Source organism: Melopsittacus undulatus, chromosome 7 (assembly GCF_012275295.1).
Source record: "Melopsittacus undulatus isolate bMelUnd1 chromosome 7, bMelUnd1.mat.Z, whole genome shotgun sequence".
Taxonomy (NCBI): domain Eukaryota; kingdom Metazoa; phylum Chordata; class Aves; order Psittaciformes; family Psittaculidae; genus Melopsittacus; species Melopsittacus undulatus.
In genome coordinates this window covers 65,856,284-65,928,372 of record NC_047533.1, presented here as the reverse complement: position 1 = coordinate 65,928,372, position 72,089 = coordinate 65,856,284, and the positions used below count along the sequence as shown (strand labels likewise).

Sequence of the window (72,089 nt, the reverse complement as noted above, 5' to 3'; positions counted from 1 at the left end):
GTACAACAACATTATTATTCCCACCCCCCACCCCCCGTTCTCAGACTTAAAGCTTATTAGTGGAGATTTAAAAAGAGAAAGAAGCCTTTCAAGGACAGTGAGCGAACTTTTTGATCGTGTAATTTTTGTAGTTTCGAGGGACTGGCTCCATTTCTTTCCAGTTCCACCTTAAAGAGACAAACTGAAAGGACTCTTTCACAATGTCTGGACACATTTTGCCTGTGTCCAGACTGCCAATGCAGAAACATTTCACAATGGAGAACAGGAAACTTCCAGGAAGTTCTTCTGCTTTTCATTTGTTTGGACTGCAGATCAATTCAGTTTCATCTGAACACGTTCTGCATACAGTATGCTCCAACCCTGGCAGTGTTCAAGGTCTTGAGCAATCTGGTCTAGTGGAAGATGTTCCCACCCATGGCATGGGGGTTGGAACTGGGTGATGTTAAGGTACTTTCCAACCCTAACCATTCTATGGTTCTGTACTTAGATGACGGATTAAGACCATGCAGAGTGGCAAGCAGACACCTAGGTGACATTAAATGCTTACTGTGATAGCCCAGCCCAGCTCCATGGGCACTCAGCAGGAGTTTTCCTTACTTTGAATGTGATTAGCTGGGCCCTTTTGGAAATCCCAGCCCTTGGCTTCCTCTTTAGAGACAGAACTTCAAGAGCTGAAAACCAGTCCTGGGTATCCCAGCTAGCAAAGAGGAAACCACTCCCACCTGTGGGTAGTCACTGACTGCCCACGGAGAAGGGGACAGCTTTTCCTTGGCAGCACCAGGGCTGGATGCCAGTGCAAACACCACTGCACTTGAAGTTCCCCTGGCAACTGAGAGCTCCAGCAGATCCCTCCTTGCTAATCACAGGGGAGAATGAGACATGCCTCATGCTAGCTGGCAGACGAATAAGTACTAAGAGCAGGGGGAAATGAGAGTTAAAATACATTAGGACTCCAGATTTAGGTTAAAGATTCTGAAAAAATAAAAACCAGTAACTTTTCAAGACCTCCAGATTTGAAACATTGAGTAAATAAGACTAATTTGAAGAGAAAGGTGAATGCCTGAGTAGGTGATAAAAAGTCTGGAGCAAAATATGCAAAGGAAATCTTAAAGCTAAAATGTATAAGAAAAGCAAATTAAACTCTGGGGGTTTACTCTGGCCTAACAGTATATGTCTCAGGGTAAACTGCACCAAGGTCAGGCACAACCCCTCACCAGTGTTTTCCATAGTAGCAGAGAGAAGGAGCACCTCGGCAGCTCCTCTCCTCCGGCCCAGGCAACATGTGAGGGACACTTTAGGAGGGACTATGTGTTGCACTGCCCCAAAAGCAATGTGTCTCATGTATAAGATGACTTTACTAAACCTTTTAAGTTTGGTTCAGTGAGCCATAGTGAGTTACACAACCCTGCCAGTTACACAGAGAAAACTAAACATGATCTGAAGTGTACGATCTAGGGTACAACCAGTGGCTGTGTAATTATTAAAGTAACTATAAAATTCACGTATCTGTACTCAACATGATTTCCCATACACTATTATATTCAGCTTATAACAGGGCATAAACTTAAAAGTGGTGCTTCATACGCGTGAATACGTACATGTGCGTTTATCTTACTTTCATTCCTCCTATTCTAGCTTTTTGTTTTCCTGCCCTCTGCTCCTGAATTGTACTTCTTAAGTTCTTTCTTCTAGAAGTTATGAGTTGCAAGATTTACCATCTGGGACATATTTAGATCTTTCCATTGCCATGCCAGTTCATTTTTCAGTGGGAAAAAATACACTTTCTTCTCCATCCATTATTTCCAGACTACTCACAATCCATGGTAGAAGTTTGTACTGTATGGACAAAACCCACTGCAGAAAATATTATCTCCCATATTACAGCTCAGTATATTTTTAACAAACCACAACTGCCTGGCTCTGCAGAAACATCCACCTAGTCATTAAAAGTCTAAGGACATGGAGCAGATTGTGATCTGGGGGTAATTTAGAGCCAGCTCATGATAATGCGAATAAGAGAAAAAAGTAGGCATTGCTCTGGGTGGATTTTCAATTGTACCTGAGGTTTTATTTTACTATATATGTGAAGGTGTCAGCTCAGTATTTATCATGAAGCAGAGTAAAAAGGAAGGAAACACAGGACTTGCAAGCTAAAGAATTTTTGCTTTCTCAGTAGTAGCTTTATCAAAGTGACAGCCAGGCAGCAGTGTAAATAAACTGGTCAGCTTCCATTGTGCTCTTACCTGCAGGAATTCTCCCATCTGTAAGGAAAAGGTCACTGAATCCTTCCCCAAGAAGTCTGTCAATTGGAGACTCTCTTCCCAAATCATAATCACTGTCTCCAGCTTCACTGTCACCCCGGCCACTGTCTTTCAAGCTGAATTTATCCATATCTTGCAGGGCATATCTGTGAAGAGAATTGCAGGGATCATGGAATTAGATTATCTCACATACATTACATTCCACGTTTTGATTAAAACTATGGGTCTGTTTTCTGATGCATATACATGCATACATAGCAGAACAGTCCAGATTCTTACCTGTAGCTTCTGGAATACTTGTTTCCTCTAAAACTTGGCCTTGGTTGATACTGGCCCTGGTGAAGCATGGAGAGAAGCTGGGAAACCTGCTAAAGAAAAGGTGAGAAGACTGATTCTTTGAAATGAAAGCTCAAATTCCTAGCTGTAAAACCATTAATTTGCTTCTCAGGTTTGGTTTTGGCTCTTTTTAACTTTCAAAGTTGAATTAAGTCAAATACCTGCACATATATAATGCAGTACAACAGACTATTTTGTAGTACAGTGTCTGCCACAGGAAACATCTGAAGACTTTGTACAATGAGGAAATGCACTGCTGTTCATTAGCCTCTGAACTCATAATAATTACTTCATTAACAAGTAATTAAAATGAGGCAGAGTTTTGTTTTAATACATCAGAATCAACCCTTTACCATTCCAGGATCCTAATTCAAAACAAAATGTTGTTGCTCTACATGTAAAGTTACCAGGACAGAACTCTCATTTAAGCCATTACAGAGCATTTGCAGTAAAAACTGAGGTAGTCTCAAGTTTGAGATATTATGACCATGTATTACAACAGCTGTACTTAAACTGTATCCGTGTTTAGCCTTTTAGTTCTCTATCCTCAGTAATGAAAGGGTTTCCTGCATTGTTTCTCTATATAAATACTCTGGCACTCTTTCTTAAACAGAGGGAAAGGGAGAGCAAGGAAGACAGAACAAGTGAGCAGTAAACCAGAGCTAAGCACTATGTTACACCCCATTGTTTTGATCTTACAAGGAAGAACCAATAAATATTTAATCTATAAATAATAGATTTAACCTTGTTCCCCATGGTAATGGATTCAGTCGATACTGGAGTAAAACTGCAAAGCAGTGACATCTACAGAGAAACCTATCATATATCCTCATTAGGCATAGATCTAATTGGTCTCACAGGTGGCATGCAGAGTACCTCAATGCTTCCCAGTGAAGGCACGAGTGAAGGGATGTGCAAATGGACGTGTGGACCTTACCTCAACAGCAGGAGTAGCATGGGTGAGCTCCAGTGAGAAATTTTCAGGCACGTGGTTAGAGGAGATTGTCACCAGGCTGTTGAGAGATTGGTGGCTGTGGTGGCTCTGCCGGCTGCTCATTTGTCCCCTTTCCAGAGTTGGAGATGATGATGGAGAAGCTCTGTGGTGAGATCTGATGGGTAAAGTGCCATTAACCGTTGGCACTAACGTAATGTCCCCTTTGTGGATCTGTCTTGAGGGTCGCTTTGGGTGATGCTGGTAGGTTGATTCTGCCACACGACAGTTGTAGGACCTGGTGTCCTTTTTTTCTCGATTACATCTTGTGGCAAAAATGACCATAATGACCAACAACACAGCACATATCGATCCCAAGGATATAATCGTTATCATGGAGACGTCCAGAGAGGGTTGGCTTACCAAAGTTGCTTCTGTGCTTGCAAATGAATAGACATACTCAAAAATGGTACATCTGAGAAGTGCTTTAGTACTAAGCTGGGGACTGCCCTTATCCTGGACTATGACAAAAAACTCCCATTGTTTTGCTGGAACTGATTCAACACTCACATTGATAGATATGTCACAGGTTTTGGGATCCATCACAAAGATGCTGCTTTCCTTGTCAGCTACTATAGAGCAGCTGAGTTCAGAGTTCATACCAGAGTCTCTATCTGTAGCCCTTATCCTGGTGACAAGAAATCCAACTCCAGCATCTTTAGGGATTGAGATTTCTGCTGTACTGTTCCGTAGCGCAGGCCCCACAATGACAGGAGCATTGTCATTTTCATCAATGATGGTTAGTACCACCGTGGTATTGCTAACAAGCTGCTGACTCCCTCCATCCCTAGCTTGAACCATGAAGGCAATTTGATTTACTTCCTCGTGGTCAAAGGTTCTCAGGGCATAGATCGCCCCATTGGAGGGATCGATGGTCACATAGGTGGTTATAGAACTCCCTACAATATAGCTCTCCAAAATAGTGTATGTCACTTGGCCATTGTCACCTAGATCTGGGTCTGTGGCTGTGACTGATGTAATGTACGCTCCCGGAGAGTTATTTTCCAAGATAACAACTTCATATCTGTTTGTCTGGAAGCGGGGTGGGTTGTCATTTTCATCACTGATTTGGACAGTAAAGTGTTTCACTGCAGAGAGACTGGGCGTTCCCTTGTCCTCTGCTATTACAGTCAAGCTGTATTCAGATCTCTTTTCCCTATCTAGAGTGGCATTAGTCAAGATTAAGTAGTTATTTTCATAAGTCTTTTGGAGTTTAAAGTGGCCATGTCCATGGAGCTTGCAAATTATCTCTCCATTCACACCAGAGTCCTTGTCTTGCACTCTGACCAGGGCAACAAAAGTGTCCAGAGGTGACCCTTCAGAAATATAAGCTACCTCCTCTTTCTCTGGAGACATCAGGTTTAAGTTAATTTCAGGTCTGTTGTCATTCACGTCCACAACTTTAATTATAATCTTGCAGTGAGCTGGAATGGAATTTGGCCCCAGATCCTGAGCCTGAGCATCAATTTCATAGGATTTGGTTACTTCATAGTCCACTTGCTTCAGGAGGGTGAGGTGTCCTTTTTCTGGATCTATATTAAAAGTCTCTATAATTTTGGCAGACACATGACTACTAAAGGAGTAGACCACCTTACCGTTAGCGCCCTCGTCTGGATCCGTGGCATTGAGGTCTATGAGCAAAGTCCCAACCGGAGAATTTTCTAGGAGCTGGATTACATATGACTGTTGCTCAAAAACAGGGCTGTTGTCATTGGAATCAGAAATGCTTATTTTCAGGAGGGATGAGCCAGACCTCTGAGGCACCCCTTTATCTGAAGCAGTGAGCTGGAGTTCATAACTTGACTTCAACTCCCGGTCCAGTTCTTTAACCACAATCAGCTCTGCATACTTGGCACCATCAGTCCTGGTTCTCACCTCAATAGTAAAAAAATCATTTGCAGAAAGGGAGTAAGTGTGCAGTGAGTTGTCCCCTACATCTGGATCAAAAGCGCTGTCCAAAGGGATCCGCGTTCCCACTGCTGCACTCTCTGATATCTCGATAGGGATAAGAGCTCTGGAAAACTGGGGAGAGTTGTCATTAATATCCAGCACTTCAACTTCAACATGGAATAGCTGCAGATGTTCAGTGGGCAGAGTGATCACATCAAACTCTATGGAGCAGTTTAAGTTTTTCTGGCACAGTTGCTCCCGATCAATTTTAGCTCCTATGCTGATCTCTCCGTTATCCTCACGGACTACAAGCAAGGGAGAATTCCCCCTTTGCATGGCTCGAAATCGCACCGAGGAAGGGTTAGGCATTTTTAATAAAACATCAGCTACATCCTCCGACAGTCTTGCAATTACCGATCCGATTCTTTGCTCCTCATAAATCCTGTATTTCAAATTCTTGCCCAGCACAGTCTTATTGAAAGATATTATCATCAGTGCAAAAATGAATATAAAGTGCATTTTACCGCCGGCTCGGCGCATTTGTAAGTTTTTGCAATTCATTTCTCCAAGCAAGTTAAAAAGCAATTATCGCGGCTGCCTTCCGTACCTTAAACCCTGCGCACATCTGGTCCTTCCAAACTTGAAAACGCCTTTTCCGCTCAGCCAAGGATTAATATCTCACCCGATCAGAAAAGTTTTGTGTTCTTTTTCTGTATATACACACCGTGCCAGGACATCCAGGTACAAGCCGTATGCAATCCACGCGTTCTCATTTGACTCCCGGCTCCTCTTCCAGGACGGAACGTGTCGGGGAGGCAGCGGGCTCCTCTCCCGCCGGGAGCATCCAGGATCCACCGCCCGCCCGGTGCCTCTTCCCTCCTCACTTCCCTCCTCTCCTTTGCCCGCTCTCGCCGCACTGAGCACCCTCCCTCGCTGGCTCCAGCCTAAAAATCCCCCACAACTTAGCTCCAACTCCCCAGACAAAGCTTTTACCCGGCGTGTGCTGAGCCCCGTCCAGCCAATCAGCCCGGGGCGGGGGGAGGAACGGGATGGGGGGGGGACCTGGAAAGGGGCGGGAGAGACCCGGTGGGGAAATGGGGAATGGGGAATGGGAGGGGGCAGCTCCTCCCCCAGCCGCTGCTGGCCGCCGGTGTGCCGCCGGGAACAGGAAGGGGGGGCACAGTTACGCACACTCACACAAATGACTAAAACGCAACTTTAAATCAACGCCCCCCTCCTTTCTCAGGGCACTTTAAGCGGGGTTCTGGGTTTAATTCCTCCCTTTCCCGACACGGAAAATGCGATCGCGCCCTTTCTCCTTTACGTACTTTTAGGTTGTCTTAACTAACTCGGAGGTTTTCAGTGCGTTGGGTTAGTAAATTGGGATGGGGGGGGGGAGGGGGGTAAGAGGGGGAGGTCTTCCTCCTCCCGCCTTTCGCCAGCCATGCCGGCAGAGACTCTTCCTGCTCCGTAGTTACCTATTTACCTGCCTCTCCTCAACACCCATGCTCCTGTGTGGAGGAAAGGGACATCTCTCCCTCCTCCTCCTCTCCAAGTCAGTAACATTGTGCACATCCCTGTACACCCCCGGCTCCCCCCTCCCGCCGCGCTGCTACCTTTGCCCGTGCTTGGTCCTCCCGTGTGTGTCTGTATGTGTGTGTATCTGTATCTGTGTGTGCAATTGTCTCTGCGCCGGCTGCTGCGCTTCTATCTCTGCTGTTCCAGTGGTTCTCCAGAAGATCTTTTCCATTCTAGTTGAAAAAGCTCTTCATGCTTCACGGAGAGAGGATTTGTGCTAAGTACATCTCCTCCATGCCAAATGCCTTAAAGAAGCCACGGGACATAATAAGTGCTTGGACAATGGCAAGTTCCTTGCCTCTCCGCTATGGGTAAAAAATGGTTTTCGTGTTTACACTGCAACATATCTGCACAAAAGACAATAATCTTTGAGTGGATCCTGTACTTCGTGTACACCAGAACTGCTGCAGATGGTTACCTGAGCTTCAGGCTGCACCCAGGTCACAGAGCCTGGTGGGTTCTTCTCAGTTCAAGTGCATCGATTTATGCTGTGATTTCTGTTCCCTCTTTGTGTGTGTTTTGTTTGGTTTGGGTTTTTGGGTTTTTTTTAAGTTTAGTGTTTTAGCCACAGTCTCACCCTGCTTTTTCATTTTCTGCTAACTTTGTCCATTTGCTTATTGCTGTTGCCCATAATCATACCATCACTCTCTTTTATTGCTCTTCTCTCTCTCTTAAATTCCCCCCATATCCAAAAACGTGAAGAGTAAGGCTCTGATCCCCCCAATTTCCTTACTCTCAGCACAGCTCAGCCAAAGTCACTTAGAAGGTTCTTGCTGAAAAAGAAAGCAGAGGAGGCTCAGCGTGAACTCTCCTTCTTTTTAAGCATTCAAAAGCATTTTATAAGCCATTGTCTCTTTTTTCTTTCTTTTTCTTTTTTTTTCTTTTTTTTTTTTTTCACAAACCAGCACCGTGTGGCAAATTGTGCAGAATAGAAATGCCCATAATGAATGTATTTAGTACTGGGTCACGCTGATGAACATTCTGCCCCCATGAATAATACTGTTTTACAAGTTTGCAGCCCTTTCAAATTACTGATCCCCAAACCCTATAGGCAAACTAGAAAAGCTAACACAAGCAAATGGGACTTTAGAAACCCATAGCCATCTGCCCTAAATCTCTAACAATCCAAGCCAATAATTATATCAATTCAGGCTTTAGTGAACCCCTTTGCAAACACCAAAAGAGCAAAGAAAGGAATTAGTGGCCATTCTAAGTTCTGGTGGAGAGAATTCAAAGATAATCTAATTCCATTAGTTCACGGACAGCTTTTTTTGCAGCTCTGATAAATCTTCCTAAAACATTTTTCCAAAACACCAGTGTAAACTCTTTTCTGACGATAATTGGGGGAATAGGTTCAATTAAATGCTGTTCTGAGTGTCAATAAAACGTATTTTGTTGATAAAAGAAGTCACTGCCCCTTTACATGATGAGTACAAGAGATGAATAATTCATAGAAAAAATGATTTCTTTGCTTAAACCCAAGAATATTGTATGTACTCTTAAATGATAACGTGTTCTCCCAAGTAACTCTTTAGTACAGTTAGATATGCAGAATTTTCTTTATGCAATTTTTATCACTTTCCAAATAGTAATTCCATTTCATCACATTGGCCTTTCTCAGAGATGTACTCTGTATATTAACAGATAGTAAGGTAACTACAGAGAGGAATTACAACACCTCTTTTCTCTTTTTTCCCTTTTTTAAAGTTTACTTTTGATTTTTCAACTTCACCAGTCAGGTTATATGTAATATTAACTTCAGAAGTCAGACTATATGTAATATTACCCCTTAAATGCTGTTTTGCAACTAACCATATAGATTTACAATGACGACAAAATGTCATTGGCACAATAGTCCCTGTATGAATTCTGAAGTGAAGAAAAAGCCTTGATTTGCTTTTTCTTTTCATCTGACATTCATCTGAGCCTACAAGTGAGGAGGAACACATCTTGGGGTTGTTTAGATGCTGCAGTATTTAAGAGCATGGCACTTCTAGAAGGAATCCTTCTGTAGGGTGCTTATGAGCAATCACAGCGCTCCCAAGGCTGGTTCCTCCCATACCCAGTGAAAGAGTTTTGTCAGAAAGTCACTTAAGCTGCAGCCCACCTTTGACATGGCAGCCTTCCCTTACAAAGGAAAGGGAGAGCCCCACGTGCAGCCAGCAGACACTTCTTGGGGAGCGTGGTATTGTGAACGCTGCTAGGCACGTGAGCGGAGTGCTGCTGGCCTCCTGGAAAGGCATCTCCGTTATTCCTACCTAATCTGGATCTATTCACCATAACCTTCTTCTCAAATGTTGCAATCAAATTCTCCAGCAACGTATCTGAGGAAGAAAAGCCATCTCCAAACAGCACCTTCATTTGCCTACCGTGCTACTTCAGAAGCCACAGCTGCACAGCAGATTAACTGATTTTTCACTTAGCTGAAAGTAAATCTGTTTCTGGGGTTGATATACTTTAAAGTCTGCCTTGTTTCTTGATTGTTTCTTGAGTTTTACTCTCAAGCACATATTTTCTTCTGAAAGTTACTGATCCCCTTGATGCAAAGCTTAGGTGACAGAGAATCTTGCTTTCAAGGACTGTTTTGAGAGAGGGTCCTTCAGCAGGGCCAGGGGAGAAAGAAAATAGTTTTCTTAGCAATGATAGAAGCACAGGGAAATTAGCACAGTGCCATTCAGTTCGTTCCCGTCCTCATGCACACACACACACACAAATGAGGTTTTATTCACTTTCAGTATGATTTATTGCCTTATGTTGCGTTATGTTACAAAATGTCATATGCACTATGCTCCAGCACACTAGACATCGCAGATCAAATTTGATTTGACACCTGTGTAATGAATGTGAAAGACAGGTCTTCCCGAGTCAGAAGGGTATTTTAAAAGAACATTTCCATCACAATGAATGACAAAATTGGGGGTTCTTCTCTCCCTCTCTCTTCTCTTTCTTCCTCCCTCTCTCTCCCCCCTTGTCTCTCGCCAATCCCCTTCATCAAGTTTGTTTCCCAAAGTAAAACTAAGAACAGAGCTCTCCCTGGTCTTTATACTTTACCTTCCCATCTGTTGCAGCATAAGTGCAAATTGAGTGAAAATATCCTTGCAGGCAAACAAACACTACCATTTTGTACTCACTCTTGGGCCCATAAAAAAGCTGATCAGAGGTCAGTATGATGCTGTTCAGTGGAGTGGGTGGAGGCTGATATTTCAGTCTGATTTTTTGCACAGACAACCATATTATAGAGTTCATCACAAATTAATGCTGCATTTGTCCAATCTAGTGCTTACACCCAATACCTTTTAAAGCACTGAGGTGCATCAGAGGCTGGATTACTTCAAAATATATTAAAGGCAGAATGGTCTGTTGGATTATCAGATATGACCTCTGCATCACCTTAGCCTTCTTAATTAATTCCAAATACATTAGGTAGGGAATATATTTCAATCTGCGGAATGCTAAACAGTGTACCTCAGTCAGGCATCAGTTACCTTATTCATCTGAATAGAATTGATGATCTAAAATGGGGCCAGGGATCCAGGCACGCAAATCAGAAAAGCAAACAATCCACTTGATACTGTAAGTCCTGACCTCCACAAAATCTATACCTGAACTGTATTCCAACCCTAATGATTCTATGATCTATATATATATATAACTATACCTTAAAGCAATCCTGCTGAAGATACTCTGCCTAACAGTTTCTGGTCCCAGTCAGAGCACATCTCCTTTTACAGAGTGTCATAGAATCATAGAATGGTTTGGGTTGGAAAGGACCTTTAAGATCATCTAGTTCCAACTCCCATGCCATTGGCAGGGATACCACACACTAAACCATGTCATCCAAGACTCTGTCCAACCTGGCCTTGAGCACTGCCAGAGATGGAGCATTCACAGCTTCCTTGGGCAGTCTGTTCCAGCACAAGCAGTTTCAGAAGGTTCTGTCACCTTGGAGAAACCCAGGAAACATTTGGTAAAGGTAATAGCTGTATCAGGAAAAAGTAGTTCCCTGCTCCAAAAAACAGCCAGGAGCAAAAGACCAGGTACCCAGGAGGAGAAGGAGAGAAACTTAGTTCAGAGCCCTGATCTATAATCTTCACTTTTTCAAATCACTTAAAAAAGATTCCGATCATTCATTAAAATACATCAAACCACAAAATTCTGTATACCTACTGATAGGTGAGAACTTTTTTCTTCATGAGTTCTAAATTAGATTTCACATTATCATCAATCATCATGGCAAAGGGCAGGGGATCAGATTTTCTGCTACATGAGTAAATTTCCACGGTAGTTTTGCAGTGTAATGTTGTGTATATAAATAGTGAGTTAAACCAGTACATGTTCCATGCATAGTAAGTACTGTACCTAGATATTCAGTCTCTTTCTGAACCAATAAAGCATTTATCGCTCAAAGTTTTACCAAATGCAAAGAAGAAAAATGCTAGAGACTTACAGTTTACTAAATCTCCATTAAAAACTAATGCCTGTAATAGGTCACTTGGTGCTTTTGAATTAATTTGAGGATTAGTTGCTATGGCACAGTATATAATGGAAATTCCACTGTTTGATCACTCTAATGCACTTGTCATTTTGTTTAGTTACTTCCTTGTGAAGCATGAAGTAGAATATGTCTATTTGATAACTGTTTACTTAAAACTGCCTTTAAGTGCAGTATATGCACCTAAGCCAAATGAGGTTTTGAGCATCATCTATGGTTGGGATAAACTTTGGGATAAAAGATAAGGTAAAATAAAAAAGTCAGAACTGTGGCACAATGCAAGAAGAACACCTAAGCCAAGAAGGGTAATCCTGTGTGTCACTGTTCTACTTTCTCATAAAGCCACCTAAACCCAGCTGTAGGTGCTGTTGCGTACAACAGATATAACTGTCCATGACCTAATGCACCATTTTTTCCTTCTGTCCATCTCTATCACTGCAAATATAAATAATAAAGAGAGCCAGATGCTTCAGAGGGGAGTGGCTATAACCTTTGGATCACACAAAGTGGAACTTGAGGAGCAAAGATGCTCTGTCACTTCCTGTCCCTTTGATGCAGCCACCTTGGGGCTGGAGTGGTGACCAGTGCAGAGACCCCCAGAGCTCTTTTTCTTCCTGTAGGGAAGGCACTAGCAACATCTGTGCCCTTTGCCTGAGATATCCTTCCTAGCTTTCAGCCTTACAAAGGGCTGTACTTGCACTGGATTTCCCACATCTGATTTTATTCCAGATGTTAACAAATTAATATACTGCATGCACTGGAATGTCAAATATTTTACATAAATAAATTTGGAAAGCTTTCTGCATCGTACACCGCTGCTATTCTGTTTTGACAAATGTCTTGCTCCTTTACCCTGCCACACAGTAACTAGCATGTGATGATGTTTCCAAGGCCACTCTAAGTTTATACAGAACAGAAGGAACAGCTGCATTTGTGATACTTCTTTTCTTCACAGAAGTGGAGTTTCTGTAAAGGAAGGGTTTGAAGTTTGGTGTAGATGTGGATTTAGTCGGGGCTGCAATACATACTTTGTCAAATTGCTGGCTCAACCCAAGCTTTTCATGGAACTGTAACTTTCTTCATTGCCCCTGGGAGTTTAAAAAAAGAGCATAATTGCTGTTTCAAGTGTCTTCAGAGCAGACAAAGCATGTGTTCAATCTTCCACTGACAGCCTAAGCCAAATGATCCAGACCCACTCACGTGTACCTACCTCCAGCAGCTGTTTTGTGACCAAAAGGCTCCAAGAATGTTGGATGTCAAGGGGAAGGGTCCACCATTTTCAGCAGAGCCAGACCTCAGCTGCATGCAGCCACGGTGGAGGCAGAGGCAACTCCAGAGTTTTTAGGACACTTTTGTCTTTCTGTGCCCCTGGGGCTGATGGGAACCAACCCAATCCATGCAAGGATTTTGAACAGCTTCAGAGTCCCTTTAAATTACTTTGGGGAGGATGAGACTCACAGGACTGCCAAGCTGGACGCAAAGTCTTGCGACAAGAACGGACACTTGATCAGATTTCTCCAGGAGAAGCTGTTGGGCAAAAGTTTCCTGGAAGGATCTGAGACTCTTTGTACTGCAGCATTTAGCAACCTTGAGCTACAAAGGGCTGTCATTAAGACCCTTAATGGCCTTCCTTTCTTCAAAACCTCAGGCACAATTCACCACTCAGCCTGCTTCGTGAATAAGGACCAAAGATGTTGTTTGTTTTATTTTACAGTAAATATTTATACAGCACTCCACATGGGTATCTGCATTTTTTTATCCTTCATTTTTCTGGGAAAAAAAGGAGCAAGAAAATGCTCCCTGCTTCAGTGTCATGGGAAAACATGTGGAAATATAAACGTGCTGTAGGAAGCAGGCGCAGTGGGAGCTGTAATGGGAAAAAGGCAGGCATGGTTTATCAGCGGAATATGTAACATATACTGAACATCCGGCTTCCCAAGTAAGTTGTTAACAGTCCTTAATACAAATGTTTCTCTTTAAAGAATCAGATGTTCCTCTTTTTCTTTTTTTTTTACAATAGCTGCAGTATGGTAAAACTGGTGCCATAAAGTCATTGCAAGAGACAGCAAACAACTTTGTTATCATAATAGGCTTTTTTTCCCCTCCTTCTTTTTTAAACAATGGCTCTAGCAGGTGGCATGTGGCTGGGACCGGGTCTATCACCATCTCCAGGGTGCCAAGACGTCCCTCAAAGTTTCTGTGGGAGGAATTTGTTGGTGGGATTTGGATTGTAAAGGCACGTGAGCATCTGCTGCCTGCTCAGTCTCATTACCATTGACACAATCAGCTCCTGCAGCTCTCGGCCCAGCAGCCAGAGCGGAGACTCAATTTTCTTGCCTCTCTGACAATGCTCATTACCATTCATCTGAACTTATGTGTTTCTGTGTCTCTGAGTCAGGGCTAAGGGTCTGTGAAAAAATACCACACAGGGAAGCACTCAGAGAGCTAAGAGCAAATTGACATAATAGCTAAAACATAACAGCCTAAAACCAACTGCCTTGCATACAGTACCACTAATAAACTTTCAGTCTTCATAGTAATGGCTCCTTTTTTTTCCTCCCTTCTAAGTCATTTTATTCCTGAAAAACATATTCTATGAGTTTATGCTATTGTATGCATTCTGTAAGTAGCTTATAACCTTTTTGTATGATTCAGGAGATATTACACAGCATTACTCTTGCCCTTCCATATCCAGACCACTTGCAAAGTTCTGCCAAACTTTCAAATTGTATGTTTGTTTGTTTGTTTGATTATGTACAGAGAAAGTCCATTTTCCACCTCTGAGTTAGTTTGGAAAACAGACTAAGAAGTGAGGGGTTTGCTTCTTACAGTAATACAGAAAGTAGGAGTCTATTAACATCTTCCTCTGGCAGCCACAGCCTAAACAAAATGTTAACACCACATATCTGCAGATAAAGACTTCACATTCCTCTAAGTGTCCTCACCCCACATAAAACTGCAATTATTTTACATTTCCTTACAATACATGCTATGTAATCCCTCTTTGCTGGCCTTATGTCCTTTTATTGCTACAAAACCCCTCAGCCCATACATGGAAAATTAGAGAAGTTACACATTTTTCAAATAAATCACTCAGCTAAAAGCAGAGAGGAGGGGAAGGAGAAAGAGGCACAGAATTTAAACCAATCTGTCTCTTGGATATACGTCAAGGATTTCTGCCTTTGAACAAAGAAAACAGAAGGGCTTCAGGGCCTGTGATAATCTTGCTGTTTTCAGATGCTGCATAGATAGTGATTTGTGACCTTACTGAAGAATTAGAGATTAAAGTAGAAATATACTTACCACAACGCAGCCTTTACTAGGCCTTTGTAACACAGGAGGATGGAAAATATCACACAGAGCTGGGGAGGACACAGGGGCATGACATTTACTTTCAGATGTTTTTAAAACTCAAGGAAGAGTTATTGTTTCCAGAAATCATTACTATAGGTTTACATTTTCCTCAACCCCCTTCTGTCTTGTTAGTCAAAGCATAAACTGAGCATTCTCATTGCTCAGGGCTAAAGAGAAAGAAATGGTGGCATTTTAGTGAACTTCCCAAAATGATGGCTGTCATGGTTTTAATCCCAGGTTCCAGGCAGCACGGTAGTTTTGCAACCCTGGAGCACTGAGGAGAGGATGGACAAGGGACATATCCTCCCACATGGATGTCCAGAGCCCACGCTTGTTTGCAGAACTGCTCCAGTTCCCCTGTCTTTGTCATGGAAATGTGAACCCTGAAAGAAGAGTCTATTATGTCAAATTACAAATTATATTATAGGGTTTTAAGTAATTGTTTGCTGACTGTTGTCATGCACATGCTGTTTGTTGGAAGTTGATGTAATCATTTTGGCAAATTTCCACCAGCGACAATCAGCCGAGTTGAACTCTTAAATCAGCTGCTGGGGGGGTTCGCATCATGCAATTAATAGGTGAAAGACAAGGCAGACACCCTTCAAAGTTAATTTACACAGACCCATTATAAAAGTAGTGCATTATGTCTTAACTGTATGAAATGTATTGTGGGCATATTAGCATTCATAAAATTAATTAGAAATCCATTAGTTCAAATGAAAGAGTTCTGTTACTTCCATACTGTAAAACGTAACATTAACAAACATATATAAAGTGTACAGGAAATATAGCAAAAAATACGAGCTATGTTTTTCTGGAGCCATTTGAGTAAAGTTTTCATCCATCAGAAAGATTTCTGTTTCAATCAGACAGCAATTAAAATAAACATGATAGGCTATTTCAAAATAACCTTAACTTACTGGAATGCATTATTTCACCAGACTATATAAATATGGGTACACCCACATTTTTTCCCTAATTCTGTGGTCTTTAACATCTATGTCAGATCCTGGAATGCTTCAGTATGATGCAATGGGGCAGCTGGCATTTCTTTTTCATAAATTTTCTAAACAGCAAATCTTAATACTACGGTGACAGGAATTTATAGCATAAACTGACACATGTACTTTCCAAATATAGCTGTGTAGACTTTTCATTGAAATAAATTACAGGGGTTACACATATATACATATTTGTATGTATATATACATATAACATCTTTAGATAAACAGAAACTTCAATAAAAAATAACTTTTTAATGAATCTCAATAAGCTGCTCTTGCAGTTTTCAAGTATTTATAATTGTTCATGGGCTCCTTTACTTAGGGCAACTGTTCTATTGAGATATTGGTCTTTTGTTTTGTCCTTCCACAGACTTCTATAACAAAATGAAGCAATTAAGCAAATGAAGAATAAAGCAAATACAGAATAAATCAAGCATATGCAGTATGGCATTATGAATCATTTCCATTAAAGTAGTTCAATATATAGATAAAAGGAAAATCTGATAAAAAATAAATGGCAGAGTCTAAGTGAATTCAGTATATTGTTATCATGATCAAGATTACACGAGTTAAGCTCCATGGCAGTGCTCAGTATTATTGCTAGGAACTGTTCTGCTAGCTGTGCTGTACTATTTAAACAGTGATTTTTTTATTTATTTATTTTTATACAGCTGCTATAACTAATTCAAATCTATTTTTTTCTTATTTTTTTAGTACCTTGTAGAGGAATAGCTCAATAGCTAACAATAAAAATGCCTCACAACTTGTCACTTGAATTCTAAAAGCTATAAACCCAAGTGATAAATGTACAGAAGCACATATATTAGGAAAACCTTCGTGTGTCGACAAGTTTGATGTTTTTTGCTGTTAGCTTTGTTTTTATGATCACTTTAGACAAAACACCTGCACTGGTTTTAAACCAGTTAAATAATATGTAGCCTGTCGTATGAAAGTTAACAGCATGTATTTCCCTAGGTCTGCTGTGGTTTGAAACTAAACCAGGAAGCTTTCTTTTTCAGCTGTGGAAAACTTTTTCTTAACTTATTATTACTTTCATTAGGGATCACATCAGCTCATTTAGGGATGTCAAAGAAGCTTTTTCTAATGTGACTTTAGTACCAGCTTTTGTTTACAGCTGATGAAGATAAACTCAAATCTCTTTGTTGATCTAAGCATATGAAGAATGAAGTCTGTGGACTTGGGTATCTAAGTGCACAGATGAATTAATGGTTTAATTTCAGCCAAAGTGCACATCACTGAATCCACATCAAGTTTAAAGGAAACTCCTACCTCATAGGGATGTCTCATATCCACAGTAATAATATTTTGGGAGTTTAGTTTTTGGAAACTATATATCCTCTTAACCCAGTTCTGTTTATATTCTCTTTCTGCTATCCACCTGATTCAAACAGCATTCAACCATGAAAAGCAGTTGATCTGCTAGTAATTCAACATGGCTATGACCCATAACTAGTACTTCAAGCAGCCATTATTCTCATAGCTAGTCCTCAAGCTTCATTTCAGTTCATGAGTGTCTGATGGCTCAAAAGGGTTTGATTTGCTTGTGCCATTAGGGGGTAAATTGGACTCTCTCTGGCTCTGGTGGAGCAAAGGGTCATCTTTTTCTCAGCCTTCAGTTAATCAGAATAAGATAAAAACCTGGAGGCTGCAAAAGGAAGTACTGTGTTCCTCATCCAAGTGGAAATGAGACCAAAATGATTGACCTCTGTTCTCAACTGTGATAAATTCACCGTCTTCTGATTCATACATTCATGAAATGAGGACACTTCAGAGTTATTTCCCTTAAAAAATTACTAGCCCTGGTATCTGTTACTACATCTAATTTATGGTGCCCCAAAATCATAAAAGAGAAATGGTTACCTTTTTTTAATAGATCTTCCACAATGGAAGAATTATGAAATGAGTTTCACGGACCTGAGCACCCTGGAGATTATTGGGTTTGTCACTGTCAGTATACACAAATAGTGAAAGAGAAGAGAGAGAAAGAGAGCTTTTTTTCTGACATCACATCATTAGTATTTTGTAGGGCAACCAACCTACTGTAAAATCTATCTGCAAAATACAGTGATTTTATCATTTATGGATTTTATTACATGTGCTTTTTTCCTAACATTGTAAAACCGTGAAAGCCTGGTGTATTTTAAATCAAATCCTTGCACTGCATTTTAACAGTAAGAGTCATACCCACCCCAAGAGGAAAAAATGTAATAAAAGTCAGGCTTGAACTAAAGGACTATATGAATTTGCATATGAATCCTATAAAGTCTGCCTGACTTTGCTAAAAGACAAGTGCTATTATGTTATCTTTGTCCCATCCTTTCTAACAAAAATTCCCTCATTAAGTAACTTTTTGTTGGAAACAGAATAAAAATAGTACTTTATAGCAGTTTTAAGTTCTCAGGTTCCCAGTTGGTATGTTTCACCTTACTATAATGGCATATATTTCTAAGGCTCACTCTGGGTTATTATGCAAAATTGCTCTCACAGTATTTTTTATCACTTATTACAGTGGTAAGGGACTGAGAAACAAATCCAAGCCTGCAAACATGTAGCCTTCAGGTTATCCCTCAGTCCTAAGTGCTCTCCATGATGGGGCCTTACTTCTAAATGCTGTATGCTCATGAGACAATTATAGTGCACATATTTTGCCACCAATGTGATCTGAGATAACTCCCCAAACTGATGGCTCAGTTGGTTCTTTCAGCAGTTTTCTGCTTTATTGAATTAATAGTGAATTCTCTGATAGACTCAGTTATCATCTAACAATCAAAGAAAACCACCCTTAAGATGTCTGTTGCTGTAGCTAATCAAACTGAGAAAGAAATTGAATTACATGTATTTATTTGGCCCATGATTTGTGCTGGTTTAACAGTCCTAAAGAAAGAATGCTTCTATCCCAATTTATTAGACTTTTCTTTCTATGCAGCATGAATTTTCTCATATTCATTTAAGAATTAGAAATTAAAACTTCTGACCATTCACTATGTCAGTATCTTTTGCTAATTACTTCCGTGAATCAGAGCCAGTTATGTGGCTTATAGAACTGTTATGACACACAAATGCTACAATCACCATGACAGTAAACTGAGAACACCTACACATAGCTAGAGATGGACATCTACCTTCATATAGCAAATCCATATGAAAAATCTACATATCAGTCTTGTCTTTGAGATTTGAGGAAGAATTTCCTTTGCCCATAATTATCACTGTATTTGATCTACTTTATTTTTTCTTTATGAAATGAGTTGCTTTTGCTGCTTGTCTACTGATCATTCTGATTTGTTTTCTGAGACAGCTTAGAAGTAGTTTATGCAAGTGTATACATACATCTATTCACATACACCCTTCTAAAATAAATAGATTCTTGATTGTTCCAGAGAACCAAGAGCTTTCTCCCATATAATGTTGTTAGTGGAAAGGGGAGTAGTTCCTTTGCTAAAATGGATAAAGTCTCCAGAGGGCTTTATCAAGTCTAAAACTTTGATCTTGGTATCACATTTCGTGGGAAGTCAAGAGAAAATGGAGGGCTGCAGTGCTGTTTTGTCTTCTCTCCTTGTTGCTCCACATGGAATTTTCTGTATTCTGAATTCCCTGTACCTTTTTCAAGGCCAATTGACAGGGAAAGAGAATCCTCAAAGTGTAAACAAAACAAAAAAAAGGAAAAAAAATGACAAAGTTACTGAGAAAGAATGTCATTTTTCATGATCCTGATGGTGGTTCTGCCAATGCAGAGAACTATATGCTGCAAGCCAGGATATGTGGGGTCTTTAACTCCCATCTAAGTTATGAAAGTTTGAAGCAGGATGAGCAAGATCTGAGCAGGGGAACATTGGGGAAAAGCTCACAAGTCAAGAAAATATTTTGTTCAAAAGCTTTTTGTTTTGCCAATTAGCAGAGCAAGGAAAAGAAAAGAAACTCGGGAAGTAAGTTTACCCAACCTAAATGTATTTTGTTAACAGCATGAATTCTTCTTCAAAGGACTGAAGAATCTGCACTACTTGGAAGTGAAATCTATTTGAGCACATGAATCATGCTGTATTTCTTGTACAGAAAACTGCCCACGACATAAGAATTATTTGTAGAGTATATCAGGATTCATCTTTCATTTGGGGAAACATGTCTAGAGGTATATGTACATATATGTAAGCACATGATTATACATATACATATATAGATACAAATAAAATTTGCCTTCCATGTGGGAGACATGCTTCAGGTCTTCATCTGGGAAAGGATGAATGTAGACATGCTGTTAAGATATTCATAGAAATATAGCTGCTTCAATGCTTTAGTACAGAGTCTAGTTTTGATCAGAAAATGCTGTCAGAAACAACACACATAGAGAAAAATCAGACCTGATAAGTCAGCATTTTTTAGAAAGATGTATTATTAAATTAGTCCTGAATTGCTGCATTTATGAGCAGCAGAAAACCATGGAACAAGCTTTAATTGGAGCAAGTTTAGATCCAAAATGGAAACAAATGCCACAGTGTGGAAATAGACTCAGTGCCAAAACGCCTCACAAGCTGGCTGCAACCAAACAAGTCTAAATGATCAGGAGAAATGAAGGACATTTAAGGCTTCAGCAGCAGTAGCCAGTTCCCATCTCTTTAGTTCACAGAATGGTTCAATCCGGCACCAAACAGTTGTTTTTTAAAGCTATACTGCTTAGGGGAAAAAAAATCCTGAAAGCAGCCCAGTGCCTTCTTAGCCAACCTGATGTTTGTCTGGAGTGATCTGCTTGTGAAAACTCCCATTACTTAAACACCAGCTCAGTCTTTGTAGCTTCATTACAATAATTGATTCCTTTTAAAATTAAAACAGTTTTGTTTTTTGTTTTTGTTTTTTTTCATCTATAAAAGCTTTACCTTTGAGAAATCAGTTATTTATACTCCAGGTCAATTCCAAACAAACATTTTCATTATCATGATTCAAAACCAACTCCCACAACTCATCTGAATCTTGTTCACACTGCCCAGGTACTCACAGCTTTGCAGTGACACTTCTACAATCTTTTAGAAAGTCTATTTTTGATGGTTATATTTTTTAAAACCTAATAAAGTATTACTCACTTTTTCGATATATTTTGATGCATTTGACCTCAAGGAATAAGTTGCCTGAAAGAAAAAGACTCTGTACATCTCCTTAGCAAAAACATGAATTCAGTTCTGTATGACTTCATTTCCATCACTTATACAAGCCCATGCAAGAACCCACTTGCGTTCTGTTGGTGAAGAGAGGCTCAAACATCTCTCGGTATTGTACACATACGTATAAGCACCTCATTTACACAGATTTCACATACAGATATTTTTACTATACTTTTCAAACTCAACTTTTCAATGGCACCTTATTGATTTTTAGGAGAGGTATCTGACCTGAAAATCCGCTTTGTTCTTATGTGGATGTGATGAATGGCAGATTAAAAAGCACTAATTTCCTCAGAGAGTGGAGAACTTTTTCTGGATTTGAAGACCTTTATTTTACATCCTAGAAAAAAAATACAGAGAATACATGAGAAAAAAAATATACAAACAAAAAGTAGGACTTGAAATACATTGGTGGAATTGATTGCATTGAAGTTCCATTATGTTGGAGCCTCTCTAATAAACTAGTAAGTATGATCTTCACTCTTTCTGTTAAGTTTTGTAATGAAACACCTTCTCGGTGAAATCTTGGTAGGTGAAATTCCATAATTAATTGGTTTTGTTATTGTGGAAAATAAGAAAAAAAATTAATAATTGCAAATGATGATGATAATTATTATTTCAGCTCTTTCATTCTATAAAACCATTTTATTGAGTGACCTGATGATTTTTGACTCATGAAAACTCCTGATACGGTTGCTTGACTGAACATGTTATTTCTCACCCTGGAATACTCTTTCTCACGTAAACACCTCACCTCACTCATGTTTGATTTTGTAGTTTTGCATATTTGCTAATAAAAAAATCATCCATTATGATTACTCTTTTTGTAGATATGTATATACAAATATGTGTATACACATACACACATACATAATCAGCAGTATATTGAAATTAGATTAATTTTAAAAAGCTACATTTGTAAATTACAATGAACCAAATGAAGTTATATTTGCTTGGGAAGATATTTTCATTATTTTTTTAAGGAACTCTAATTTTGTCATTTGCAAACAGAAGCAGATGTTATTTTCTAATGTTTATGCCCAAATTTTGCTCAGAAACCTCATCATTTTCTTCTAGCAGTCCCCAGCAATAGCATACAGTTCCCAAATGTTATGAAAGATGTAATCTCAATGGCAGATCAGATCCAAGAGCAGTTTTCTTAGACATTATTATACATATATCTGTATGTGGAAAGGCTAAGTTCAGTCATCCAATCAGGTGGTCATCTGTGACCAAATCTATCCTGAATGTAACAATTTTGTTGATGTCAGAAACTTTTGCATTTAGCATATAGTTGCATAGATATGTAGTCATACCATTGCAAATGTGCTTTTTGCACACTGAGCTGTATTCCATAAGGGCCTTCTGGAGGGAACAGCCATTATACATTCAGTTTTAGATTCATCTTGTTACGGATAGATGCTTACTGGGACATCTTACAGGGAATTTTTCCTGAAATTTCTTCCCTGTTTAGCAAAATAAATTTGGACTAAAAAGGTTTATTTTATGACTTTTAAGTTTATGATTCTATCAAATAAATTTCCTTTACATTCTGGACACAGTGGAAGAGCTGGGAAAAGTGTTTCAGTGGTAGGAACATGTTTAGTGTCTATATAGGTACAACTGGATAGGAAAGGAATATTGCCCTAGATTTGCAAATCAAATTGAATACACAGCTTAGTGAGATTAAATAGCATCTCTGAAATGTCATTTAATAAAATAATTAAAATGGCTTATAAAGTCTAGTTTGCAAATGACCTTGTCTCAGCCTGGAAAACAGATTTATAAGCACATATGAACATTTTGTTAAGGAAACAATCTTTAAAGGAGCAGTTTAGGACACTGAAGTTTCACTGTGAAATCATCCAGTCTTTCCTGGAAATTTCAGAACTAAAAGCAACTTTGGGTGTAAGTTTAAAGCCATTATAGTCTATTATAGGTGCTTTAGGGTGAAATTTGGATAAGATTTTGAATTGTTCTCTGGTCACAGTACAAGAATGCAAAAGGACAAGTGGAAGAGGGAAGGAAGAAAAAGAGAGAGTGGACAGGATAACCTTTCCAAGTGCATGTACCACTCCTACAGCCTGTTTGACATATCTCAGTGGAGTGTGCACTGTATGAAAGAAAAACATGTCACTGCTCTAAAACTGTCTTTTCTAATTCAGTGCATCCATGTATTGTTATACATCAGTTTCCCAGTGACTGAAATATACAGAAACAAGAGAATAACTTTGACTGTTGGCCATCAACTCAGATAACAAAAACTTTCTTTCAGCATTAAGCCCCCAGCTTATGAAAAAACAGACTACATATTCAAATTAATGCCTGCATGTTTTGCCTAGGAAAGAGTCCCTAAACGCTCACATGAATCAGGCATTTACATTCACCCCAGTTCTGGGGTTTTAAAGGGAGTTTAAAAAGCATCTGGAATTCTGCATTACCAATTGCAGCCACTTACGTTTCCATATTCTTAAATACTCCTTGTCTTGGCTTTGAGAACGAAGATCTGGGAAGGGCTTTACCCCCTCTTACTACAAGTATGATGACTAAGGGCAATGTGGGATAGGCAAATCTGGTTGGAAAATAGGCTGCTTGGTCATTCAGGATGTTTCTGAACAGGACTGTCATCTCCTGGGTCAACCTCAAGCAACCAGTGTCGCAATAGCACAACATCAAACATCTAGGAGGGATTCTGGCTCTGACTTAGAGGCATTTAGTCATAAGCCCGCAGATGGTATCTTCGTGCCAGTGACTTCTCAGGCAAGTGCAAGCACCAGGGGTCTGAACCTGCGGCTCCACTCGTACTGAGCAGGATTACTATTGCAACAACACATCATCAGCCGGTCTCATGAGGGTCTAATCCCATCTCACATTCCCTATTAGTGGGTGAACAATGCAGCGCTTGGTGAGTTCTGCTTCACAACGATAGGAAGAGCCAATATCAAAGGATCAAAAAGAGACATCGCTATGGATGCTTGGCCGCCAAAAGCCAGTTATCCCTGTGGTAACTCTTTTGACATCTCCTACTTCAAACCCCAAAAGGATCGTGAGGCTCCGCTTTCACGGTCTGTATTCATACTGAAAATCAAAATCAAGCGAGTTTTTGCCCTTCTGCTCCATGGGAGGTTTCTGTCCTCACTGAGCTAGCCTTAGGACACCTGTGTTACACTTTTAAATCCTCATTATAGTGTTGCTGACTGGCAAAGCTGTTGGGCAGTCAAGGATCCAAACTGCAATGCCTGAGGTTAATTTATTACTAATTTGTTAGAGGTTTACATAGAAGTATATTTGATAACGTTATACACCTTACATCTGAAAGTCATATTTCACAGCCAAGTCCTTTGACATATATGTCTATATACACACATTTCTGAAGGTACACTGCTCTACTATGAAGCTATGTTAAGATGAGCTAAAGATTGAGAATATGAATGAGAAACAGAAAAATAATTATATTTAATCACTTTACTGGATTGCTGTGCTTATCCTAAGGTCAAACTTATAAACCAAGGAAATTTTGAATGAGAAGAGCAAGTGCTTATTGACTCTGAGAAATGCTTCCTTTTTATATGCACCTCACCATGGTAGGTAGTCTGCTTTAAATTCCTGATATTTCTGGATAAAGACTTAGAACCACTGGGTATATATGATCCACCAGCCTCACTTTGTCACAATAAAATGCTACTATCCATGAGCACTGCATGAAAACAATAGACACTGTCTTCATATTAGCATCTCTGCATTTGACAGCAAAGATATATTTTGCTACATGACTGTCTCAGGGCAGTCAGTTTATTTATATAACTTTGGTTTACCAGTGTCCCTTGCAAAGAATGAAACCTTTCTCTAAATGATACTCTTTTGACCTCTAACAGGCTAGTGATTTACAGAGCCACAAAGACAACACACTATTTAAAAAGCTTTAAGACACCATTTAAAGCTTTTATGGTGAAACCTTGCTTCTAATAATACACTTGCTACTCTAAGTTCAGACAGTTTTCTGAATAAAGAAATACCTTTTGTATGTTTTAAAATGAAGAATTTACTCATGTTATAAATACATTTTACTCCAACCTGTGAAAAGCAGATCAAAAAATATAGCTACAATTTCCTAGTACCTGGTAGTAAAACAATGAGCAGTGAGGGCAAAGCAGGAGGAGGGAGAGGCTGCAAGAGAAAACCCTGGATGTCTGATGGGAGATAAAATGACGTCTTTGATGTAAAAGCACTCTAACAATGTAAACTAGAAGGATGATGTACATAACCATTCTAGTGTAATGGACATGATTTTCACTTGGACAGATAAGATGTTATTTAGATTCTGTCATGAAATGTAAGTCTTCATTTTCTTTATACATTCAAGTAACTAGATTTTCCACTCAGCAAAGCAGCACAGTTAAGTAAGTCAAAGGCATAGCGTCAGATGCTCGATGTTTAAACATCTACTCTCTTGTGGGTCTCTGTTATACTTACTCAGACAGCTGGTTGTAGTAAATATATTTCAAGGTATCTAGGATGCATAACTCCTTTTTCACATTATCATTTCTGGATAAAAAGTAGCCTGTGTGCCTGCTCATTTGCTTTTTGTAATAGAATGGGGAGAAAGAAGGATCATACATGGACCAATCTCTTTGTGCAAGCAGGCAGTGCAGCCACTTTCTGTGTATGTAAGGGAAGTTGTTTAGGACTGGAACAGCATAAAGTCCAGAGTGGGTAATTTATTGCATGCAAATGTCAAGCTGTCTTTTCTATATGGTTAAGAGCCTCACCCAAAGACCCTTAAAGTCAGGGGAGGTCTAGTCTGCCTTGAGTGTTATTCAGATAAATCTAACAGTGAGGCTATCAGAGCATTTGTCATTACATAATAACCACCTAGAAAGGGTTTCTTTCACTTGCCTTTTTTCCTTTCCAAGGGAAGATGCTATTTAGATTCTGTCAGGAAATGCAAGTTTTCACCTTTATATATATTAAAGTAAGTAGATTTTCTACTCATTGGATCACTTTATGAATAACAATCCTGGACATTTCCAGGACATGTTTTCTCCTCCAGCTGTCAAAACGTTTAATACTTTGAATGTTCACAATTAGGCATTGCATTTGCAAGTGCTACATTTTGTTTCTGCAGCTTTGGGAAGAAACGATACCTTGGTCCTGCTGTGTCATATAAGAGCAGATATTGGGATAAACTGTGGCTACATTCAGTGTACTCAAAGCTCTAAGTGCTGTGACTTTCAAAACCAAAACATACTGATGAGCTCTGGCTATTCGTTTACCTTCCTCTGTTGGACATGTGGATTGAATTATCACTTTCAAGCTCCAGCTGTGTCTTTCTGGGATGGATACCAACAGATGAAGAGAGGAAGAAATTCTTTGCCAGCCAAAAAAGAAATGGTGGGTGCAGTCCTGGGGATTAGCAGTGACTGAGCTCAAAACAAGAGAAAATAGGGAAAAGAGGAGAGCCTTCACCAAACTGTGAGCCATCTCCAGAAGATGCATTGTGAAATGGACAGTGCTGCCATGATCATAGCTGTCTGGATGCTGCAGGTGACCAGCAAAAAGGGGTCCCAGGATCAATATTTGAGATCAGTGAACAGAGAGGAGCAGCAGCTGAGAAAAATACTGCAAGGGGGATCAATTAGCAGCTAGCAGTATAGGAAAGAGAGACAGAAAAACCCCTGGAAGCAGCAGAACAGAGCCAGCCACCTGGCAGGACTGACGAAGAAAGGACCTGATGAGAAACTGCAGCTTCTTCCTTTGCATTCCTGATGATTTGAGCTTGAAGCAGCAGCACATTTCTTGTGTGGATGTTTAAACAACATAAAAGCAAACTGAAGTCAGCAGACTGCAAACCAGGCTAACAACATGGTATAATTTCTGTGTTCCTGTTGGAGCTGGCCAGGATGTTTTCAACTGATCTTAATTTTAGCAAAATAAGCTGTTTTGGCTAAATTATGACATTTACTGGAACCTGTTTCTCTCAACAAAACTTTAAATGGAAGCTTGCATGAAGACCAAGACCAAGGTCATCCAGTAAGTTCTGCCCACAGGAAGAATATCTGCTTCTGTTCTGCCCCATTTCTCAAAGCATTTGAAAGGCTTTGTTTTTATCTCACTTTCTTGCCAAACTAAAATAAATCACAATTCTCAAAAACTTTCACAAACAGAAATTCATGAAGAAAACCAGAACAAATGCAGTTCCCAGGTAATAAAAGCTAACTTTAAAAATCCTGTTTTATTGTAATCTGTTCTTTACATGCCAATGCCAGCAAAGGAGCATCTGCATAAATCAGCACTTTGTAGACATAAGTCAATATGTGGGTAAATGAGTCATGGAAAGGAATCGGGAGAATATGGCCAGTCTCCTCTCTTCCTGTGAAAGACATAATCAACAGCAGTGCATAAACTCGAAGACAAGTTTAAAGTAAGATGGATTATACTTGTGGAAGAACTTCTGTAACTCATTTTTGTATTGATTTATCAGTACATAATATTCATTTGGCAATTGCTAACCTCATTTCCCTAGATGGGCACTCACATTCAATAGTACTTTTTCTGCCTAAACTGAAGAACAATTACCCTCTCTGAGAAGGACAAAACTGTGGCTCTTCTTTATCCATTTTGGGAGGCTTGTTGCAGCTTTATTTTAATGTACAATTTTTTTGTTTTTATTCTGAGATTTTCACTGTTATGCCTGCTGTAATTTATTGCTTTGGTGGTTAAGTTCCTGATAATACCTCATCAGACAGTATATTTTTATATGATCTGTATAACAATATGTGTTTGACTTATATTTTAAAAAATCCTCTATAGCCAGACCAGAGGCAATATATATCCAGACCATGAAGATACCTTAAAGTGGAAATTTTTTTAGGTAAAATTTGATATTAAGTTGTATAGAATCAATAACAAACTATTTTTTTTAATGTTTCTTAAAATAAATGTGAATTAACTAGGTTCCTTGGCAGAGGTGAACAAAATAATTTTACTGTGCAGCGATTTCTCACTAAACCAAAGAGAATTTGCAGATATTACAGAAAAGCCTTAGCAAACTGAAATTCCAGCTTTCAAAGGCAACGTTTTTGAAAGATGCCTGAATGTCCAATAATCTCAAAGTTCGCTGCAGGAAACTTGGAAAGTACACTGAAATCAATGAGTTAGGCACCTAGACACAATGAAATACCAGTCCTGCTAAATATTTAGACACTTAATACCTTTAAAAAATCTATGCCTGACAGCTTTGCCATCTAGGAGAGCATGAATTAGACTCCTAAATCATGTTTTTGGTAAGTTTACATACTATAAACAGAATTGGATTGATTTCTGAATAATTTGGTGAGTGGAGAACAGAAAGCAGATGTTTTTGGCCTACTGTGATGTAGTAAGTCAGAACTCCAGTCTTTCCACTGGAATGCTGTACGGGGCAAACTGTTTAGGCATAAAGAAAAAGTTAGGATGGTTAATGCAAATGTGGAACTGGAAAATAGAAAAGACAGCATAGAAAGAGAATACACTCAGAATTGCATGTGTTCAAACAGGAGTAACTGCAAAGCCCTAAGATTCTTAAAGAATTTGTGCAAGAAAACCTTAGTATTACAGCAAAAACTGCAAATTAATCAGTGCAGACCACAGGAATAACACATGATTAAGAAACATGAAATATATATGTCTGAGGAGGCAAATCCAACTGCAGATGATACTGTGATAATGCAGAGAAAATGAGAATTTGATTATATGGATGACAGAGAGAATCCTACAATTCACCTTTTCTAACAAAATGAATTCAAAACAGAGAAGAAAGTTCAGTTCTCCTTAACATCTTTCTCTGAAAATAATTTGTATTGTTAAAAAAGACTAGATTATACTCCTGTGAAGAGGAAGAAAACTGCTGTATCCCAAGCAGATGTACTGTTAGAGCTGACACTTTTCCATATTACCACAGCTTTTGAGGCTTTTGTTTCAGGAATATGCAAAAGTAGGAGTAAAGGATGTAAAGGATGATTCTGGAGACAGGAAAAAGGGGTAAGTGGCCTAAGGGAGAAGTTACAAGGAACTTCTCTATTACACAGAATATTTTCTTTAACACTACTTTTATGTAAGTTTGGGTTTTTTTCATTTGTATTTGTGTGGTCAGGTGGTCAGCTATTTTCTTTCTGGAAAATCGGGACATAAAGAATGAACAAGGGAGCAAGAGAACCTTGAAAAGCTTATACGTTGGGGATTTTTTAATCAGGATATAATATATCAAGGAAATTACTGTAAGATGAATCTAGCAATAAAGAAGTGAATTGTAGAAGAACAACAGTCATGTTTCATTAACTGCTACATTAAAGAGGACACTTGTAATGTCTCAATTTTTAACCTTTAAACATTACCAGACTCTAAATCCTGGCCTGATCTGAATGCAAGGAATAAGGAAGAGATTCAAACACTGAATTATGTTCAGATTTAGTTCAATATTGGCACTACTCTTTTCTTAAAGTTGAAAAGGAAAATCAAGGTGAAAGTCCCAGATAATAGGAAAAATGTAGCTGAAAAAACTTCAAGACATTAGTCAAGTGACATTGGAAGAATGGTTGATCAGCATCACTCACATGCCTAGCAATAAATACCCAAATGATAATGTATACTATGCAGTAGAGGCATGTTGCTTTTATATGAATAACTGAAGTGTGCAAAAGCTCTCACATGTATGACAGGTTACTAAAGGTAGCTCATACTGTTAGACCTGAATGCATATGTGGAGTTGTTCCCAGCTCCTCATATCTACACTCAGAAAATCTGTATGAAGATAAGCAAACTATCAAAAAAAACATTACTAGGACCATTATGGAACAAAAGTAGGATGCTGGTGACAGAGAAATTTGACAGTTGGAGAGGCAGAATTAATTCTTATGTTCAGAGAAAGCTAAAGGTCACAGTCTGAAGAATGTAAAGGTGAAATGTTAAAAGGTTTTAAGAAAATACTAAAGCAGTCATCACTAAAAGTATCTGAAGTTTGCAAGGCTTTATAAATTCAAGTAAATTATAAACCAGGGTTGAGGAGAAAGAATACATAACCTTTTTTTTTCCTTGTTTAATCCTTGACAGCTGGAATAACGTTAAGTACCCAAACAGGGGTAGTAATATAGAATTTATATTTACAAAAAAAATAAAAATCCTAAATGAATAGTGCAGATCTATTTACTCAGTAAGATTAAAGGAGAAATATCAATAAGAAAAGAGATACTTCCACATAATTTGGAGCTATTAGAACTTGCTGAGGGCAGCAGAGTTTCAGGAAATAAATTTTTCCTTCACTGGAATGCATTCTGGCCAGAAGGAAGAAGAATTGAGTTAGCCTGCAGGTAAAAGCAAAACAAGAATTTAAGGAGGCATTTAATTAGTCCTAATCTACAGTATGTTTCTCCTTAGATTTGAAGCTCACAAATCATTGTGTTCAAGGCCAGGTTTAAGATAATTTCTTGGTAGATGAATGAAGTATTCAGTGCAAATTTGTTTCAAAATCAGCCATACCAGCATGCTAACAATTCAGTCAGTGCTTCATCCTTACCAAAGACTTTTTTTATATATACTATGGATCCATGAAAGTCACCTGAATCTAAATGAGAAAACATAAAAGTAGAGGAGTTTTATCAGTGATGAGCTTTGCACCTACTCACGTGACAGTCACTGTGATACACTGTCCAGCTTTGAGGTAAACTCCTAACTTCTGCAGTGAATTTCAGCTTTTGAAGGACTATTGACCATCAGTGGGCTGGTAGAGCTTCTATGTCTTGAGTAGTTTTCTGTTGTTTCGAGACCCTATTTGACATGTAAGCCAAATAACCTGGAAAAAATAAACATGCACACAAAACCAAAAAAAAGAGAAATGGATTCAATTAGGAACACTTTCTCTTCTAAAGGACCACAAAGGTATGTTAGCCCAGGATATTCAGAAACTGGTTTTGAAACAACAGTTCATGTAGAGGTTCATTTTATCAAAGAAGTTTTTTACTGTTTTTTCAAGAACAGTGAGAAAAACTCAAGGAGAAATAAGATACAGGAACATAAAATATATTATTGCTTGGAACTAGGACAGCTGCAAACAGCAAATCACCACAGAAGCCCCAGCTGAAACTACCAGACAGCATAAGTTTCATGCCTGTTGCTATTCAGCATCTTATTCTAAATAGTGTCTCTCAGAATAATTAGATTAGAAAAGCGAACATGCTAAAATTAGAAGGAACTACTAGATTTTTCTCAGACCTGATTTTTCTAAGTGACAAAACTTTAAATGACGATATAAAAGGTGCTTATTTCTGGGTAGCCTAAACATCTTGTGACAAAACAAGTGAGAAGAGTGCATCAAGAAAAGTTGTCAATACTATAAGAAAGAGAAAAAAGTCAGTGAAATAAACATGCTAGATCCAGAAAAAGTTTCAACTCATCACCAGGAGAGTCCTTCCCATCAGTTTCTGAAAAAGAATGAAATAGAATATTGCACTTCCCATCTGAACCTGAGAAGCAACTGCCTAAAGCAATTTTGACTGGTCAGGCTTACTTTTATCAGGCTGTGAGATCAGTAGATCAAGAAGGTGTCTTACTGGTGCAGGCCCTGAGTCTGGACAGATTTACTGTTTGCCATAGGTGCTGGTAGTACAAAGATATAGACTTAGAATCACAGAATCATAGAATGGTTAGGGATGGAAAGGACCTTAAGATCATCTAGTTCCAACCCCCCTGCCGTGGGTAGGGATGCCTCACACTAGACCATGTCACCCAAGGCTTCATCCAACCTGGTCTTGAACACTGCCACAAATGGGACATTTACCACTTCTTCAGACAGTCTGTTCCAGTGCCTCTCCACCCTCACAGTAAAGAACTTCTTCCTTATATCTAACCTGAGCTGCCCCTGTTTAATTTTAAATCCATTCTCCCTTGTCCTGTTGCTATGAGTCCCTTTCCAGCATCCACTGGCACACTGCAGTCAAAGTTTCCACAGGATTTTAAAAGCACTATGCATAGAGAGGCTATTGAGTTCACAACCTGGATACTACCTTTGAAGAATAGATGTCACTGGGCTTGATTCCAATCTGGAAGAAGCGGGCGATCTTTCTTGTATATGGTCCTTTCTAACCCTAACTATTCTATGATTCTGTGGCACACTAGCATAATCCAAGAGTCTTCCCTCTTCAAATAAAAAGAAGTTCCCTTAATCCATGTAGAGTTAGGATTTCTTTTAATGAGACACTCTTTATTTCAGTCATAGAGCAAAAACACTTCTACTTAGAAGCTGTTTTGTGTTTCCAAAGATATTAGATAGGTTTTGCTTCTCCTAGAGATAGGTGTCATGTTTTTGTCTATAAAATATGGAAATTGCTTTCAGGTCTGGAGCTGAAAATAATACCTGGGTGATATATTCAAGAGTGTCTGTACTCGTGTCTCAGCTAGTAATCATGCTTATGAGGCTGTCATTATTGTTCTTGGTTTGAGCTCTGTTAATATATATGTATTCTTCAAAAGAGAAGTACAACACAACATTTTCAAGTCTTGCAAAGTAAACTATCATTTGATGCCTTAGTGTTAAGAGAGGAAAAGCAAGTAACGAAAAGACAGGGAGCTGTTTCTCATTAACTATTGTAAGATGTCAGCAAGATTAAGGTGTCAGGGTATAGAAAGATGAAGAAGAAAAGAATTACTTAGCAAATAGGCATAAATGAATATAAAATGTGAATAGAGGGTTCTAGCTGTTTCTAAGGGTAAAAATAGGCCAGTAGACACTACATTGTGTTACAATCAACTCATCCACTCGATCCTGACCTTCATCTTTATAGGTGAGACTAGTGGGAGCAAAATGTTACCGTATAGCCAACGCTGGGAACTTTCAGAACCATTATTTCTGAAAAGAAATGAATATTCAAAGGCCCCTTTGACATAATGAAGGTTAAATCCTACACAGAGTTTTGCAGGCTCATGTGAGTGCTGTCTGACTGGGCTCTAAAATAGCCTGAGTTCAGCCTGTCTGTGAGCTGCCTGGGAGATACATGGCCATGGTTAGTGCAGGGCTGATCCCATGTTTGAACTGATGAGAAACAGCATTACATTGCATCTCACAAATGCAGCTACATAAGGTGAGCAGAACAATAGGAAAGAAAATATCATTTAGACACACATATAGAGAAGTCACTTGTCTGCCATTCTGAGACGTACCTGTCATCTTGCCGGGAAAATACATATGTTCAGTTAGTGAACAGTGTTTGCAGCTGTACCTGCTAAGGAGAGAAAGAAGATACCATTTTGTCTAAAGAACAAGAAATTCCAGGCAGAAAGTGCCATTAAAATTCGGGTTTTTAGGAGGGGAAAAATAAAAATAGACAACAAACCATTTACTGTCTGACAACAAACAGTATAGTAGTAACATGGGACCACTTCAGAGCAATATCATTCTTGTGCAAAAGAGATTTAGCAAATTCTGGACAGCATTTCTGAGTTTTTTTCACCTGAGTTTAATTCACAATGGTCACTTACAAGTATAGTGGCCTTTCATATCTAGGCCGATACATAGGGCCATGAGCAAGCACTATACAAGACCTTTGGTACTGAAACCTAGGGCAGCTTCTAACATCTTGCATTGATTTAAATGATGAACCAATTTAGCTAAGCTGATGTAAACCCCAATATAATTACTCTGTATCATTTATGCAGATAGGAAAAGATGTATCTGTTCAGTCAACAACAGCTTCAGTGCAGAAATTCCAGAGGCAGACCACATCAGCTTTTGCCAAGCCTTCAAGCAGTAGTTATTGTGTAGTTTTGAGACTGGAGCTGCTAGAAGAAAGCTAGGTACACATTGTTCACAACTTTAACACTGATATCAATTTAATTTCCACACAGTGCTGGAAAAAGGAACATATCAATACTTCAAACTCAGGGTAAAGAATTTACCTCACACACTTTCATTAAATTGATTAAAATATCTTATGCCTCATTCTACTAGTTACTCACAGTCAGTGTGTGGACCAGGAGCAAATTTGCTTTGCATTTAGTGAGGTGCCATTTGCTGTATAGCTGATGGTGTTCCAAAAGGACAGAAAAAGAAAGCTTCATTTTGGTAGCTGAGTTCGTAGCCCTTGGTTACCTGCATTTATAAAGGTGCCCTTTACCATGCTTTCATCTTCTTATTTATTTGGCTTGAAAACGCCCCTCTCTGTTCCACCGTATTATAAAAGGTTCACTCTCTTTCCCACCTGCTGTCTTTGAGAGATCAACTGTAGAGCATTCATGAGTGGAAACATGAGGCTTTTTCGACACAGTTCCTCTAAAATTCATCTTACCAGTCACATGCAAACTGAAATGGGTCAGCTTTCATCAGCCTTGGCATTAAGCTTCTTGCTCTCCCATGAGCCCTGTACAATAATTTAAGAGGGGTGGGAGTGGGAAACAAATGATGTGACTATTAATTCCAGTTTTCTTGTGCAGATGCCAGTACATCAAAAATAGATCTCCCTGGGCCAGAGCACTTTGTCATGTTATCTGGAGTAATAGTAGTTTGCGAATTATGTCTGGTCAGTTTAGTGTCTCAGTTTGGTCACATTAATCTCTTTGACCACTGCCTTAATTGCTGAACTCTGCCATCTCATTTTTCATCTTGCAGAAAGAAGCTGTCTGACTTTTTGTCTAGTGCCTGACACAGTGATTGTTCTGTTGACCCCACAGCAGTCGGAGGAACCTAGAGGTCTTACAGGTGGCAGCAGGACTAGGCACAGAGGGTACCATCTCATTAAGCTCAACTATCTCATCTATTTCTCAACAACCATGCAAATAGCACAGTAACCCCAGAGGATGTGAGCTATCCCATTTCACGTACCTTAGAAGGTTAACGACATACTGCCTGTACCAAACTGCATGAACCCCCAAATATCACGAATTAATAGACAAAAATTAATTTTCATTTACTAGAGGTTTCTATATTTATACACGATTTACATCACCATGAGATACTTACCTGTATTCTTGCATTGAGAAAATAGCCAGCTAAGCACAATGCATTCACTGTCTGTATATAATCTTGATAAGCCCATGTAGCAGACAACATTTTGAAATTCCATTTTTATGGATCTGTCCAGGTTCATTTTTCTTAGGTGTTCAAATGATCCATAGACTAGGAAGTATGATTGATAATTTCAGTAAATACTTAAGAAAAATCCATAGAGAAGTTTCAGAACACATTTGCAAGTGGTATCTGTCATCCTGCCAAAGGATTAATTTTTATTTTGCTGTCAGTAAAAATAAATACTTCAGTATGCTGCTTCTTAAACTAATAAATGGTAAAATGTTTGGATTTCTTTTTTTTTTATTACAGGTTGTATTAAAAATAGAACTTTTTCCTAATAAATCTCTGCAATTAAGACAAGCTAAAAAAGTCTCTCTAGTATGGAAACCTATAAAAGATATGAATGGGAAACAAATGGATCGGCTACTGTTACAGAAGTCTATAGTAAACACAAGCACCTGTATAGTATTGTATGATATTAGCTTGCTTATAACACCTATTTATTTAGAGGCCTTAAAATGGCATTTTATGAAAGAGAGAAAAAAAAAGTACATTTTAGTCTTTTTCTTGGAAAAGAACTCAGATATTTGGGTTTTATTTCTGCCATAAAGAAACAAGGGAACATAGTTCCCCACAGAAACATGAGTAGTAGTTTTGGGGTAAAATGAGGACTGTCACTAAAGGCATAAAAAAACCTTAGTACATTCCTTTCTCCCCAGTCTCACATTGTCAGCCTTTTCCATTATTTGTCTTTTACAGTTGCCTCTGATTTCTTAGTCTCCCTGAGAAAAACAAGTGTGTTTTTTCCTCCGAAACTAAACAGATAAACCACATTCCCATGAGAAGGCAGTCCAATTTCATGAATATATTCCTATCACTATGAGCTTTTGAAAATTGCAGAAGTCGATACACTTAAGATTTTGAGAGAGAAACTTTCTATGAAGTGAAAAGTCTAGTTAGGCAACAATTTCCCAGAGATATGTCACAATTTTGAGAAATGTGTCAGGATTTGATTTCTCCTTATATGGAAGTGATAAACTGTGTTAAAAATAGAAATATATTTATATGTTGTAGAAGGATGACATTCCAGGACACTGCATGATGAATTAGATGCACTCCTAGTGCTGGTAAGGGTCCTTCACAATCAAAGCAGCTACAGCTGAAGAATCTACCCATCTTTATGAGGGGGTCTGAAGAGGAAGAAATGTCCAAAGGACAGCGGCTGCAAATAACATACTTTTTACAAAAACTCATATAAGATCAAGATTCCCAGTGAGTCAAGGGATTTGATAATACTGCAATATAAGCCATTACTGGCTGCTTTTGAATATGTCACAGAGATTGGTATATTGCTCAAAATAGGATGGAATCAAACTGTACAATCTCAGCTTTCAGGTAAGGTTTCAAAGCATGGCATGATTTGTCCTAACAGGATCTTCTTCAGTTGACAATGAAATAGAGAAGAAGAAGAACAGAATAGATAGTGAAATAGATAGTGAGAACTAATATTTCCATGTCAAATCTTATTTGCTTGAACATGGCAGAGAGCTTTTGAACATTATGGGCCAACCAAAGCGATCAGCAAAAGTTGGGTTTCCTCATATGCTGGGTATGGATGTTCCTCTGGATATGCAACTTTGTAAAATTCAGTCAATTTCTCCATGAGGCTATGCCTGAAACAGGTACTAAAAGGAAGCTGAAATATAGATTAGGGTCTACTTTGGGGGGAAGAATGAAGAAGAAATAAGATCTGAATGAAACCAATATTTCACTGCCTAAAGGTCACTGCACTGTGTTAAAAATAGTGAGAAATTTAGATGAAGAGCCAACTTTGAAAGAATCACCCTCAAGACAGTATGCAGCCCATCAGGACAGTAAACCTCCAGCTGCCCTGAAAGAGGTTTTTCTAGGAGTTTAGTTACAAAAGTTTATTTCCTAAAGGCAAGTTGTCAGTCAGCAAGTGTTCTGTTCAGACACTTCTGAGTGTTTTTGTGACAAGATACACCACAGACTTAGAGACAGAAATGACAAAGGTCAGTTCAAGACTGGAAGGATTTTTCACAGTATCTTGAGATATCTAGCTTTGCTTAGCACAGTCCGTGAAAGGAATACCTCCCTACACAAAAGAAGGTCATAACAACCATTGTGCTAGTGCCCTGCTATATCAAAACCACAATGTTGACAGCATCCCCATGCCACTAGAAATGTGAATGAAATAGTGAGGAATAACTGCATTTATGAAAGGGCTCCATTTGACACTGCTTGGCCCTGTCAGTGACATACTGGTGGAGAAAATACTGCTATTGAGACTTCCTGTCAGTGCTCATAATTTTTCTGGCCAGTACCAGAATAAATGTTGGAAAGTTTTAGAAAATTGCATTATAGCCTGTCCTTTGTTTTGGGAAATTCCTCTAGAAATCAGGTGCAGCAGAAACAGGGATCTGCTCTAGACCATTCTCCTGAAGGGTAGACTTTATCCCAGGTAGACATTTCTGCTATTGAAAGAAAGAAGATTCAACTCTTTATACAGAAATAGATGTTCAAAGCAAGATTGATGTGGTCAAATCAAGGTTTTGTTATTCACTCAGCGTGCAGGGACTTATATACAGACCTTATCTAAGTTACACCACAGGTTCTTGCACTCCCTCCCTCCTAACTTGTAGTGTGGGTTCTGCCTGTGCCAGGCAGATTCTCCAGTGTTATGGCTGAAGTACAAAGCTCAAGCAGCCTTCTGAGCAGAAGGCTGATTGCTCAGAAACAAGGCTGATTTTAACATGGTTTGCATTAAAGAGAAAAATGCAAAAGAAAATTAAAGTATCATGTTGAGGTATCTTGTCCAGGACAGCACAAAACTCTCCAAAACAGTGGCAACCCTCCAACTCCACCCCAGAGTAAGGTCAAGTCCTTCAGTGGAGACTGACTCAGATATTTTAACTATAGCTTTCTTATTAATGGAATGGATAGGATTTCTACCCATCTCTTACTAAACTAATGATGTGTTAGTCATCAGATTTTGTCCCAGTTGTCAAATCAGACAATGCTGAGAAGAACTTTTATTTCATTGCTGGAGTCGTGAAATGGACAAGGAGAACTTTAGGGTGAGATATCATGAACCTGAAACTTAAGCCTGCTTCAAGGGGCTCTGGAAATTCCAAACAGTTCCAAAAGAGTTATGTATTTTGAAGTAATGGTAAGTAACCAAGTGGGCCCTCCTACCTATTGCACAGGGTGGAAAAAAAATAGCTACACTCAGGATAATTAGGGCTGAGCAGAATTTAACAGAATTAAGACAACACTTTCAAAGTATATTTGGGTTTCACAGACGAAATATTAAGAGCAGGCTGATTACATATATCCTATAATTTACTTATAAGAACAGACATAACAGTAGAGCAACCAGTATGTGATTACTTTAACTACCACAAGAAGGATATAAGGAATGTGATGCAGCTACATAGATGGTTACCTCACATAATTATTTGCAAGAAATCTTATGAGGGGAAAAATAAATCAAATAATGAACAGAAAGAGTAGCAGAAAATGTGAAACAAGTGCTTATGAAGCTAGGTGCAATTTGCAATACAGGTTGTGGATGAAATGTACAGTCTGTTAATATTTTCTTCAGAATCTTAGATTAAAGATTTAAATGATAACTTCAAAGATGAGAACCAGAGAGTGAGAGATGCTGCTGGGGAGAATGCTGCCGCCACAGGACATAGTAACATCAAAATAGTAGCTGAATCTCCAATTTAACAACTGTTAATACATTGTTCACAAAATTGAAGCAGTTCATTGATCACCATATCTTTCAGCTAGGTAGGCTGATAAGGGGTTGGAGTGGCTGGGAAGTAAATTCCTCAATAAGTGAAATGAGTAAGTCAATGAATAGCTTCATTTTTGGTCCCCAAATGCTCTACCTTAAATTTAGTCACCTTTGGGATCAAAGTCACAATTTTACTCTCTGTTTTCCTTTACCAGACTGGAAATCCTGTGAGTCCTGATGAACCCAGATGAAGAAAAATTTGAAATTATGTTAGCATTGACTTCATGTTTAACAAAGGAATACATGTGTGTAGACCAAATTCATATAAGCTCTGATTTTCTTTATTTTGAATGACATTTTATATATTAGCAAAAGTTTATACAGCTCTTTTTTTTCCTAATAAAATCAGAGTTCATTGATTAAACTCACTGATAACTCTCTGCAAGAGGGAAATTTATGGTTCAGGGAGACACATAAGTACATTTCAAGGACTGCTAAGAAGACAGAGAAGAAGTATGTGTGGGCAAGGGACTATGACAGTTCTTACAGAGCAATAAAACACATAATGAACGTGGCTTAGGCCTGATGAATGGCAGCCATCTGAACCCTCCATCCTGGCCCTTAAGAGGTGCAGGATTCCTGGTGTTTTTTCTCTGTTCCACTCTTACTATACTTTCACAATAGAATGCACAACTTGCATTATAATACTGGGTACTGTAAAACACCTGCAAGTTACAGAAGAATTTTCTAAACTAAGAATGGCTCAAGCCTAACTAAGCCAGGATTAGAATATGTTACTGGGACCTCAGGCAAATTATGCTCTGGTGAAGGTGTTCAAAAGGTAGAATAAATAGTAAAATCAGAACTTGCAAGTGAACTTAAATTTTTGAGAGACCAATATACATTTTTTCAAAGGCTGTTCCAGTGGTTAGGGTAATGAACGACATCTGCATTTGACTTACAGCACATGCAAAGGGTTTATGTCAAGAATCACTACCACTTAAACTAAGGTCATCTGATATTTCAAAAGGAAAGAGCCCTTCTCATGGCAGGGATTATGGCAATATGAGCCAAGAGTCTAAGCTCACAGTCATGTACAAGGGCCAGACTGCTTTACACACTCTTATTAGGCAGCATGACTATGACAGTCAGGGCATCCATCAGCTGAGCTTTCTGATGGTCATTGCAGTTTCACTGGGACAAGGCCACTTAAGTAGCTTGTATTTGTACAGCACTGAGACTTGTGCTTAAAGTACATAGTACAAATAATATATTGTAATGGTAATGACTTCCTAACTGAAATCCTAAGTCAAACACATCAGAAGTAATGACATTAAATGGGAGGATGACCAATAATCCTAATCATTAGAGTTATAATAGATTTAAGAGTGTTGGAAATGTACATAGTTACTGCTATTCTGAGAACTGCTTATTGCCTCTGTTAATCTCACTGGTTGATTAATGTTGGCTTTATCATTCTGAACAATATAAACCAAGTAGTAATGTCAGTCCACCTTTATAACAACTCCAGAGCGAGTTTGATGCGACAACTGTGTAGCTGCTTAGTTTAGCAAAAGTTAAGGCAGAGAGTCCTAGAAAATTTCAAGTGTGTTTATTAATTTGATATAAAACACATGAAAGAAGCACACAGCGTCACTTCTTTGTTTCCTCCTCTCAACATTGCAATTGGGCCAGTAACTCTTAATACAAAGTTAATTTAGTCAAGATACTTGAGAGCCACTTGGCTCTGTTTCTAAATTCCTTCCTTTGTCCTTCGCAAAGCTCTTTGAAGTGTTACTCTGCGAGGTGGATGTTGTAATGAGCCTATTTCTAAGAGGATCAAAGTAGAAGAGCTGCCCAAAGCAGCATCAAAGATACACAACAGAGAGCCCTTTAATGAGCAAGAGGGACATGACTGTCTTTTCCCCAAAATAAAACCCTAAAACAGGATTTAGATTAAATATTTAAAATTGAAAATTATTTTATTTGTCTGCAGCTTGCTAGCAGAAAGCAAAAACCTCAAAGACAAGAAGAGATTTCTCCAGCTGACTCTGCTAAAACTTAATGACTGTCATCTGCTCAAAGCTTCACCATCACTTAATGAAGTCCAAATACCTGTGGCCGAAGCTAAAGGTGGCAGTGGCAGCGGTTCAGGCACAGGCAGGATAGCTGCCCTGTGCTACAGCAGATTCCTTTCCCATGGATATGAAAATAGAAAACAAACATACGGCAGGAAACTGCAGCAAATGCTGTGGAGGGAGAAGACAGCTTGGAGGGGGAATAGGGGGGAAGGGTGGGAGAAAAAATAAGGAGTGGGAGGGAGGACTGGACATGTAAATTATGTGCCAGGAAATGAATTCCTTATAATGTCTCTTGCCAGAAGCTAAATCCTAGCAAATATAAGTTGTCTTTTTTCCCTTTTCCTTTGCTCTTTCCCCTGTTCCTCTGAGGGCCAGGGAGGAAGGAGCAGGGACAGGAAGAGGGGCGATTCAGTGTTTACTTACTTATTGTGTGACTGAAGTGCTATATGATCCAGCTTTAACATTAGAAAGCATGTGACCCCATAAAAGTGACAAACAGGATAATATCCTGCTTTTCATTACGCATGGTTTTTCAACTTACTTTATTTGGCCATGGGGATCCTTCAGTATGTTCTAGGGCTGAAATACCAGAAGAAACGTGTTTCTGTTCAGAGTGCCTATTGCACTGTGTTCAGTAATGAAAGGAGGGCTTATTTTGTTTGACTTGATAGCTATCTGTGCAAATATTGCCTCTACTTAGGTTTGTGTTTGTTTAAGGAATCACCTACTGCATCTGTCAAGACTGCAGAAATGTATGCCACTGACCTGTGCTTAACTTGGGGATAAAATGAGAAGACTTGTGTTTAAGGTTAGATCAGTATGTAGGGCTGGGTTCCGTTGGTTCTGTTTTAGAATTGAGCAGAAACCATCTGGCAGAAAGGTAAAAAACCTTAGCAGCAAACCTTAGGCTGCTGACAGAAGTACACTTCTAGCTTATGGGAAATCAATGATATGTGATACAGAGAGAGAACATAAAGTAACTACATAAAGTTACATAAAGTAACTGTATAATACATTAACATTCACTGAGCATTAAATATGAAAAGTAGACTTCTTTTTGCCTTCCCAACACACACATATATATCCTAGCATGTGCCTTCCATGGACAAACCCAGTACCAGTTTCCTTGAAGAATTGTGTGGGTAAAAGCACTTTGTAAGGAACAGAGTTCTTTTCTTTTCATTTTTTTTTAACTGCAACACTGCAATAGTTTGTACATAGCAAAATCTTGTAACTTTAAGTAAAGTAAGAGGCTGCTTTACAGCAAAAGGGATGAGAACCCAAGAGTTTTCAGTGAAAAAGACCGGCTGGGAAACACAGCTCCCAATTTCCTTCCTTTATGGGGCACAAAGCACACATATCTTCCTACAGTGCTGATATCTCTGGAAATGTAAATATCTATGAATGTTTGTATCATGCTGAAATCAGTAAGACTTCAGAGCTTCTAAAAACTATTGATTTCTGATCAGGACTTGGTGACCTAAGAACAATCTGTGAAAATCTTGACCATTGTGACTTGATTGACATTTTAATGGCAGATAAAACTTCCAAAACATCAATAGCACATACATTTTCTAAAGTTGCCCCCTGGAGAAATAGTATATGTACATATATGTACATGTATGACTTGTATTTCATAATCCATATGTTGTGGGTTCACTGCTATTGAACCGCTTGAAAAGATTTTGATGTTACAGGTGAAAACAGAAATTCTTAGCATCCATATGCTTCTTTCATGGTTCTGTTTCTAGCTCCTAGAATTTAAACCCCTAAAAAATACAGAATACATAAAGAACATAGTAGTAGAAGGTATTGTTTGCAATTTTAGGGAGATGTGAGATAACACATAAACACAAGAACAAAATGAAAAGCTATATCAAATGAGGTATCAAGCTTTTGCACTTGAATAATTGAAACTAATCTCCACAAAAAGCAGCAGGCTTTGATTTGGAGGACTTTGTGTACAGAAACGGTGCAGGCCCTACATTGTTCCACTTTCTTTGTATGGCGTAAAATATGTTTGATTTAAAGTGATTGCCTAGAACTGTCCCATCTCAAAGTCAGTTCTACACAACACCTTAAAAAAAAGGAACATTTCTTTTAAAGAATTACTTATTCCCCAAATGTTAAACTGTGTTAAACTGTTTTTGAGCACCATGATTTTTGCTGATTTCTTGTTTCAGTTCTGGTAATGCTCTAATTCGGGAATAACAACCTTTGCATGAGAATGTTTTATTTCTCACATGGGCTGAAAGAATTTTTAAGATTCTTTTAAGAACTCAGTTTGTATTATATTGATCTATTATTTCATTACTAACACAGATTAATTATATTTAAAATTAAAACAATTGGTTTTAATTGGAAAGCAGATGTCTACTCAGCCTTTACAAGTAATAATTTCTGAACAGTACTAGTTCAAGCATTTTTTGCTATAACTGTAAGCTGACTACAAATCTTGCTATTTGAAATTTGGGTACATAATGCAAAGGATGTTTCCCTGAAAATTAGACGATTATCTAGCATTAAGTTCTGTCATATTGCTCTCTCAGTAATTTAGTGTATTAATTTAGTTAGTATCTGAGCTATTTGTTGCAGTCTTGCTAATTTAATGCTGCGAAAATGAAGAGAGGAACATGCAGTAATAGGTGCTACATTAAGGGCTCCATAAAATCTTCCATGCAACATAAAACCAACTTGCAACTTGCTCATGTATGTTTCTAAATGTAAGTTTTCAGTACCATTAGTCACAGCTTTCAAAAGGTTTCTCTGATAAACTGGTAGTTGCCTAGTCCTTTCTAAGTAGCAGTTTCCTGTGAGTATCATGAATGAGAAACCTTTCTCCAAAAATCTTCCTGTGCTAGACAAGACTCAAGAACAGTTCCAGTTGTCAAACTATAGCAAGGACCTACCTGGAGGCTGCAGAACAGTCAAGGTACAAATTCTTGTTTCCTCTGAAAAAAAGCATAACAATAATTATCACAGGCTGCAAAAATATTAGATTATGTTTAAACCTCAAATGCACATACCTTTCTACAGATATCCTGTATGAGATCTTACTGTCATTACAATTATTGATAGGATATAATTTTTATAAAGTGATGAGGCACCTAATTATGATGCTTGAATAACTCTGATATAATAATGCCTTCATTGTCAAAACCATATATGAATAATGGCAACTTAAAACCAATGCATTTTGACACTTCTGTGCTCTGTGCTACCCAGAATCATGAACTAAGATGTCCAAGTAGAGAGATCCTTGTCTAATATCCTGTCAAATGATTTTCCAAAACCGTGTATTAAGTGAAAATCAAGATGGATGTCATATCCTTATGCAGTGATAAACATTAGTTCAGATCCCATGGCCTCGGGGACCCTCTATAGCTGTGGTACCTGAAGCAAGCTTTCTCTGTTGCTTTAGCATCCTTTTTGAACAACTGGGCAAAACTAGCCACACACAATACACAGTAGCTTTTTAAAAGGGATTCAGAAGCAAGACATACTGGAAATACTGTGGAGCTCACTGAAATTTGGGTATTTTTTGTGTGTTAGCATGTTTTACCTACCTTTGAAGCACTGAGCATCTAGCTTCTTCTGTGCCTTTAAGAATAAGGAAGCTTTACCAGGTAGCCCAAAGAGAATATTAAAAGAGTAATTATCAGAAACAGACATCTGCCAAAAGGAACTGTAATTTGGCTTCATGCTTCTGATCTATACTAAGACTAAATACTTACAAAATTCAAATTATTAAATAATTTGCTTGACCTTGTTAAAAACATGTAACTTGTAAGTCAAAGTGCTTGACCATGTGATACTGCATAAATACTTTACTTAGAATACAGAAAGGTGCTAAGTACTACTCTCTTTAATTAGACTTATGAACACTGAATTTTAATATTGTTTTACCGTACTTGCATTCTTGAGAGGATTAAACTCATAGCTATAGATGTTGTATTTTAAAACAAAGTGTCATTAAATGGATTAAAAGCCTGCCTAGTCCTAAAACAGCTATGGCCACAGCTGTGGATGTCAAGGTGCAGAGGGTGACTGGGCTGCTGGAACTGCACAGTTCAAGTGTCTTTCCCTGTGGCACTTCAAAGAAATAGTCCTGAGATAGATGGGCCACTGGTCTGGCCGAACAGAGCATTTCTTCCTTTCTTAACTGTAAATATCAACAACAACAATAATAATAAAAGATAAGGAAAAAAATATGAAAATATTACTTACCTATCTGTTTTTTTGTGCAAACTTGTCTTTCTCTTCTTACTGTAAAAATAGCTAAATAAGAGGAATACTGAATAGATGTTTGTGACTAACACTGATTCATAATGCAGGGTCAGAATTTAGCCCCAAAGCTGCTTTTCTCTTTCCAAAAAGAGCAGCAGCATTTTTTAAGGTGATTAGTAATTGCAGTGTCTTTTCACTTGACAATATGAATTATTCTTCATGTGGACAAATAGAGGAAAAATGCAACAGCAAAAAACTAACACAGTAGCTCTTTTGTGACCAGCACCATCTCACAAAAACATTATTTTCTTTTCCTTCATTCATTTGCATATATATTTATTTGCAGAAGGCAAAACATGACTATATAGAACATTTAAATTCCAAAAGATATGAAAGTTGGATGACTCAGTGGAAAATTCTCAGAAATAATCTTGATGAAGTGGTTTTATTCAACTCATTCTACTTTTCTTAAGGGCTGACATATGCATAAAAGGGGAACATGATCCCTTGCACATGTTCTCCATGAGGACTGAGTGTAGCACAGTCATTAACTTAAAACAAGCCTCACTGACTCTTACTCAAAGGCATTGCTGAATCCAAGCCAAAGGAATTCAGACTGGCATTTCTCCATCTCCTCTGATCAGTGAATAGGGTGAAAGGACAATCCTTTTTCACTACCCAAGTACTACAGGGTTCCAGTGGACCTATGTGATCTGTCAGTGTGGGAAAGGAAGTGACCTTCCTTTCTTGTGCTGCTGCAGGCTGAGGATGCTCAAAGACAGAGAGAGGGATGGATGAGAAGGGGGACAGCTGGGACTGTGCTTCATTAGGCACTGCTAGCATGGTGAGGCCCTACCAACACCAGCCACCAACACTTGATCAAGTCCCATTTTTTTTGTTCATCCCTCAAACAGGAAACAACATTACAATAAGTCCATATACAACATGCGCTATGTATGTGTGAAAGTCACTAGATTCTCTTCCTTGAGAAGCGGAAACCAGAGGGTGGTCACACCAGCACCCAGAGCAGCAGCATTAGCTGAGGGCACAGAAATGTATCTGGGCGGAAAGCAGCTCGTGATAAAGAGAGGATTGACAGCAGAGGCCCTCACAATCATCCAGCTCTGCTCTAGTGCCCTCTCTGCTGCTTGTGAGTTTTCCAAGGGCTCTGCCTCCTATTCTTCCTTTGACCATTTTCCTCTTTTGTCAGTTCTACCATATGGTCCTAAACCTTTACAGGGAAGATCCACCTCCAGGTTGAAACAAGCCAAACATATGGAATGCTGTTTCAGAAGTCAGGGGTGCGAATCATCTTTAGATGATTAGTAACCCTGGTTACTGTGTTGTGCTTCTAGAGAAAGCCTTTTGCAGTGATCAATAAACTAACCTAACCAGCACGGTTTGGGAAATGGAAAATCCAAGCTCTACATAAAAGTTATTTCTGTAACAAAACATGTGATTTGTTGATTCAAAACTAATTTGTCTGTTATAAAAATAATTTTGGGTCAAATCCAAGCCAAGCAGCTGATTTTTCAGAAGAGCAGTATTTAGTTTTGAGTCGGTTCAACTTCTTTCAGTAGCCACTGAAGCTTCCCATACTGTCCCATGGGAAGTGGACTGGAGTATTCTCCCTTAAGCTAGCTTTCCTTGGCTGACATTATCTGCAAAATGCTTCAATATGTTCCCTCCAATTAAACCCCAAAAGTGAACTACAGAAGTAAATATAAAAATGGTACCTGATAGGATAAATGGAGTAAGGAGAGAGCCCAGCTTACTAGAAATGATAAATATTTTATAAGAACAAAAGAATAATTATACTGGGCAGATAAAATGTTTATTTAGTGTACATTTGTGATTTTATAGTGGTCAGTAAAAGAGATAAGAAGATACAAGAAAATCAGAAATTAATTGATGCCTCTGACATACTGTCCCAGCTTCCAAAAATGTTCCATTTCTAAGACTTCCTGATCTGCAGACTGCACCCAAGCATTGTAATATCAGCCTTATGCTTCTTCAAATGAATATCTAAATCTGTTTAAAGCCATCAATACTTTTGGCCTTCAGAAATTTCTGCGGCAATGAGAGCTTCAATTCAATTATTCATAGTGTGAAGAAAGGACTTCCTTGATTCATTTCAAAGCCTCTATTTTAAACTGGCATTGGGTGTCTTTCAGTCATTTTGTTGAGACATAGTAAATAATGATTCCCTGGCTCCCATGCCAATCACATTTCAAACCTGTACCATATCTTTTGCATTGTCTCTTCTGTCCACGTATCCTCTCTTACTGTGGAAATGGTCTGTATATGAGACCTCCTCAGTTCTCCCACATGCCACTTAAACTACAATTCCCATAAGTCTTTCGAGGCAGTTCAGGGTATGCAAAACACCACCAGATGAACTTAAAAAAAACCTTTCAAAATTCCTAAGCAACATGTTTGATTCTGTTCCCATGAATTCTGCATCCTTTAGTACAGTCTCACAGAGGCAGGAAAATAGCTACATAGATATAATAATTTTTCAGGGAATAAGAATTACAATTTCAACCAGTTTTATCGGACTTCTCCCTAACTTTTAAGGAGTTTGACCTTATACATATTTTTTCTGATCCATATTGACACCAAGATTAAAACCCAGTTTGCCACAAAATGTAAATAATCTCCATAAGAAACTCTCTGAATTAAGACCCATCAGCATCATGTTGGGGTTTTTTTCAGGTTGAAATATTTTGTCACCAATCTGAAAGTCAAAGTGAGTGCAGGCAGATGTGGAACAGGCTTCCTTTTGAAGCCGAATGAAGAATAAGGCAGGAAAAATAACAAGAAGTAAATCTGACTTGTGTTTAATATTCTTTTTTAATAGAATCGGTCACCTTGGTAAAACAAGGCTATGACCTGTAAGTCTAAACAAACTCAACTGGTTTTAATGGATTTGCACTCGCTGAACAGAGAGAAGAATTTATCATCTGATGTCTTCCTTCAAACAATCCTTCTCCAAATGTCATGGTGGAGACAGATACTCTTTGGAGACTTCTAACATTGCCATACTAATGCTTGACAGTTATGCACACATGGTAGGGCAGAGAGATTTCTTCTCAACAGAAAAGTAAAATCGCAAGCTGAAATGAAGTTGCTGAGGTCCAGTGCGTAGGCACTGGGGCTATAAGTCTTTCTCAGATAGCATTACTAAGATAACAAAAATGTGTATGCTTCTTTTCAAGCACTGTGTCTGGAGAACAAGCACAGCACGGCTGTCATCTGAACAGCCTGCTCGCCTGCTCTGCAGACGGTTTTATATTCCAAGGCATCCCCCCCCCACCTCCACCAGTCGTAGTCACTTGCCCCTTTTGCTCTGAAAATAAATCAATTTCATCTGCTGCAGTTCGATTTCTTTCTTCTCTCTGCCTCAGTTCCTCAGTCCCACTCTCTCTTTGAAAGCCTCTTTCCACTGCACCATATGGCAGCTGAGAGAAGGGCAGAGCCGTGATCTAGCTCATAACAAAGAGGCTGTGGTGTCAAAAAGCCTCATGAATGCATGAGACACATTCATGTACAGAGAAATGCCTCCAGCTCTGTCAGGGAGGACTAAAGAGGAGGCTGATAGGCCTGACATCGCTTTCGAGTTGAGAAAGGCAGCAGCTCTCTCTGCAGCTCATCCCTTCCTCCCCCCCACCCTTTGGTTTCACGCCAAAATCCTATTAGATCTATTAATGACATGAGACACAAAGTCAGAGTGTGTGGCAGAACAAGAAATTAAATCAGGCCACCTTATTTACACCCTATCACTGTTTCTGAGATAGAACCATACTACCAAAAGAAAATAAAGGAAAAAGAAAAGAAAAGCTTTGATAGTGTGCCTAAGAATAAATAACCAAGCCCTATCCTCCAAAAAGGGGGATTGTGCACACTCCTGTATATTGCCTACGGCAGCAGGTTTGCAGCAGAACTGCAAACTGAATGCTTGCAGGGCAACACTGAAATACTGTTTAAAGTACACTGTTGGGTTTATTTTGCTTTCTCAAGTTTCTCCTGTTGATACAAACAAAGGACTTAGAGGTTGGAAAATTAACTAGACCTCTTATCACATGTGCATGTTGAACTGTCACAGAACTAAGCTTAAGTTTTGAATATGAAAGAAGTGCAAACTGGCACTTACAAAGCGTGCATTCCTTTGCCCTCCTCTCCCTTCTGTTTCACTTCCTCTTTCTCTGTCTTGGCAATGTTCGGCATGCTTCAAGCCAGAAATGTCTACAAAATACATTCAGGATCTTTATACACAAAGTTAACGAATTATACATTCATTACAAACTTTTGTCATGACTAGGGGAGGGGGAAAACCCGCACTGTTGTGCAGCAGAATACAACAGTGTGTATTTTATGAATAACTTTGTACTGAACTTAAATGGGGAAAATGGTGTTGCTTTATTTCTGTAAAATCAAGCACTAGTTAAACGGTTAAGCTAGAACTGCACTGCTGTTGCTGTCTGTTCCCCAGAAAGACCTAAGAAATCACAAATCTCTGTGTCCCTGGGGTTATTGAAAGAAACCAAGGTTATTTAAAGCTTCCAAATGCTGGTATCTGTGACCTTTACAAGTATTCAACAATAAGAGTCCCCTATGAAATAAATCCATTATTTATAAATGTAATATATGATAATTCAGTAATTCAGCAGTGGTGTGGTTGTTTCAGGATGAACTTCTACCAACACTTGTTTGAATTGTGTCCCTACAATATGCTTTGAAGATTTTAATGAAGGCATGGCATACATCCTTGTATATATACTTGTATATATACATGTATCCTTATATAAAATATGTTTATAGTATCTCCCAAGTCCTCCTTCTTGGAATGTGCTTAATGTAAAGCTATTGAACAGTAATATATATGTGTGTACATGTTAAAGATCCTATTTATAGGTTCATCACAAGTCACAAACAACTGAAAATGAGTTACTTTCAAAAATAACCTACAATTAATTGAGAAATGTAGAAATTCAACTGGAAATTACTTTGATGTTGTCTTTAAAATTAATTCTGCCATACACGCGAAAAGAAGCTGTTGTAAAAGCTGCTCTGGAATGCTCTGAACTGGCTCTGGGGAGGTAAACTAGTGTTCAAGATATTTGATAGACTTAATAAAAACCCAGTGCACTTGGGGTTTCTTCAGCTGTAACACGCAGAATTTAAGCTCTCATCTGCGAGCGGGACTTGCGCAGGGTCCCTGCTGGGAGGGTGGAAGGGGGGCCGGGAAGGGAAGGAACAATGCAGCCATTCAGGCTCCCCCATTGAGCCCAGCCACATCTGTTTACATGGCCTGCACCCACCTCTGAAAAGGGTGGTCCTCCCACCTCCATTTCATCTCGCATGGCTCTGAATGGTGAGCTGTCTGAAAGCTTTTCTGCTGGAAATCTGCAGTTTCAAATTTATTTTATGAGACCAGAGCTGAAAGACAGGCTAACAATAACGTTTGCACGTTTCTGTAGTCTGGTTTGGATTTTATTGTAATCTGAGAACAACTGTAAAATTGCCCAAAACTACCCAGTTTCAAAATAAGTCTAGCACACAGGATATTCACACTGAACGTGTGGGCCAAATTTTGCATTTAGTCTTTCAGTTACATAGGTTTTAAGGAGTTTTCCTGTAAAAATAATGTTATGGCTCAAACGTTTTTGAAACAACACTGACAGTGCTCAGAGAAGATCTACAAGATAAATTTTACCCAAAACCATTTTTGCCTTACATACAACCATGTTTAGAATCCACAGCTTTACATCCTGCTCTTCACTAAATAGTTCATGTAAAAATACTGTGACTCCAATAAATTTCAATCTGTTTAGATACCTGTTCTACAAATTTCAGACTGAGCACTGCTTTGCACAGCAGATACTTCACAGAAACCAACATATTTAAGGGATTTTAAAATAGCTAAAGACCAACAAGCTGACTCCATGTTATCATTTGAAATTACAGCTGATAGTAAAATGGTGCATGTCCTTCAGAGAATCAGAGGAAGCCCATGTTAACCTGGGAAAGCAGGATATATTCAAAGCCCCTCAGGCCTATGGTTGGCAACTCTCAGTGTACCAGTTTTACACAGAAATGTATGTGAACAAAAGGCAGACTTTGTGAATTCAATGTCAGCATGATTTGTCTCCATTGATTAACTGCATTCAATGAACTTACAGAAGTTTTTCCTGAATAAGATATGCAGCCTCGTATGTCTGCCAAAGCCATCACAGTAATTGTACCGTAAAACTGCTAAGTCTGCAAGTGTGCTGAAATTTGTGTTGTAGCTGACGTGGTGGTATCACAATACATTGTACATATAATACAGAGAAAACCTTGCAAGTTTCAAAGGAGATTACAAAGAGATGTTGTTAAGGAACAACAAGATGGTCTGCTACTTGTGAAGTATTAAATGACAGAAAATGATATGGACAGAATATGAAAACCTGAAATAGTCTCAGGAGAAGATTTCTGCCATATGAACCCTTAGATGTGAACTTGTGTAGTGGTTGGTGATGGGGTAGTGCTGGGCAGACCTTGATGAACATGTAGTTCAGTTGGCATACCTCCTCTTCCAGGTGCCAAACTGCATGCAAGACTAGCTTACACTACGTTATTTATTCTCCTGATGTTATTCTTCTAGATTCATTAGTTATCTTGATTAAGGTAAGATACTGCAAGTGAGAGGATCTGAGCAAAACTTTGCCTATTCAGCACTGAACTTGCTTAGTGACGGCTTTCATTGAGCCATCAAAACACTGTTTTGAACTTCTCTTCCTAATGATTTCCTTATGCACAAAACAATAATTTATTGAAAGGTCCTGGCAGAACCAGGGACTGTTGTTTAAGTTCAGCATTCTCTTATCTATTTTTGTTTAATACAAATATAAATGGAATTGCCTAAGTATAAATGGACAAAGGAAAGAGAAATCCCATTTCTTGTTCTTCATATCTGTAAAGGCTACAAGAAAAGAGTAGCTCCTTCACTCTGGAGAATGCACTCCATAGTTAAGTAAGGAGAGATTGTCAAAGGGCCCTGGGGTTGCAGAGATCTACCAGACTATGCCCATTTCAAACTAATGTTTTTCTGCTCCATAATCTACAACCACACCACCTACAACATGGGAAGTAAAGAGGGTGATGAGCAGCACCAAGCTGTAAACTGAGTCCTATTACTTTGTGACTTAATACAGTCAATATAGATCTACATCCCAAACTTTATCCTCCACATGTACCATTGTACCCAAACATCACGGCACAGCTGATAAATATATACTATTATCTGGAATGCATCATTCCAGGAGAAGAGTATATACTTGGTCAAACAAAAAAACATACAGAGTGAAATCACAGGCAATATGAACCTAATCTGAATATAACCTAGGATCATTACAGTTTTACCACAATGATAACCTTGAGGGTAACCTCCTCCCTGTTCAAGTTTGAAAAAGCTTTGCCAGTGACATCAGTGGGGCCAACATATTACCTTGAAGGGTCAAGATTTACAAAATAAACTGATATAATATTAGGAAAATGCCTGAACATCCAAGAAAATAAATATTTTAGCATCTGAAGTATAAATCATGCAGTGTACTGCAGCTGCCTGAAAGAAAAAAAAAGGCTACAAAAGGCAAGTAACTGAGCAAAAGGAGAAAAGCAGAGTTTTATCAAAGCTGCAACATAAAATCAGGTCATTAAACTTAACTATTTTTTCCCCTCTTCTGCATTTATCTTGCATAGAGGATAAAATGTTACTTCTACTGAAGAGAGTAATTTAAGTCTATAGCTGAAAGTTAGCAGAGTATGACCAGCTGAAAATTCAAGTTAAGACATATTTTATTTTTTAATTAATGAATTGCCACACAAGAATAAATGGTAGAGTATTCTGGATTACAGTTAATACATAGGCTTCAGTGACCCCTCCCACTTTAGTTTGTTCTGGTTTGGGTTTTTTTATTCTATTCAATAGTGTTTACTTGAATGTAGATCAATACAATCAATGCTTTTGGTTACTGATTTTCATGATGTTGAAACATAGCTTAATAGCCCTCATGACAAGGATTAAAACCCTTTATCTATCTACAATGTAAGCATTACAAATATAGGGGAAAAGATAACTCCTCAAAACATTTTACCCCACATTTCCTCATATGGTGACTTAAAAATTTGTCTTAAGTAGTATGTAGTCTACTAAGATTTCCTAAAGGATTTTCACTTATTAGCAGTTATGATCATACTTTGATGGTATTTGAATGTGTTCCCCTAAGAAAATAATATGACCAGAAGCAAACTTCAGAAACATCTCTGGCAGAACACTCTCTATACTGAAATGAAAACTCAGATCCCCCCTGCATGTTCACAGATTTATGGTTTACATCTATGAAACGAACATAAACATCATGATGTCTCTTGAAAGGACTTAAAACTAAACTGAAACTTTTCAAAGGGAAGAATTCAATTTAAACCAGATGAATGCTTTTCTTTTCATCAACAAAGAAATATTCACACAGCCCCAGCATATAATTCTTCTCACAGAGATAACGCTGTTAGATAGTGATGACTTTTACCATGCTGCCTGTTGTAGATAAAGACCCTTTAAGCTGTGGCTGGCTGGATGCTTATGTTCCTTACTTGAACATTTGAACCTGTTGCTTGAAGGGGAGGGGACAGAGGAGGAAGGTGAAAGACTATATAGCATTGCTAATCCCTTGAGCCATCTGGTGACTTGAGGCCATGCTTTAGATTATGCTTATATTGAAAACCTATTCCTTTCATTCAGTTCCCTTCCCTGTGCCAATTTGTCATTGGCTTTTTTGCTGTGTTAGGATTTCTTGCAGTTAATCATGCTGATAATCAATTGTCTTTTCATGCCACAGTAAATATTCACACTAGGAAGAGATTTTTACTCATTTCTTCCTCCCTTGCAGTGATTTGTAAAAGTTGTTGATACATTTTCATCAAACTGACCTGAAAACAAGGATAAGCTTTAGAAGAGAAGAAAAGAACTAATTCAAATAATAGTTCTGTTTAATCTAGAAGAGTTCTGCCAAATGACAGATACACTGACATGTCCATATTATGCAGGGTCTGAAACAACTGTACCTGGATACCACCTTATAATCCATCTACCAGAGGTAGCATTTGCATGTTTATTTATCTAAGAACCAATCTGAATCTACACTTGTAAGCCTCTCAAACCTGCTAAATTTACACCTATACCAATATATAGCATATTGCATATTAAGCCTTTCCAAAAGGCTGATAACTTTTTAGAGTGTAAATGAATTTTTGATCTATTGACAAGTGCAGTTCTATATGAAGCCAAATCAATCATGTCTCTTCCATGAAGCAGATGTGAAATTTCACAGCTATTCAACTTTGTTAGCTTTCCTACACACTTGACAAAATTACTCTTCAGTACTTTGCAGTTAACTTTCAATAACGTGCAGCCTTTGCCACTGTTTCTCATTCTGCACATAAGATTGTTTTTTATATTGTGTTCCCTGAGGTAGCTGCAAAGCAATTCTGTCATAAATGTGCTGGTTCTGTGCACTCTAAATGAAATCATGTTCTGCTGCATGCTCTTTCCATATATTAATTAATTCTTTGCATTCCTCTCCTGGCTAGATGGCAGATCTGATTTGTGAACCTTTCTTTCCCAGATAACCTTCTTTAAAAAAAAAGACCCTGTCCTTTTCACTGTTAGATCTATTTTTCTAATAGCAAAACGAGAAAAGAAAGTCTTAAATCATGGAAAAGGTAGGAAAAAACAGACCAAAACATCTGAAAAATTAGCAGACTCTAAAAGGCCTCTGAAAGCTGGGACCCTAAGTAATCTTTAAAAAGTGAGCTGAGAAAGTCAATAGCTGTTTGGGAAGGATGCTCCAGTTTTTAAGCATTTATAGGGGGCTGACCTTGGTAGGGAGCTAGGTTCCACACAGGTGCTCACTGAATTACCTGTGATGGGGTGAGGGAGAGGAATGAGAAGGGCAAAAGAGAAGAAACTCATGGGTTTAAATAAAGGCAGTTCAGCAGAGAAAGCAAAGAAAAAAAAAAGAAAAATTCATTCAGGACTTCCCATTGTCAGGCAGGTGTTTAGTTATTTTCATTGTATATAACAGTTACTTGGGAAAGACAGACTCCAAACATCCCCCCTTCCTTCCTTTTCCCCCAGCTTTTCTTGCTGAGCACAACATCATATGGTGTGGGATTCCCCTTGGGTCAGCTGGGCTCAGCTGTCCTGGATGTGTTCCCTCCCAGCTCCTTGTGCCCCCACAGCCTATTCGCTGGTGGGGCAGAGTGAGAAGTAATAAAGGCCTTGATGCTCTGGAAGTACTGCTCAGCAAAAACATCACTGTGTTATCAAAACAGCTTCCATTGCAAGTCCAAACCATAACACTGGAAGAGCTGCTATAAAGAAAACAAGCCCTATACCAGCCAAAACCAGTGCACCATTGTTTGTGAAACCTCATTCACACAGAGCCTGATTAGAAAGGTGAAGTTGCACAGCTCTGACTCTCCATCCCACATGCGTAATACAGAGACTCTGGTTTAAGGTTCTGGCTCAATCTTTCAGGTCTGAGACAACCAGTGAATCAAATTTCATCTTATGAGACACAAAGATTCACCATTCTGGCATGAAACAGAAAACAAATGGTAAGTGATTCACTTAAAAACTAAAAATAACCAGTTAAATATACAAACCATTACTGACTGAGGACATCCCACTACTTGGCCAACAACAGTACATTGTAGCTTACTAGTTGGAAGTAAGAGCCTGAAATAAACCCACTTTGTGCTTGTTGCTATTTATTAATGCAAAAACCTGCACACTAGAAACTATTATTAAACAGTTTGTCCAGCAATACCTCCAAGAGACACTAATGAAGATACCACTTTGTTGTGGCAAAGGCTGTAGGAGCATGCAGTTAGACACAGATGAGATCAACAAAGCTTTTGGGTTCTGAGGTACAGATCGGACTTATTAAACCTGAATTACAAACTAGGATTCAATATTATTATGTCTGGCCCACTCAACCAGGGTGCTCTTGTATACCCAGTTGTAGTATTTATTAAGATTTGTTCCAGTTTCTACTCTAATCAGTACAAAACTAAAATCCCACTGAACAAGGGTGTAACAAGCCAGAGCTGAAGAAGAGTATGGTCACTGGAACAAATAACTATATTTTACTATCTGGCATGGCTATGCTGTGTTGAAAATTGCCTTTACATCATAAAATGTAAAATCCTTTGATCATCTATAGTCAACTGTAAAAGTGAAATAAATTCCTGAAAATGTGGAGGAGGATAAGAAATTTCCAGCATCAGTATTTCCAGAATACAAGCCTAAAATTGTATTGAACAGTTATAGTTTAAGATTATTGGATGACAAAAAGTATAAGAAATAAAACATGCTCACTTTATAAAGCATGAGTGAGCCACTAATTGACAGGAGCTGAAAAAAACTGGCTGGTTATTCGGCTGTAGATTCTGCTGCTCTGTCCTCCGAAGCATCTGGTACCGGCCATTACCAGAGATCAAATAGAGGACCAGATGGTCTGTTGGTTTCACTCATTACAATGGTATGACCGCTGAAATGTAAAAGCTCTTCACAGAACCAGAAGGAGAGCATTTACCTCTGAATGCCTGATCTCTTAAAAAAAAGAAAGACTCGTCATACCTCTGTGAATGCAAGAGAATAGGAACCCAATTTACCTCAGTGACACTTTGGTGTGGAAGAAGTCAAATTACTTGGGAACTTTTCTCACTGAAGAGGAACTGGCCTTATAGCAAGCCTTTGTGGCTTCAGGCTTATATTATCACAAAATACTATACTGAGGATGATTTGGGAAGCTAAAGCTGAAGCAGAAAATAGGCAGTGTAGCCTGGCAGGACAGTATTATATCAGCCCTTTAGGGCTGTGCTGAATTCCTGTGTCCTGAGTCAAGGTGTCTGTAATTTAAAAGCACTGCATATGATCCTGTGCATTTGCTTCCTACCAGAGGACTAAAGGACTAGTAGAGGTTAGATATTTGAAGAAGTCATAACCAAGAGGGGGAAAAAAAATCGCATCTTAGAGGTAGGGAGTATGGAGAGCCACAAAAAGAGCTGAATATGTGGTACTGTTTCCTGTGAGTTGGCTTTCAGAGTCTTTCTGATGTTGTAGGTATGTGGGTTCATCATTTTCATTTTCCTTCCTGAAAGTATAATCACAATAAAAATTATGTACTTGATAGAAGCAGGATTGTTAAATTAAACCAGCCTCATATGTGGATTTGCTTTGTGATAATGAGCCTCCAGAACAGCATCTCCTCCTCTCCTAATGTCTCCATAAAGGTGGTTCTCAAGGAGCATGGCCCTGGAAGCTTCACCTGCGTTACCAGCGGCAGACAACGACAGCTCTGGCTTCTGCATGTTGGAGTTCAAACATATTTATCTTCTGAGGTTTCGCATTTTCCTTTTTTAACCATCTCTTTTTAACCTTTATCTAAAAATGATTTGTGTTTTGGTTACTAATTTCTAAATTCAAATACCAAAAGTTTTAAATGTTTAAAAACAGAAGTTTGTTGAGGTCTATTTCAAGTTATTATGTAGCCAGAGAATATGTATCTGGAAAGATGCTTAGGGAAGAAAAAGAATTGTAGGCTTTTCTTCCTTGAATTCAGGAATGGGACATGTGTTTTCCTTATCATCACAGTGATTCAGAGTGGAGAGTTACTGTCTCATGCTATAAACCTTCAATATGCCAAACATGCATAACTGGCTTGCCTCTTAACACTTTCTTCAGAGAGACAACATGCTGCCACCCTTGTCTTCCCTTATTCCCCTCTCCTTACTAACCCTAAACCCTCTGAGACCATTTTGTGTGCAAAACCAAAGCCTGAAAACTACAGCATTGGCTTACAGTGTAACTTGCACTGTGAGCTCCACAGATAACATCTTGTCTGTCTTGAGTCTTTTAGAAAGAGCTACATTCTAAAAATAGTCTTGAAAAACATTGATTCTTACTAAAGAAAAGCAAATTACAAAATCACATCCTAGCAACATAAGCAAAGGGAAATACACTCTTGCATATGACATCAACACTGACTCCTAAATTCAAAATAATCAAAAGTGTGTAGAAAATAAAGTCTTCAGTAGCTGCTTTATTTTCTTTTTCAAAATATTCCTGTGCAAGACAGGTTTTTCAGAACAGGAAAGCTGTTATTTCAATGGGAGGCAATGAGGACAGAGCTGTGAGGCTTGCCAGCCCTCTTGGAAAGTTGTAGTGATCCTGTGACAGGGTTGGAGTCGAATGTACTATGATGCATCACATTTTCTTCAGGCAACAGAGGATGTTCATTTTTCCATTTCTCCTCAATTCATACAAGGACACTGGAGATACACACTCAAATCCCATCACTCCATAATATGAGTTTAGGTGCCTAGTTTTCCACATGACCCAAGAAAAGCCTTAATCAAAAACACAGCAAAGAGGATTTGTTCTGTGATTTTTCCTGTGGCTTCCCCTTCCCTTGTTTGTTCATTTATTAGATAGATCACATTTCCAATGCAGGATTTTCAGAAATAACCAGGACTGACTTGTGGAGTTCGAGCCTGAGCAAAGTGATAGAAACAGTGAAATATAAAACAATAGATCTTCAAAATAGCTAGTACCTTGGATGGTAATGTTATCAAACTGCCTTGTACTGAATACCTTCTCACTGCATCATGTTTAATTTTCGGAAGGGACGAAAAGAGGAGAGGCTGAGTTTAAAAAAAGGTTACCTAGGGAAAAACCTTTAGAAAATCTCTACTTGCATAATGGTGGGAAGGCAGAAGACTATTTTAGACATCTAAATAATACATAAATAAATGAATAAAGCCAGATGCAGAATTTCCAGTACATGAAAAATAAATCCCAAGAACTTAAGCTGGGATTGACAAGGAATTCAAATGTAGTGTCATATTCCTTATATGGAAAAAAGAACCAGCAAAGAGAAAGAAAAGGGAAAACAGATAACATCTGCTTTTTCCAGGTAGCATTGAAAAGGAGACATGATTCTGCTTTTCTTCATCACAGTTTTCCATTTGTGGCTGAGTGCCAATCTGCTAACAAATAGCAAGTGGCCTGAGTGCCAATCTATTTAGTCTATTTCAGTGGTCCTGGTTTTTGCATTATATAAATAATGGGGAAACTGCATGAAGTTCTGTACTTCACATTCCACATCAGCTCCCCAGGCTCCTTCTTCAGGAACTTAGAAAGCCTAACAGAAGACATACAAGGATACTTTGTGCCTTCCAAGTTACTTAGAGACAGTATTTTAAGAAGGAAAATGAGCTGTGGAGATAACTCCTTCACCTCTTCAAATTAAGGAAGTTTACTTTCCCACCCACATAATAACAAAAGGGAATATCTATCCCAAAGTTACTGTTTTGCTCTACTGCAAAGCTGTAGTGTTAAAATATCATCTGAGAAATAACATTACCAGCATGGGAGTTCAAAAACCAAAAGGTGTTTATAGATTTAACAAGATTTGTTTATTTTCACTAAAAAAATTAGTTCCATTGTATGCATTATAACATTTGCCACATTATTCTAAGCATTGTTTCCTGGCATAGTCATAATTCCTTAATTAAGACATGATCAAAAAACACTGGTTATTCACTCACATTCTTTGTGTATTCCTACTAACCTGTGTTTTGTGAGGCTTTATCTGGACACAGATTTTCTGTCTGTGCAGGAAAATCAATCACCCAAGATGTCTCACAGAGCAACCACAGAAAATATTTTCACTGCCAAATTTATGTCAGTGCTCACTAGATTAAATAACAAAGAAAAACAAATCCCTACCCTTACCAGTCCCTCTCTGTAGAAAGTATGCACATCAAAAATGGCACATCAGATGCACAGTCGCATTTGGATCCACGTGCATAAAGTCTCGTGCAGAACCTGTGTGTTTAATGTGCCCAGTTTTCCACATGACCTAATGTAAGTATTAAAGGAGAGCAGTTGTGTAAAGAAATCCTAGGATCTTTCACTCAGTTTCCCTTGCACCCGTCTGTACACTTCTGGAAAATGCCATGTTACTGGGACTGTGACTTTCAGAGGCAGTCAGTCAGATCATCTTGTGAAAACCAGGCTTATAAGAGAGAGGACACTGAAGTTAAAAGAACATAGCCAGTACTATACCATCACACTGCTTCAGACAGAGTTCTCCCAGTCAGTCAGGGTAATGCATTCAGAAGGCAGGAGGGAGTCAAACGTAGAATTCTTTAAAAAAAAAGACTTCTTTTTCAATTATTAAAGTAGTGCTATCATACAGAATGTCTATAGGGAATTGCATAGTTTTATTCTTTTTCTTTGGTGATTGGGGACCACATTATAAAATATAAATGTGTTATTTTATTTCTTGCGAGTGCCTTCTAAAGGACCCTTGTATTTCACATCTATTTCATTCTGCAATCTCTTCTCTCTGTTTTTGTCCATGCTAGTAGGGCTCGGGGGGGGGGGGGGGGGGGGGGGGGGGGGGAAGGAGATAATATATTCATTATTTAGTGAGGCTTTTCTGATATCCATTTCCTCAGAACTGTGCCAAATGTGTTATTAGTGGGGATCTCTCCTTTTTGAGTTCTCACAGGAAGATTCATAGGTAAGAAGCAACACTTCTGTTACCTGCCCTGATTCTGGGGGTCACAACAAACAAGAGCTTTATAAAACTATATGTAATTTCCAGTTAAACTTCCTAATGGGATACATCTGCAGGCTGTAGTATTTTCTACACAACCTTTCAGAAACAAGAAATTTGTAAGATATTACATAAGAAAAGTGTCCCTACTTTTCTTATAACAATTTTAAGGTTTATGCAGTAGAAGCAATATGATTTTGTAGATTTGTCTGCCTAAAGTCCTGTTTCAACTTTCATCCATCTATAGCAATTCTTCCAGATTTGGGCAAAAGCTAGTAGGCTGAGATCATAAAGTTACTAATGCTCTGACATCACTTAGCAACTGAAGCCCCCTTTTCAAAAGGGATCTGTGACATGCCTGGAGTATAGCATAAACTTGGATAATTGACACTGGGGCCAAAGCATCTGGGTTAGCTTAGCAGCAGATGTTCACAGACACTTTCTAAAGCCATCCTCGTGCTTCTGTGCTCTGCTGTTGCACTCCTGAGGGTATGCCACTAAATTTCTGAGGACATCTCCTGCATGTTGTAAAGCTCAGCTGCTCTCTGGTTAGTCCCTAAGCTATCCTTCTGGGGCTGCGGCAGGGAAGGGAGGATTTGCAGGAAGTGACTAGAGGATTATTAATACTTGCTATTTCAACATGCCTCAGCACTGCTGTGGGAGAAAGCACAAACAGGAGTGGAATCAAGGCAAGCTAGTCAGACCTGACAATGTTATTATTTGTTGCTGACATGCACCTTGGTGTATGAGTGGGAATGTGGAAAGGAAGACAAAGAAAAAAAAGATAGAGGCTGTTAATACTGTAGTATGTATCCCTAAGGATTTTTATCTTATTGAAAGTCAAAGCACTTTGGCTGCCTAATCCTCTGAGGCAATGTCACCAATTACACAAATTTCTCTAAAATTTAGAGAGGGTAGAATCACTATTTATTCATTTGAGAAAATATAGCTGACAGGGCAGTAGAATGCTAAAGATGAGGTGCAAGAACTAATTGCCTTCAGAGTTGTGGTTCGAACCAGAAGTGGGGACAAGTGTGTTTCCTTCTTACCCATCTTTTTTATCTATGGATATCTCATTGTAGTAATTTTGTATCTCATCTGTGACAATCTGAGAGATATAACAAGAGCAGGGAATTGAATCTACTCATATTGTAAAATTCCACATCTGCTGACAGCTTGTTTCCTCCTCAGTCTCTGTGTTATCACTATTCAGGGGACCATCAAGTCAAAGATGCTCATACAGTAAAATTGCAACTTCTGTAATGTGTCAGTCATGAAACTATCTCAAAGGGAAAGCACAATTAAAAAACTAGAAATGCTTTAACAGACAGCAACATTGAACAGAGATGACACCCAAAAGAATAAGGTGCAGAGCTACTGTCATTATTGACAAGGAAAACCATACCACAGCTTATGGGGGATGCTGCAGAAATGCGTGGTTTATAAAAACAACCTGATTTCTCCTGGAAGTCACCAACCATTAGGCCCGGCTATGTGAGCTTGTCAGCTTACAAATGAACACAGATGCCACTGATTATGAAAGCATCCAGCCAGCTATGAGCCTGTCTGCACGTAAAGCTGTGGGCAGTGCCTGTAAGACATCATGTGCTACCAAAAGCAATCGAGATAATTAAAAAAGAAAAAGATGAAAACTCAAGAAAAGGTCTCAGTTAAGGCAGCATATTCTTATTCAAAGGGATTTAGTTATAGCTTGACACACAGGTCCTCCACGTGATGGGACAGATACGTTTTGACAGCACAGTATTCAGAGAAGAAATAAAATATGCAGCCACATACAAGTTACTTGCTAGACTGCACATTTCTGTATGCACAGCAAGGACAAGGAGAACCCCCTTGGGTGACTGTATAATGTAACTTTGCAAGTCCATAGCTGGATTCATTACTTTGCACAGTATTCAGCAAAAATGAAATAGCCTCTGTCAGCACTGAAGACAGTGTGAGTTCATAACAAACTTACTTCAGAACAATGTGTTTGTTGTGAGACTGTTGAGCCTACTAATTCTGCTGTGCCTGGAATAATGTCTCTGCAGGTGAACATGGCAGAAAAGCTGGACCTACATTTTTGGAGTGTTTTGGACATGTTCATAGAAGAAACCTGGATATCGACTACTTGTGATTCTCAGTTATGGGGGGAAACTGCTGTCCTCAGCAACTAAGTGACTACATTTCCCTAAGCTGGAAAAAAATTGTATAGAAAATCTCCAAGTTCCCTAAGAATTAATGCTGAATTTAGTACTGAGTGGAGATCTTTAGATAAGATCTAAAGCATTCATTTGCACCATGTGAAAGGGAAAAAAGAGAGCATCTTCTTGCGAATTAAACACTATTTGAAGAGAGGAAACAGGATAAATATTCAGTTTTCACAACTGATGGAACACTTTTTCTGTCACAGATCCTACGGGGATCTGTTCTGACACCCACAGTGTTCAATATTGTCCTAAACCACAGAAAAAAAAACAACTAAACCCAAAAAAACCCACCAAAAAGCAACAAAATCGGTAATGACAAGATAAAGTTTAGTGATAATATAAAGCTGTTCAAGGCAGCCAACCTAAAAGTGAGCCATGAGACAGTCTCGTTATTTTAAGCAGCTAGATAATAAAAATACATACATAAATAATATAAAAACCCCAAACACAAAACACACGCACACCAAATTCAAATCAACTCATAAACATATCAAATATGCAATTTGCCTGATGAGTTAACTCCTGGACAGGTGTACCAGGGAAGGAAGAACCACCTCACTGCTCTGTCTGTATAGCTTCTGAAAGCACCCAATACTGGCTATTGTCAGTGGCAGAAAACTAGTACAGGATGGTTCAAGACAAAAAGTAAAAGGTGATTCATATGGTGAGTGCTTTAAAGAAAGAAGTAAATTTCCTTGCAAGTTTCTTTTTTAGCCTTCTATAATATGCAGTTTACAGCAGTCTGACTGAAGAAGGGACTGTCAAAATCAACGTTCTTATCTCTTCCAAGTGGACACAACATCACTTGGTAGTTGTCTTGCTGTCACACTTGGTCTTTCACTAGGGTTTGAATCATCCTATGTTGTGGTACTCAACTGTCATCACTCCACTTAAACGTGCCTACCTTTGAGTGCTGCTGATCCAGATTATAGGTTACACTGGCACAGCACTTTGAGGTCCGGTAGAGTATCCGGCATGATGTAAGAAAACATTTAATAAGTGCATCTACAATGAACTTCGTTGTGCCAAAGATGATGATTTCAGATTCTGCTATTCAGCCCACTCTATTCAGCTAGGGAGGAAGTATTAGCTGTTTAAATTTTTTCTGTATTGCTATGGTAACCCTCATTCTCCAGCAGCCTCTTACAACAGAATACAGAAATGCATTCACACTTTTCAGGCAAGCTGAATACCACTCCTGACAACTGGAGATCTATCCCCCTAAGGAAATCCACACCTAATTCCCGTTACATTTGGCTCATGAGCACATACCAGTTTACTCTGCAAAGTTTATTTAGCTCATTACCTTGCCTGTTGTTCAAGTCCACATCTCACAGACACATACACTCAAATCACATGGATTAAGTGCAGCTACAGAGTGAGAAATAACTCTGGTAAGCACAGCACATAGGTGGTTGAGTGACTCCCATATCTGATTTTACTTAGTTTCATTGAAAATAATTTTCTCCTGCATCACAACCCTGGGGCAAGGTGCAGGGAGAAGAAGGGAGTGGGGAAATATCACACATGTGCTGCTTTCACCAGTCATGTGGGGAGCACTGGAAATGAGAATTGGAAAGAATGCACTACTATAGCCCTTATCCTGCCACATTGATGGACAGCAGAACTATCTATACCCTTGAAATATCTGGATATTTGCTAGGTGTGAATCCATGTGCAGAAGTTAGGTACTTCGGGATCCCCAAAACTGGCCAGTGTCTAAATATAACAAACTGCAAAGTGGCTCTATGTCAGTTGGCAGATTGTTTCAGACACTGCTAGGTGTGCACCTCATCTGGGATCTGCAGGAAACTGAGTTCTTGATTGCTGATGGTAAAGCATAAACCCAAATGCTTCTGCAAACCAAAAGTTGTCTCCCTGTTAAACTTGTGCCATTGCATGAAATGCTATGTAATAAATAGACAAAGATAAAACTCCTGTCTACATCTCAGGGATTTATATTCCTGCAGAGCATCATTCTTCATCTTTTCAGACACATGGAAAAGAGCTTGTGAAAACTGTTCTCCTAAGCAATTCCTATATCAATGAGGATATATCTTGACAAAAGAAATAATCCAATCTCTCTTACAAAGAAGAAAGAAGAAATGCTATTTACCAGTCATGGAAGGATGAAACTATTCCCCTACCATAACTATAATAATGTCTCCAAAGACACAATAATTGTTACTGTTCTGTAGAGGTAAGAAATATCCATTTATCCACTGACTGCAACCTTTTTCTTAGGGACATTATACACGCAATGAATTACAAAGCTGCTGTTCTCCGTGCCCTGCCTGAATTTTCTTCCCCACACTGAAGAGTTCTGTGGGAACTTGTCTTTTAATAACCATAACCTGAAACAAATGTTGTAGGTTCTTCCTCCTGCAACTCAAAGGGGAATGGCATATTCAGCCCATCATAAGCTTAGCTATTACACCTTCCTCTCTCCCAGCTGGAAATGTTTTGATAGCTGTTTGAACTCAGTTTAAGCTCAGAACAATAAAGGAGAAGCTAAAAAGCACTGCAAAAAGGTGTTGTTTGTCTCTGACATTAGGAAAATGTCATCAGTGAGTGTAGGCAGATGTGAGAAAGTATTCATCAGTTCATTCCCAGATATTGCTGAGTTAGTAAAAAAATCCCTCAATTTGTATGGACCAAGCTGCTTAAAAAGACATAATCAAAACAGTTCTTGGAGATTAATAAAGTTAAGTAGTTTTCCCCTGACCAGATTTTCATGCGCATTAAAAGCTATTGCATCCAGGGTTCTTGCTTGCCCTGTGGATATCTGATCCTCTTCCCAAGCAAAGCTGTCTGTATAGTTTATTTAATTTTTCTGTTTGTTTTTTTCTTCATAGTCATTTGAAAATATTCTATCCTCAATAATGGGAAAACATTGCGAGAAAAAAATGTGGGTTTTCTTTTCTTTCAAATGTTTTCATTATTGGCTATTTTGTAGCCTAGAAAAAAAAGAAGCTCAAAAAACATGCTTTTGAAAGGATTAGCCATTACAACAACTCTACTTCAATAAAAAATTGCTTTCGAAAAAAGAAAAGAACCCCAGGACTACTATTAAAATAAATGACAAATGTGTCCCTTCTAAACACACCTTGCTAAATACAAATGTATTTAGAAATCTGACTTGTTCTTTCTTAACACTTTAACATATCAGTGGCTGCAGTTCCCCAGAGGTCACTGCTAGCTATGATCCCTGAAACATGCTGCTTTCATCTTCTCTCTCTCCTAGGCTGAGGTACCAAGAGTACCTGTTAGCTGATGTGTATGTCATGGGCAAGCCTTTGGCTGATAACCACAGTGGGACTGGCTGGAACTTGACTGTGTCACAGAGAGAGGGTTTGTAACTTCTTGTCTTGATAGCCTGAGGCCATTGTGGTGAAAAGCCTGCAAGGGGACCAGCTCTTGCTCCTGTACATTGCTTCCTGCAAGAACCAAGCTAGGAAATGCCAATCGATAGCAGCAGAAATAACAGTAAAGAGGAAGCATGAGGAAGGTTTAGCAAAAGCCTTACTCAGTGTCAATCTGCCTTTCCAGCGACCCTGACTTTCCCTAATAGTGATCACATAGCTAACACCTTTTCAACATATGGCTGTAAATACCCACCACATTCTCACCTGCATCTCATCTGCTCTAGTTGTATTTTCCAGTGTCTTGCCCACAGGCTGATGGGGTTTGATCAAAGCAAATCATTAGAAATTATTATGCAAATTTACTCATCAGTGAATGTGTGTTGAATGACACTGAAAATTACACCAACCCTGGCAGCCAAGACACCTTGAACCCTGGCTAATGATGCACAACCCCGTTTGCATTTCTCAAGTGAATGCACTCCTTTTGAGATTGAAAAGCTAAAACAGGACAAGAAGTTCACATTGGACTTAAAGGGGGAGGTTACAAATTGCATCAGTCACAGGAAGCACTGAAGAAAAAAAGTGCCTCCCACTCAGAGCAAGGAATCTGATTCCCATTACTAAGAAGATGTATTTACTCTTTTTTGAACTGCAAAGATCTTGCTTAAGTTACCCCATCCCCCTGTAAGACTAATGTACAGAGTTTATTACAGCACAAAGAGTTTTGCTGTGGAGATTTATTGGAGATGCAGCAGCAGACAGGCAGACTCAAGATAGGAAATAGCATGCATCACCCACTCTCGAGTTTCCTCTCCACAGCTCCACTAAGTGTGGGTTTTGGCACGCAGACTGGAAAAACAATATTTTCCATTAATAGTCTGGACTAGTGTATTAGACCAGCGAAGTGCCGTCCAAGAACTGTGAGATCCAAAGCATGTTTAATTTACTCTAAATAGGGCCCCTATGATCCACAGTACTTCCTGGATATTTGTATACGCACGTCATTTTATAGAGACAGGTACAGACATATGGTTTGCATTTTCCTTTAGCTAATTATTTTTTCAGAGATTCAGCACTAGAACTGATCAGAAAAACATTGACAGAACCTTGTTCTGTTGGGAAATGCAACTATCTTCAAATGGAAAAAAAGTATTAAATTCATCATCAGAAAAATTTGCATCCAAACCTTCATTCTGATCCAGCAAGGGAGCAGACAAACTCTGTGACCTGAGCTTCTAAAGGAAACAGCTTGCATATCAAATACTTGTGACTGATGAAATGCTTGTGAACAAGCAAGAAGCTGCAAATCATTCACAGAAGTCATTCATCAAGAGTGAATGAAGACATTGCCCAGCCCTACAATGTGATTGCAAGCAACTTGTGAGCGAAAAGAAAGGCAAAAATCCTTACTAATTATTATCCCAGCCTATGAATATGGACTAAAGGAATGCACTGAGATTTGTAGGCATCCCTCTCTCACTTTTTGTTAGCTGAATATTGCCACAAGATGTATTTTCCTCTTTGGAGCTTTAGCCAGGTCTCACAGCATGCTTTTAGACTGCACATGAAACACAGCATGAAATACTCTGTCACCTTTCTTTAATAGGCCATTATTTGCAGTCTTCTGGGCCAGCTTTGAAACGGATCTGCCACTCTTGGCAAACTGAAATGTTAATACCCCTTTGATATTCAGCTGTGTTTTTGCCAGGCTGGATGAAATAAGTCATGCTAGAATCCCTGATAACAACTGTCTGCTGAGTATTGGGATGTCCACATGAGACAGGAAAAAAGCTACAGCTGAAGAAGTTTCAGATCATTATAATTTCTAAATGGGAAAAATATAAAATTAAATACTGTGCAGTTTTGTGATTTAGCTGACAAAAAAGTACAGCAACTCTTTAGACATATGGGAAGAAATAAGACTTAGGATGCAATCACTGAAATATAGCAGAAAACTGAGCTGAAAAGTGGCAATGCATTTTATAATAAAAAAATAAAGTAGGAATGGTAAGTCTAAGCAATTCCTCACAAAAACATGGACATGCTTATTGGCCGGATTGAGTTTTATTGAATGAGAAAGAGCCATTCCCTGGGAGAAGACACCGAATAATCCTTTTAATATTTGAATACACAAGCAATGTATATGGACATTTTCCCTCATTACATAGCTGAGGTATTTTTGTAATTGTTATGATGCTGAAGTATTAAAAATCACGCCGATTAGAATAGTTGAAAGTCTGTTTGGTGCTTTTTTTCCCTGTTCAAACCTGATTCAAGTATCTCTTTATAGAGAGAAAAAAATCTGACAATATAGCCCTGTTGATGTGTTTTGCATGAAAGGAAAGGAAAAACTTCACTTCTCTGAAAAAAACAATTCTATTTCCCAGCAAGCCCATGTACAAATGACTTTGCATTTATAAGAACAAATAAATTGTATAAGAGCCCAAGAGTGTTATCTAAAAAATCTTTTTGTTCTACCTGTGTATGGTTAGAAGATGCCAAATACAGGATCCCACAATTAACATTCAGACAATTTTTTTTAACATACACGCACCAGTTTTAAAATCTCAGCTCTGTTTTTACAGCCGCCTTTTTTTTGTCTCTTTTTAAATATAGTTAAAGAAAATGGCATTATCTTTCCTTTACTTCTTGTCTGTATTGAAAACTATGCAGAGATTTGCAGTTCAGGTTAGGTGGTGGAGTTTAAAGCAAAGAAGCTATGTGTTTCAAAATAAGGCAAAAGTATCAACCAAGTTTAGAATTATTAATCTTCAGAGCTGTGAGATCACACAGATCTCACCTATTTCTGTATTCCCAGCTGAGACCTAAACCCTTGGTTCTGAAGGGTGGAATTACATTCTGCAAAATGGTAGCAGAATGGCTTGAAGTATCTGATTTATTACTTATTGTTTGGATTAACTGGGCTGTAGTAAGGCCTTAGCATAAAGTGGCTTGGAAGTCTGGGGAAGGTTTGCTCTTGGATCTCATAACAGTCCCACATGAGCCATCTGTAAGTGATTAAAAGGCGTCAAGTAGCTGAGAGCAAGAGAAGCCTTCAGGAATTTATTTAGATCTTTGACTAAACAAAACTTTATCAAACTTAGAGTTCTCTTTTTCTTTGGAAGTCCAAGACCTTTCTTCCTGCAATGAACAACTCACATTCCAGATCTGGTCATATGGACAACTGTAAACATCCTTCACATCCAGTCTGGCTCTGAATATGCAGCTAAGTTCTAAAAATGCGTTTATAAACAAATATTTTCCAATATTCTCTAGACATTTAGAACTGAAGGCTTTCTGAGCAGGAAATGCTGGGAGGTCGGTCCCTCTCCTTTCAAGATACTAATAAGGAACACATGGAAAGGATGTAAAATAATTCCTGCATTGTTTGAAGTAAAAGATTAAATACTGATGTGTACCAGCATAGAAGCTATACGTAGGGATAACTGCCAAGTCAAGGGGTAAAATAATAAGGGTAAAGGTAGATGAACAGAGAGTTTGATTTGAATAAGACTACAAAATCCTGATGCTTTTTAAAAGATTATCCAATTTTGTCTGAACTTCCGGATGTTCTTCTGCCTTCCTCTATGCCAAGCTTGTCTCTGCTCATATTCAACTTTATCCGTCCATTTTTAGAGGCTCAGATCATCTGTCACTGACCAGATTTCCACCAAAAAAAACCCCAACAAAAACAGACTTCCTGACTGTATTGTCCCACACTCCCTAGTTAGGATGCACAATTCAGTCATCCCACTTCGTGCCTAATTTGGAGGTTAAAATTTCATCAGCAGATAATGATGTGGGTTTTTTTTTTCTCCAATAATTCCCATTATGCTTTGTGTCTTTACAAATGAATTCCACACCCAGGGCTTTCAAAGCGATGATGCCCATGTCTTGTACTTCTCGGGTAGTTTGAAATACACACATTCTTTAAAACACAACAGAGAAATTCTAACATGGAAGGGTCTGATCATACTTTCAGTTTTTAATCTGTCCCAGGTGAAAACCTGCTAGAATTCCCACTGAATTACTGCACTGCTGAATCCAGATCATAACAGGAAGATACGGGGTAAAAATTCTCTTTGAATAGGTATTTTTATCCTTTCTGGATAGACAGCATAACAAGAGCAAGTAGTCTGGGTACAGATGACTGGGGCTTTTATAATTCTGTGAGGTGTTCATTATTCTTCCAGAGAATTTTGCCATTACCCTGGGCTTCTCATGAATCTGGTTCATCCAATGTCAGGAATGCTGGGAGTTTTGCATCGCTGATTCAAATGAAATGCAATTATCAGCTAGAGAAAATGTGCTCTGGAAAAGGCAGAAAGTATGCACATGAACACACACAGTCTTCCTAACGTACATGAACATTTCCTCACAGCCTGAATGTGTTAGCATATGTGCAGACAGCATGCAAAGGAGTAGTTAGGAGAGGAAGCATGAAAGGGGTGAAGTTGGTGCGAAATAGCAAAACTTATCTGAACAATCTCGTTCCTCTTACTTTCCCCTCAGGCTAAGCATGTTACTTATTGTGACAGTCCAGCATAAGCTGAACTAGCATAAAGAAGCATTCTAATGGTCACTCCTGCAAGACCATGAATGCCTGCCTCAGGAATCTGATCATTCAGCGTCAGAAGGCACTAATCATCCTACAGGATCAGTGTAAGTCCCATCTCTCTGATCTAATGTAAATTCACTTATTTTCTACAAAAAAAAAGACCTTTCAGATAATATTGGTCCTATTTAGCTTCCTGCTGCTATTGCTACATTAAGTACTTAAAAATGTAAGATACATAGCAAAAACTTGAGAATTATGAAGTTTTATAAACTGACTATAATTATCACATAATTGGCATTTTTTCCAACTGTATCCATTGAGCTTTACTAATTTGTATTGTTTTGTTGCATTACAGACAGCACTTGTTGACTTCACGTCAAGACATTTTACCTAAGAACACAGTGATGCACTCCCGGACTGTTTAAAGCACAGTTTAAAGTAAAGAAGAGAATAAAGAAAGACTTCCTTCCCTAGCTGTTGGTAGGTGTTCAGAGATTGGTGTTCAGAGGTGTTCAGAGATTCAGAGATATTGCAGTTAATGTCTGTTATTTCTGTGCAAAGAATATTTAAGCCCCTTTTTGCCTTCAGCTTTCTAAAAGCAGCAATTGAGAGTAGAGAAGCAAAAGAAAGAAGGAAACCAGAAGAGCAGCTGAAGGTGAGAAGAAAAGGAAAGGGCAAAAACTGAGAGAGGCATGAGACATAAGAAAAAGAGAAAGAAAAGTGTAATATTAATTGGAAAATCTTTTCAAGAAAGTCAAGGCCTCTGAGAGCACAGGAGAAATTTATAAAAGTCTCTAACAAGAACATTACAAAAAAAAAGCTCCCCCATTTAAAAAATAAACAAGAAAAAAATGCCTGGAATGAGAAACAGGTAAGTAGGGAAAGTCTATTACATCAAGTGTCCAACTATGGTGAAGTGCTTGTGCTTACAGACCTAATCCATGAACCAAATTAGTCCTATCTCTAAAAGAAGTTCCCTTCTGAAGCTTCTTTCTTTGGTTTCTTGCTTTTCCCTCATTATCATTCTCAAATAAGACACATATATCTGGGAATTATTGCACTGAGGAAGACCTAAATCTAATCTGACAATTTCATTCCTTAA

The 72,089-nt window shown here is 38.6% G+C and overlaps 1 protein-coding gene and 1 long non-coding RNA gene across 3 annotated transcripts in view; both read right to left on the bottom strand.

Annotated features, from left to right (window-relative positions):
- Positions 1 to 6,039, bottom strand: part of PCDH18 (protocadherin 18) — a 9,274-nt gene extending 3,235 nt beyond the window's left edge. Inside the window, exons 1-3 of one of the 2 annotated variants that reach the window (XM_005144425.3) lie at positions 3,535 to 6,039; positions 2,541 to 2,629; positions 2,244 to 2,407 (exon numbers count right to left, since the gene is read on the bottom strand). In XM_005144425.3, the coding sequence (XP_005144482.2) occupies positions 2,244 to 2,407; positions 2,541 to 2,629; positions 3,535 to 6,039 (2,758 nt within the window). The remainder of the gene's footprint in view (positions 1 to 2,243; positions 2,408 to 2,540; positions 2,630 to 3,534) is intronic. The other variant, XM_013127839.3, reaches the window with a different exon arrangement.
- Positions 6,040 to 18,755: 12,716 nt separating this feature from the next.
- On the bottom strand, positions 18,756 to 45,223 carry LOC115945737 (uncharacterized). Its single transcript, XR_004079988.2, has 7 exons — positions 45,184 to 45,223; positions 43,866 to 43,907; positions 35,065 to 35,220; positions 34,394 to 34,465; positions 33,270 to 33,331; positions 30,740 to 30,906; positions 18,756 to 21,420 (listed from the first exon to the last, which is right to left on the bottom strand). It is a non-coding gene; the product is annotated as an uncharacterized lncRNA (long non-coding RNA).
- Positions 45,224 to 72,089: the final 26,866 nt, after the last annotated feature.